Source organism: Dendrobates tinctorius, unplaced genomic scaffold, assembly GCF_039654945.1.
Source record: "Dendrobates tinctorius isolate UK_male_01 unplaced genomic scaffold, ASM3965494v1 ptg000456l, whole genome shotgun sequence".
NCBI classification, from domain to species: Eukaryota; Metazoa; Chordata; class Amphibia; order Anura; family Dendrobatidae; genus Dendrobates; species Dendrobates tinctorius.
Window position 1 is genome coordinate 288,073 of NW_027362118.1, and position 68,739 is coordinate 356,811.

General features: G+C 45.1%; 1 protein-coding gene across 1 annotated transcript; it reads right to left on the bottom strand.

Moving 5' to 3' along the window:
• Window positions 1–33,332: 33,332 nt before the first annotated feature.
• On the bottom strand, window positions 33,333–60,601 carry LOC141077566 (uncharacterized). The gene is made up of 6 exons (XM_073564565.1): window positions 60,469–60,601; window positions 59,126–59,482; window positions 58,919–59,042; window positions 58,738–58,835; window positions 58,449–58,539; window positions 33,333–34,645 (listed from the first exon to the last, which is right to left on the bottom strand). Exons 2-6 carry the CDS (start codon window positions 59,378–59,380, stop codon window positions 33,711–33,713), a joined length of 1,503 nt encoding a protein of 500 aa, XP_073420666.1. The 5' UTR covers window positions 59,381–59,482; window positions 60,469–60,601; the 3' UTR covers window positions 33,333–33,710.
• Between the last annotated feature and the right edge of the window lie 8,138 nt (window positions 60,602–68,739).

Here is a 68,739-nt window from a genome sequence, read left to right on the forward strand (position 1 = left end):
TTCTGGTTACAATCGATAACTTCCTTGACAATTCCTGAACCTGGTGGGAAAATTATATTTCCACCTTATTAAAACCAAGCCAGGTATATATTGAGCCTAATATGAAAAACTTACCCATCAACATTTTCTCTTGTCTTCTTTTTTCCATAAATTCCTTGATATTCCTGATTTCTAGTTTTTTAACAGGACATTGGGGGCCCATATGTCCTGGAACCCATGTTTCTCTCTGTGCCCTAGTACACTGTGCTTCTGGTCTCCGGCCCATACTGCTATTACTGAGCAGAACGAATTCCCAAAATATTGAACTCCGTTCACCTCAATTTAGAAAGTGATGCAGCGTTCGGCTCATTCTGGTGATTTACTGCCCTCTGCACCTGCTCCTCACACTGTGAAGTTTGAGTTTATAATTATTTTCATTTAAACAACTAAAATAAAATCTACATAACATTAACATGGTTAAAATATTTATACATTTAAATTGCCACAAAAATACACATCAGTACATAAGAAATGATTCAAACATTTATTCTGGACCTCATAATTTTGAGCCTGATATCTTACCTCTCTGGTAGCCTGTCCATGACCCTGGTATATTACCTCTCTGATTTCCTGTCCATGACCCTGGCATATTACCTCTCTGGTTTCTTGTCCATGACCTTGGTATATTACCTCTCTGGCTTACTGTCCATGACCTTGGTATATTACCTCTCTGGCTTACTGTCCATGACCCTGGTATATTACCTCTCTGATTTCGTGTCCCTAACCCTGGTATATTAACTCTCTGATTTCGTGTCCATGACCCTGGTATATTACCTCTCTGATTTCCTGTCCATGACTCTGGTATATTACCTTTCTGTTTTCCTGTCCATGACCCTGGTATATTACCTTTCTGGTTTCCTGTCCATGACTCTGGTATATTACCTCTCTGGTTTCCTGTCCATGACCCTCGTATATTACCTCTCTGGTTTTCTGTCCATGACCCTTGTTTATTACGTTTCTGGTTTCCTGTCCATGACCCTTGTATATTACCTCTCTGATTTCCTGTCCATGACTCTGGTATATTACCTTTCTGTTTTCCTGTCCATGACCCTGGTATATTACCTTTCTGGTTTCCTGTCCATGACCCTGGTATATTACCTCTCTGGATTCCTGTCCATGACCCTGGTATATTACCTCTCTGGTTTTCTGTCCATGACCCTGGTACATTACCTCTCTGGTTTTCTGTCCATGAATCTGGTATATTACCTCTCTTTTTTCTTGTCCATCACTCTGGTATATTACCTTTCTGTTTTCCTGTCCATGACCCTGGTATATTACCTCTCTGGTTTCCTGTCCATGACCCTGGTATATTACCTCTCTGGTTTTCTGTCCATGACCCTTGTTTATTACGTTTCTGGTTTCCTGTCCATGACCCTGGTATATTACCTCTCTGATTTCCTGTCCATGACTCTGGTATATTACCTTTCTGTTTTCCTGTCCATGACCCTGGTATATTACCTTTCTGGTTTCCTGTCCACGACCCTGGTATATTACCTCTCTGGTTTCTTGTCCATGACCCTGGTATATTACCTTTCTGGTTTCCTGTCCATGACCCTAGTATATTATCTCTCTGGTTTTCTGTCCATGAATCTGGTATATTACCTCTCTTTTTTCTTGTCCATCACTCTGGTATATTACCTTTCTGTTTTCCTGTCCATGACCCTGGTATATTACCTCTCTGGTTTCCTGTCCATGACCCTGGTATATTACCTCTCTGGTTTTCTGTCCATGACCCTTGTTTATTACGTTTCTGGTTTCCTGTCCATGACCCTGGTATATTACCTCTCTGATTTCCTGTCCATGACTCTGGTATATTACCTTTCTGTTTTCCTGTCCATGACCCTGGTATATTACCTTTCTGGTTTCCTGTCCACGACCCTGGTATATTACCTCTCTGGTTTCTTGTCCATGACCCTGGTATATTACCTTTCTGGTTTCCTGTCCATGACCCTAGTATATTATCTCTCTGGTTTTCTGTCCATGATCCTGGTATCTTACCTCTCTGGCTTCTTGTCCATGACCCTGGTTTCCTGTCCATGATCCTGGTATCTTACCTCTCTGGTTTCTTGTCCATGATCCTGGTATCTTACCTCTGGTTTCCTGTCCATGACCCTAGTATATTACCTCTCTGGTTTCCTGTCCATGACCATGGTATCTTACCTCTCTGGTTTCCTGTCCATAACCGTGGTATATTACCTTTCTGGTATCCTGTCCATGATCCTGGTATCTTACCTCTCTGGTTTCCTGTCCATGACCCTGGTATATTTCCTTTCTGGTTTCCTGGCCATGACCCTGGTATCTTACCTCTCTGGTTTCCTGTCCATAACCCTGGTATATTTCCTCTCTGTTTTCCTGTCCATGACCATGGTATCTTACCTCTCTAGTTTCCTGTCCATAACTCTGGAATATTACCTTTCTGGTCTCCTGTCCATGATCCTGGTATCTTACCTTTCTGGTTTCCTGTCCATGACCCTGATATATTACCTTTCTAGTATCCTGTTCATGACCCAGGTACATTACTTCTCTGGTTTCCTGTCCATGACCCTAGAATATTACCTTTCTGGTTTCCTATCCTTGACCCTTGTATATTACCTCTCTGGTTTCCTGTCCATGACCCTGGTATATTACTTTTCTGGTGTGCTGTCCATGATCCTGTTATATTACCTCTCTGGTCTCCTGTTCATGTCCCTGGTATGTTACCTCTCTGGTTTCTTGTTCATGACCCTGGTATCTTACCTCTCTAGTTTCCTGTCCACGGCCCTGGTATATTACCTATCTGGCTTCCTGTTCATGACCCTGGTATATTACCTCTCTGGTTTCTTGTTCATGACCCTGGTATATTACCTTTCTTGTTTCCTGTCCATGATCCTGATATCTTACCTCTCCGGTTTCCTGTCCATGATCCTGATATCTTACCTTTCCAGTTTCCTGTCCATGATCCTGATATCTTACCTCTCTGGATTCCTGTCCATGATCTTGGTATATTACCTCTCTAGTTTCCTGTCCATGACCCTGGCATATTACCTCTCTGGTTTCCTGTCCATGATCCTGGTATATTACCTCTCTGCTTTCCTGCTCATGACCCTGGTATAGTACCTCTCTGGTTTCCTGTCCATGACCCTGGTATATTACCTCTCTGGTTTCCTGTCCACGACCCTGGTATATTACCTCTCTGGTTTCCTGTTCATGCTGTTGTGAGCAGAGTGAAATGTGAGACATTATTGAATTGAGTTGATCTTACTCTTTGAGCTCGGCACTAAGGGGAATTCCTTCCCAGAGCTTCCATCTGATGTGGCGATCGGCTCCTTCTTTTTCTCCGTTCTCGGTGCTTGCTCTTCTGGCAGTGAAGTAGGAGCTCACTATGCTTTTTATTCAAATAGGTATTTTTACTGAATTTTGTTAAATGTTAACTAAAATGAACAGGGATATAAATATTTATAAATGCGCTAAAACACATATCAGGAACTTCCGGTGTGACAAGAGCTCCGTAAACCAGCTTCTGCCAGTGTGATTCCTGGGACCTATTCAACCTTGCGACTGGCTAATTGTCTGTCAGTGAGACTCTCCAGACATCTCCATCGGCGTATGGAGAGATTTCTTAACAGAAGCGGGTCCCGGAAAAGTTTTAATCCCCACACACCACTAGAGGCGTGCAACAAGATGGCGCCGGATGCACCAAAAGCAAAGAAATCTAGTAAGTCCTCGGGCACAGCACCGCATACGATACAGACGGGGGAGGAAGAGGGGGAACTACCAGCAGGACTTAATATACCATATAAAGCTCTGGCTGCAGAGGTGGCTAAAATATTGGCACCAGACATAAAAAAGTCTCGAACAAACAGTTTCTGCATCATTGCAGCAGCTGCAGGCTTCCATCACCCAGCGGTCTGAAAGGCTTGATATAGCTGAGCACAGATTGAGTGCAGCAGAGGATGAACTTCAGAATATACAACTAAAGCTGAGAAAAGCCACAAAATTGAGCCTGCAATTGTCTGAAAAAGTAAATGATCTAGAAAACAGATCGAGGAGAAACAATCTAAGGATAATACGTCTCCCAGAATCTAGAAAACAGATCGAGGAGAAACAATCTAAGGATAATACGTCTCCCAGAATCTAGAAAACAGATCGAGGAGAAACAATCTAAGGATAATACGTCTCCCAGAATCTATCCCCCCTACTCATTTAATGAAGATTTGTATGGAGGAACTTCCCAGATCATTGGGGATAGAAAACAGTATGAAAGTAGAAAGAGCCCCCAGAGTGGGTCCACCTCTGCCACAGCAGCACAATTCTCCCTCCTTCTAGTAGACCGAGACCGGTAATTGTGAAATATCTGGACTTTGTGGATAAATCTGCCCTTCTAAAACATGACAGAAAAAAGTCGACTCAGACCACTATTAGACGCTACAAAGGTTTATTATTCAACGATTATTCCGTAGAAGTTACAAAGAAGAGGAGAGCATTTAGTGATCTGTGTACTGAACTGGTGGGAAAAAAGGTCAGATTCACACTGCAATTTCCTGCTACTCTGAAGATATTTCCCCCAGAAGGAGGTAGAGGATGCTTTAATGCACCGGACATGGCCAGAGAATATATAAAGAAGTTGCTTCAGAATAATGGCGGATGAGTCCCTGGATGAGACCCAGATGGAGAGAGACTATAACAATCTGTCGTATTAAGAGGTGATGGCAAAATCTGTTAGAAGATGGCACATTTTTTCTTTTTTTTCCTCCTAAGGCACGCATTGCAAAATAATAAATTGTATGATATGTTTGATTTTGGGGGTTAAAATGGAGGAGATGGAGGCTGAGTTCTAAAGGAGGGGGGAAAGTCTAGCTTTGGTGAAAGGCTGGGTTTACAGAGTGCCCACAGATACATGTGCGAATAAAGTGAGGTCAAAAAAAGACTTAATACTCTTTAAGTTTTAAACTGTTTAATTAAACAGACTGTTTCGTTAAAAAATATTTAATTTCTTTTTATACATTTAATATGAAAGTAGTAACATGGAATGTCAAAGGGCTTCAATCCCCACATAAAAGAAAGATGGTTTTCAGACACCTTAAGAAACTTAAAGTAGACATTGCGATGCTACAAGAAACGCACATAAAAGAGCAAAGATTTCTGCAGGATGGATATAATGTGGGTGGGTTCTGTTTTGGGATCTTCGTCGGTGAATAGGATAGCAGGTGTACTTATTTTAATAAGCAAACAGGCGAAGTGTAAAGTAATATCTTGGGATTCAGATAAATATGGAAGGAAGATAAGAGTATTATTAGGCACCCCGGTGGGCAGGGTTAGATTATATAACATATATGCTCCAAATGGGAACAATAAAGCTTTTTTTAGAGAGCTGGAAACTCAAATATTGGATGACGAGGAGGAAAAGATAATCATTGGTGGTGATTATAACACAGTTGTGAGTAACATTGAAGATAGATCTAGAGTGAAACAGACAGACAGTAGTAGATCAAGTGACAGAGTGGTGGCACCATTCCTAGCACGGGGTTGATAAATATCTGGCGTACATCTCATCCAATAGATCGAGAATTTACTCATTTTTCACAGGTTCACAACTTTTGGTCTAGAATAGATTATTTTCTGATCTCTCAAGACTTGGTGAATAGGCTGAATGATATTAACATTCTAGATCTAATTATTTTGGATAGAGTTGAGCGACTTTGGTCAGATCGGGTTTCGTGAAACCCGAATGAAACAAAATTTGTCGGAAAAAGTCGGAGTTTCGTCCGAAACATTCATTCACTCAATGCCGACTTTTATTCCCCATTGACTTGCATTGAGGTCGGGTTTCGGACGAAACTCCGACTTTTTTTGCCCTAGTCGGACCAGTTTCTTCTGACTCAAATTTTGTTTCATTCGGGTTTCACGAAACCCGATCCGACCAAAGTCGTTCAACTCTAATTTCGGATCATACCCTGGTCTCGTTATCCTTGCAGGACACTTTCCCAAAAGGCTCTGATATCTTATGGAGATTTCCGACGTTCTTGGCACAAGATGAAAATGTTCAAAAAATCATAAAAAATTGGTGGTTAGAAGAGAACATAGGGGTTCAGTGCATTTATACTGGGATACAGCAAAGGCTGTTGTGAGGGGGAGAATAATTGGAGATGTAAATTCTTTATAAAAGAAAACAAGGATAGCCGATAATGAAGCAAGTCAGAAAACTAGAGTAAGTTCCACAGAATATATCAATAATCCGCCAGTTTCCAATAGAGATAGAAGGTTACAATCCAAATCAGAATTTGACCTTTGGTTGGAAAGGTCAGAAAAATTAAAGGGGCAAAGAAAATTGGCAGAATTCTTTAAATTTGTGAATAAGGCCGGATCTCTTATGGCAAAAATGGCTAGAGGTAAAAGGCTCATCCCTTATATAATCTAAGAGACTCTGAGGGTATTATACAGGGTGACCCCAAAAAATAACTAAAATTCTTAGCAATTTCTATTCACCCTTATACAAAGAAGGAGACGTGAATATGGCGGAGGGGACTCGCTTTCTTGACTCCTTACAATTGCCTCAGCTTAATGAAACAGACAGAGAGAAGATAAACGGATTAATAAAGAAAGAAGAACTAGTCAAAATGATGACACATGTGAAGAGTAATAAGGCCCCGGCCCGGGTGGACTTCCAGGGGAGTTCTATAAATTGCTTAAGGATGATATAACTAATACTCTTGTCAAAGTTTTTAATTTCACGTTACAAAACAAAATTTTGCTAGACTCAGGAAACGTGGCTTATATTAAAGTTCTCCACAAACAAGGAAAAGATGAGAAAGAGTATTAGGCGTCGAGTTTCTCCCACTGCACAGAGGGAATCTCAAGCCATGTCCTCTGCAGTCTCCCATTCCTCTGTGGCTGCAGAGATTCCTGCTCAGCAGAGGCGTTGGTCCAGACGTCTTGCCCAGGCTAATGCTAGGCATCTGGTTGCTCCTTTAGGCTCTGCTGCAACACCATGCTTGAGTCAGCAGCAAGCAGACGCTCCAGGGACTATGTCCTGTATTTTGCCTACTGAGCATGCCCGTGGGACGACATCTCATTGGAGGTCGGAGGTAACAAGCGCAGGTCCGTTCCTGCTCTGATTGCTCCACTACTGGGCAAGTCCCGGAAGGACCCCGCTATAAAAGAGTCACATGGCCGCTCGACCATGCACTAGTATAGACTCTTATGCTTAAGGTGTGTATGATGATGGATGCATGTATCTGGTGACTGACTCATTGGAAACCCCTACCCTTGGTTGTGCCTGTTGTTAGGGTCTAGTGGTTAGAGTCAGCGCCTGTCAGTGGCTAGGCTTTAGGCCACAGTGCTCCTGGTCAGCATATCACATAGCGCCATATTGTGCCATCCAGCGCAAGACACAAAAGTACCGCATCTACTGTGGCGCCGAGTGCTGGTGAGTCTAAAGGGACTCCGACCCTGTGTCTTGGGGCAGAGTCCTGTGACTTTACACCAGTGCTCACTTCGCCGAGCTCTGTGAGCTTAACGTGCTTCGGCACTTATATTCGGCGGTAGTGCGGCTCTGTGAGGCAACAGAGTCTGCCTTGTACACACCGGGTGACGTTAACCCGTGTGTGTTCGCTTATTATACCGCCATATAGTATCTGCCATTACTTAGCTGCAGTATTCCATCTCTGCACAGTGGACCCCAGGCTGCGGACGCACCTCATTATCATTTTGTTATTTGGTGCGTTCCACCAGCCTAACAAAGAGCCAGGGTCATATAGACCGATTTTGCTGATAAACCAGGATATAAAAATTCTGTCAAAAATATTGGCAGATAGACTTGCTGAATTATTCCCAGACTTGATCGGCTCACATCAAGTAGGTTTCATAAAAAACGGGCAGCGGTATTTAATATTAGAACAGTATTAGCGGTCCAAGATCGTCTGTATCGGGAAGGGAAAGGGAAGGAACATTCAGCTCTCTTGGCACTAGATGCTGAGAAAGCTTTTGATAACATACAATGGGGATGGTTATGTAATGTATTGGATAAGTTTGGAATAACAGGGACTTGTAGAAATGATCTTACTGCTTTGTATACTGCACCGCAGGCCAAGATTTACCCCCCAGGTTTTCTATCTGAGACAATTCATCTGCATAAAGGGAGCAAGGCAGGGGCGCCACTATCACCGGTATTGTTCACCTTAGCCATAGAACCTCTTGCCCGATTTTTGATTAATTCAGAGTGTTTTGAAGGCATAAAGATGGGGGATGGAGAAGTTATACATGTTTTGCAGACGATATGCTGTTGTTTATGGCAGGCCCGGGGAGACACTTGCAGGGATTACTCGATAAATTGACATATTTTGGCTGATTTTCAGGATACAAAGTAAATGTAAGTAAATGCCAGCCCTTATATCTGACACAAAAATTAGCTGATCCTGGGATAACTGCTGGAGTCTCAGTAGCACAGAAACATATAACCTACTTAAGGGTGAAAATAGGGAGAGATGTGAAATCTCTATATAGATTACATGATTCTAGTTTAGTTGAAAAAATATTGTTAGAATTGGAAAGATGGAGAAATCTAAACCTCTCGTTGTTTGGGAGAATGCACTTGCTAAAAATGGTTAGCTTTGCACGACTTTTATACCCAATGCAGACCATTCCATTACTATTAAAGCTCTCTGACACGAAAACCTTACAATCGGCCTTCACTAGGTTTATAAAGGCCAAGGATAGCTTACAGTAAACTGGCTTTGAGATAAGATGATGGGGGATTGCAGGTGCCCTTGATTAGAATCTATGATTTGGCAGCTTTGATGAGACACATTAGAGACTGGCTACAGGACACATCAGATTATTCCAATCTAGTGCTGGAGAAGGGACGAGCCGGTCCTTTGTACCTCAGCACAATCTCACATACAGAATGTGCCCATCTACCGAACTCTGTAACAGCGAGCAGTTTGCTCAGAGACACATTGGGGGCATGGAAAGCTATTAGGAAACTGGTCACTCTCCCTTTCTGTGTCTCCAAATATTTGATGATTTGGAAAGACCCGAACTTTTCACAAGGAACACAGAAACTTTTTAGATAATGGAAGGAAAAAGGAATCTGGGTTCTGGGGGATATCTTACAACCGGCAGAGGGAAGATTATTGAGTTGGTCGGAATTTTCGGGCAAATTTGGATTACAAAATAATCAATATTTACAATTTATACAAATCACCAAACATTACACAAATTTGGTGAAAGGCCTGGGGAAGGTAGAAAGAATAAACAATTTTGATTCCATGATGGGGCAGAGTGCAGACCTGGAATCGCTTTCCAGCATCTATGACTGTATTCGTGTCCAGATTCAGTCACCATGGTGCTCAAAAAGATTTACAACCTGGTATAAATCTATTCCAGATGAAGACTTAGGTAACAAAATACTGATCGGGTGGAAAAAATAAGAAAGGTAATGATTAATGAGCAGTGGAGAGAGATGCATTACAAACTGATACACCAAGCGATAGACGCTTTTAACCCTAGAACGCATACCGGGGGCCTCGCAGACCTGCTAGGTTAATTGTTTTCTATTTTCTGCAAGATTACTTTAGATAGAATTCTGAAACTTTAGGTATTCTTCAGGTATATAGTTGTTAGTAATTTCCAGTTATTCATATATTTTTGTTACAGGCATTTCGGTATAACAACTCTTTTTTGGGAATACCCCACATTCACATACCTGGGGCCTTTTAGGCCTGTACCAGGTTTACATGTGATCCTCAGTCTTTTTGTCTTTACTGTTGCTAGGGAAGACTTTTGTCATGATCTCAGTGCAGGTTTTTGAGCTGCACACCTGGGGTTAATGTCTGGAGCTCGGTGCAGGTTTTGACCTGCACACCTGGGGTTAATGATTGTGGCCTCTTTCTGGTTCTGTGAGAGCTTCTTAAACCCCTGGGAAGCTTCAATCCCTGCCAGTTATACTTCTGCCTTTGGCCTAGTGTGCTGACCCCCGTGTGCCTGTATATTGCTATAGCTTGTTTATATGGTTCTGACCCGATTCTGTTTCCCGTTGTGAGTTTGCCTGTTGATTTTGTACTGCGTTATTATCTCTGTGTATGACTCATTGCCTGTGACCTGACTACTCTCTGCTCGCCCCTCTTGTACCTTTGCAGCTATCTCTGTGTGTGACTCATTGGCTATGTCCTGACTATCCTCTCTGTCTATGCCTCATGGGTAACTTTGTCTCGCAGTTACCCTGCTAGGAGTTCTCTTGCAGCTCCTAGCTCTCTGGAGTTTAGGCCATGCCCCCAGCAGTCACGTGATTCAGGTCCTGCGGCTCTGAAGTGCGCATCTACTGGGCTGCTGCCCGCTCCACAGGTATCTTTGAGCACTGTTCGCTTTACTCAGGAGTCAGGACACGCGCGCTTGCTCAGTGAGCAAGTTCAGTGCGGTGTTCTTGACATTATAACTGGCCTACAATTTTTTTTTCTCTCTCCTCACTTCTGCAGCATGGACCCAATGTGTGCTTTATCTGAGCAGGTGAAATGCTTGACTCAGTCGCTGCAGATGCTAAGTTTGGAACACCAAGCTCTGGCCCAGTCCCAACGGCGGGTGGAGGACTCAGTTCAGGGGGTGCTTTCCGCAGGCTTCCAGCAGGTGGGGAATAGAGATGTCATTTTGGTCCCACCCGAATCCCCGGTTAAATTGCCAGATACATTTTCTAGTAACAAGGATGATTTCAGGGCATTTAAGGAGGGCTGTAAGCTCTTTTTCTCTTTGAGACCCCCCTCCTCTGGGGATGAGAAACAGAGAGTGTGGGTGGTGATGTCCCTGCTTAGGGGGTCCCCACAAGCCTGGGCATTTTCGCTTTCCTCTTCTGCCCCTGAGAGAATGTCTGTGGATGCGTTTTTTTGAAGCCTTAGGGCTTATTTATGATGAGCCTGATAGAGTGCGGTTGGCTGTGGACAAGGTGATGAGTGTCTGTCAGGGGGAGCACTCGGCCGAATGGTTCTGTACTGAATTCAGACGTTGGGCAGCCGAGATTTCCTGGAGTGATGCCGCCCTTCGGGGGCTGTTCCACAGAGGCCTGTGTGAACGTCTGAAGGATGCTTTGGCACTTCATCCTCCGCCTGACTCCCTGGAGGATGCCATGATCCAAGCGGTTCGCATGGATCGCAGGCTGCGGGCTAAAGGCATTATGCAACGAGAAACACCATTTTTCTTCAGTGGAGATGAGACCCGGACTCTTCCTATGGCTATCGAGGTGAGCGCTGTCACCTGTGAGGGAAAGGAAAGAAGATGCCGCCGGGTAAAGCAGTTGTGCTTCTATTGTGGGAAATCTGGACATTGAAAGAAGGACTGCCCCTCCTGTCCGTCATCCTCCAAGATGGCGGGAAACGACTAGGTCTGGGTAGTAGTCGAGGAGGCTACCCAGACCTTCAGGTACAATTTTCCTCATGTGCAAAAATGGTGCTGCAGGTGGAACTGGAACTTGGTTATGGTCCTGTTCAGACTACTGCTTTTATTGACTGCGGTTCTGCTGTGAACCTGATTGATACCAAGGTTATGACTCTTAATAAGATAGGGACAGTCAGGCTTCACGATCCTGTTAAACTTGTGGCAATTGACTCATCTCCTCTTACCCAGGGCGGTATCTGTTGCAGGTCTGAACTTTTTTCTCTAAAAATGGGTTCCACTCATGTGAAAAAACTAAGTTGTCTTGTGCTAGATAACTTGCCTGCAGGACTGGTACTGGGGATGCCTTGGCTTCAATGCCATAATCCTACCATTGATTAGGTTACAGGGGAAATCACTCAATGGGGATGCAATAATACATGTGGTAACCTGGGACTTCTTGTTAACGCTGTTAAATCCGTGTCTGTGTAGTCTGTCGGTCTGGAAGGTATTCTGGAGTACCTGAAGGATTTCAAAGACGTTTTTTCCAAAAGTGAGGCTGAGGCGCTGCCACCACATAGACCCTACGATTGTGCCATTGATTTAGTACCCGGGAGCCAAGTTACCTAAGGCTCGATTGTTCAATTTGTCTGGGCCTGAGAACCAAGCCATGAAGGAGTACATAGCTGAGAGCCTCCGCAAAGGGCATATCAGGCCTTCTGTGTCACCTGTGGCAACAGGGTTCTTTGTGAAGAAAAAAGATGGTGGTTTGCGGCCGTGCCTCGACTTTCGGGAACTGAACAAGATAACGGTTAGGAACTCTTCCCCTCTTCCCCTCATCCCAGACTTATGTAACCAGTTAGCTGGGGCCCAATGGTTCTCCAAGTTAGATCTGCGGGGGGCCTACAATCTGATAAGGGTTCGGGAAGGGGAAAACGGCATTCCTCACATCAGAAGGACTCTTTGAGAACCTGGTAATGCCGTTTGGGTTAACTAATGCACCCGCTATTTTCAAAAATTTCATCAATGTTGTGTTTTCTTATCTGATAGGCCGTTTTGTTATTATTTGTTTGGATGACATTTTGGTGTATTCCCCGGACAGTCAATCTCACTTGCAACATCTAAAGACAGTTCTCCAGAGACTCAGGGAGAACCAATTGTTCGCTAAATTGGAAAAATGTTCGTTTTTTGTACAGGAGCTGTCTTTTTTGTGGTTGATTGTGTCCTGTGAGGGGTTTCGTATGGATCCTAAGAAGGTGCTGGAGATCGCTGACTGGGTTCAGCCTCGAGATCTCAAGGCGCTCCAGCGCTTCTTAGGATTTGTGAACTATTACCGGAGATTCATTAAAGGTTTCTCACAAGTGGATAAACCACTCACGGATCTTACCCAGAAGGGTGCTGATGTAAAGAATTGGTCTGTACTCGCTAAGGAATACTTCTCAGCGATTAAGAAATGTTTCATGTCTGCCCCGTTGTTGGTACAACCTGACCCGTCCAAACTATTCATTGTGGAGGTGGATGCTTCTGAAGTGGGGGTGGGGGCTGTGCTGGTCCAGCCACCCTTACCAATCGCAAACCCTGTGCCTTCTCCAAGAAGTTCTCTTCAGCTGAGAAAAACTATGATGTAGGCAATAGGGAACTTCTTGCAGTCAAGCTGGCGTTTGAGGAATGGAGGCACTTTTTGGAAGGGGCGGCTCACCCTATCACAGTTGTCACGGATCACAAAAATTTGGCATACCTTGAATCTGCTAAGAGGCTTACTCCTAGACAAGCCCGTTGGTCATTTTTTTTTTGCGATTTCAGTTCTCCATTACTTTTCGACCGGGGTCCAAAAATGATAAAGTGGATGCCCTGTCCAGAAGTTTTGATCCAGTGTCTCCCCCTGAGCCGCCGTCCTCCATTCTTCCCCCAGGGCTGGTAGTGGTGGGGGTGTCAACTGAGTTGGAACAAGAAATTCTAAGGGCTCAGGTCCTAGCTCCGGCAACCAGGCCAGGGGATAAACTGTTTGTTCCAGATTCATTGCAGCCTAGACTTCTGCAGGAGTTTCATGAGTCTAGGCTGAGTGCTCATCCAGGTATCACGGCCACTAGAGAGGCAGTAGCCAGGGGTTTTTGGTGGCCTTCATTAAGGTCCGATGTCAAGGAATTTGTTTCTGCTTGTGGCATGTGTGCCCATTCCAAAAGCTTGCATAACCGACCGGCTGGGGAACTCATACCTTTACCGGTTCCTGATAGGCCATGGACTCATCTTTCCATGGATTTTATTACGGGCCTTCCACCTTCCACGGGCAATACCGTGATCTGGGTGGTGGTGGATAGGTTTTCTATAAAGGCCCATTTCATTCCCTTGGCAGCATTACCTTCAGCAGAAACATTGTCAAGGTTGTTTGTGCAGCATGTGGTCCGATTGCATGGGGTACCCCTGAATGTTGTGTCTGACAGAGGTGTGCAGTTTGTGGCCAAATTTTGGAGGTCGTTCTGTATGAAATTGGGCATCTCACTCTCCTTCTCGTCGGCATATCACCCGGAGAGTAATGGTCAGACAGAACGCACCAATCAATCCCTGGAACAAATTCTCAAGTGTCTGACCTCCGCCAGACAGGAGGATTGGTGTGATGCGTTATCGTTGGCTGAATTCGCTTTTAACAACCGGGTGAGTCAGTCCATCAACATGTCCCCATTCCTGATTAACTATGGGTTTAATCCGCATTTTGGGGAGTTTTCTCAGGTGGATTTCGGTTGTCCAGGGGCAGAGGGGTCCATTCAACGGTTAAAAAACCTCTGGGCTGAAGTCCGGCGTAATATCTCTCGGGCCCAGGGGAGATACAAATATTTTGCTGACAAAAAGAGAGCCTCGGCAGACATGTTTCAGGTGGGAGAGAAGGTCTGGCTCTCCACACGTAACATCAACTTAAAGGTACCATCAGCAAAGTTGGGACCAAAGTTCATTGGTCTGTACGAGATTATGGAGATAGTCAACCCAGTGGCATATAGGTTGCGTCTCCCCGCCTCCTTAAAAATATCTAATGTGTTCCATAAATCTCTGTTGAAACCCGCAGGATCGGTCAAAGAGAACTCTGAGTCTGTTGTTCCTCCAGTGCTGGTGGAGGGTCAATTGGAGTATGAGGTCGGACATATTGTGGACTCTTGGCGGGGGCGCTGGTCATTGCAGTACCTGGTCCACTGGAATTGATATGGACCAGAGGAGCGCTCATGGGTCCCTGCTCGCTCGGTACATGCAGATCACCTGGTTCGGGCTTTCCATGCCAAGTACCCGGGGAAGCCTGGGGGTCCAGAGGCCCCCCGTTGAGAGGGGGGTACTGTCATGATCCCAGTGCAGGTTTTTGAGCACTCCTGGGGTTAATGTCTGGAGCTCGGTGCAGGTTTTGACCTGCACACCTGGGGTTAATGATTGTGGCCTCTTTCTGGTTCTGGGAGAGCTTCTTAAACCCCTGGGAAGCTTCAATCCCTGCCAGTTATACTTTTGCCTTTGGCCTAGTGTGCTGACCCCTGTGTGCCTGTTTGTTGCTATAGCTTGTTTATATGGTTCTGACCCGGTTCTGTTTCCCGTTGTGAGTTTGCCTGTTGATTTTGTACTGCGTTATTATCTCTGTGTATGACTCATTGCCTGTGACCTGACTACTCTCTGCTCGCCCCTCTTGTACCTTTGCAGCTATCTCTGTGTGTGACTCATTGGCTACATCTTGACTAGTGTTGAGCGACTTTTGGTTTTTTAGGGTCGAGTTTCGTTTCATGAAACCCGACTTTTCCAAAAGTCGGGTCGAGCAAAATCGGCCGACTATAGGGAAAAGTCGGGGTTGTGCCGAAACACGAAACCCAATGTAAGTCAATGGAGAATTAAAGTCGGCAGTGAGAGGAGGACAGGAAACACACCAACAGTGCCCATTTGAATGCCAAAAGCATAAATTCTTGTTACTGAAGCTTGTCAACCTTAATTAACCTCATAATGCTAGTTACGCACTGAAAAATGGGGGTTATTTGGCTACAGTTGTGGGGGGGGAGGGCTGGCTCCAGGTTTTCATGGGCCCAGGGCCAAAGAGCGCCCCTTTAACACATACCACAACTCATGATGCTCCGATACGGCAGAGAAATAGCAGTATAGTACAATGAAAAATACTTCACTTCTTACATCTCAAGACTGATATCCATTTTAAATTCTCCAATACCTCCAAAAACGGACAGTATATAACTCCATACAGTATTATGGCCAGTGCTTAGTGCGCTATACAGAGTAATGAGGCCCATATATTTCTCTATACGGAATCATTATTCCCATATAATGTTTCAAACCGTATATGATGAGCTCCACATAATGCTACAGTATATGTTGGTCCCAATGGATGAAGCTCCACTGTCTTATTTGCCCAAATAATGCTCTATATATAATGGGCCCCATTTCTACTGCTCTAGTGTATAATGGGCCCTGTAAATGCTGCTCCAGTGTCTGATGTCCACCTTTGTAATGCTCCAGTGTATGGTGGGCCCCATATATCATTCACCAGAGTATAGTGCTCCCAAAAAATTGCTGTCCCAACATTGAAAACAATTACATAAGTCTCCTTGCTAGGGAATCCCTGCACTACTCTGAACTCCTTGTCGTCCCCATCTTCCATCTCACTGCGCTTGGCTGTTTAGGCCCTCCCACCGGCAGAGACACTTTTGCGTACTATGCGGTGCCCTGTGCCAGTGCCATCGCCCATGAGTATGCCCCCCCACCTGCTCAAGGAACCTGCACTTTCATCTGTACCTTCCTCTTTGTCACTGTGTAAGGTGATATAGTATGCGGGAAGGGGAACCTGAGTTTCCTCTGGGTCAGATTCTGGCTGTGTAGAGTGCGAGGGGAATGTAGTGGTCTAGGGGAATGTAGTGGTCTGGGTCAGTGTACCAGCAGCATCATCCAGCAGTGGCTGGGCCTCAGTGCACTTGTGGCGTCCCCAAGAGTACGGTCGCCACTGTGGCATTGCCTTCCTCCTAGGGAGTGTGTTGTCAAGCTTGGGAGCAACGAAGGATCTCTCTAGCAGTGAAACCAACACACAACACATTTCCCACTCCAGGCCAGCAGGGAGACCTCTGAACCTGACTGCTGAGGAGTTGCTCTCTGTGGTCGGGAGGAGGTAAGTTATGGCACTCTGTGCAGGGAAGGGGAAGTGTGTGGACGTGAGAAGGGGAGCTGGAGGATGAGCAGAGTTAAGGCTCACTCCTAGCTGGAGCGCATGGTCCGGATTCCGGTCTCCGAGTTTGTAGGGACACTGACGTTCCTGCAGCAGAAACCGGGGGAAGTAGCAGCTATAAATGCTCTGTACCCAACTAAGGCTCGGAGGCCCCAGCATCGACGTGTGCGAGGCAGAAGTTAAAGGCTAAAGCTGTCTGCCATACAAGTAAAGTCTGAGGAACATCTGTTAGACAGGAGGCATTTCAGTGAACCACGGTCCTGTGAGTGCTTCCCCCACAAGCGCTAGAAAGGAGACGTTCAGGAAGGTACATGTTGGCGGAGTGTTGGAAGGGAGCTTTTCATTCTGGTCCCGGAGGTTGGCAGTGGTCCTGACCCGGAGGACACAGCACGGAGGCAGGCATCTGTGTAACCTGCAGACTGTGAGTAAAGCTTTGGAACTGCACGCTCTGGTGTCCTACAGTTATTCCAGTACCGCTACATCTGGGTACCAGCACCTACACCACCTGTGCCTTTCCCCCATCACTACATCTACACTTCCCTGGGACTCCAGCTCCACCTGTGGGGAGCTTCACCATCTTTGCTGCACAACACCATCAGTCCCAGAGGATCTGCATGCAGCGTCGGCCTAACATCTATGTTGGCAAACACCACAGGTGGCGTCAAACTATCTATATAAACTCTTTACCATTATACCACGCCATTTACATGGGCGCCCAGGGCCACCGTCCGGGTCACCGCTGCTGTGACACATCCCACTGACACCGGCCCGGTACCGAGTACCCCACAGCCCTGGGAGGGCGATCCATATGCCGACTGCTGATCGGGTGGCGTTATTCCCACGAACCTCCAAACAGCGTCCCTGAAGGCAAAGTTTTTGGTTTCCGGGGGCAGTATGATTGCAAAGCTGAAGCTTAAAGGAATGTCCAAAAGGGCACCACCAGGAGTGGAGCCTGTGGCTTAATTGGACTGTACCCGGGAAACCACTACCATACAAGCTACAGAAAAGATGGACAGATTGCAAGCTTTGTTGATTCTGTGTGTGGTGTGGTATGTCCGTTTGTAGTTGTGCTAGCGATTTCTCAGCTTTATTCCGTTAACGACCGAGACTCCGGCATGGCCCCGCGGTACGCGTCAAGCTTACTAGAGGGATACGCGAGGCTGTGGCACGTGAGATCGAGCAATAACAGGTCTAGCATTCCAGTACATGTCTGGGGCTGCATGCACGCTACACTGAAAGGACCAGCTTTTGTCGCTTACAGGTGCAGATAACCTGCTGAACTCCGTTAGTGATGGGGATCTGGGATTCAGATTATTCCCCGCGAACAATGATTTCCCAGTAAGTTCAGGTCAACCGCAATTCCGGAGTTAGGCCTAACCGTCATTCCTGAAAAAATTACGTGTCCAAACCACAGGTGCTGTAGCGTGCTTAACAGCTCGGCAGCTGTTCTCAGGCCCAGTATGGATTCAACAACATTGTAGAAAGTTGATAAAGGGTACAGTTTCACCGGATAACACGTATATATGTAGCCTAGTTTACACATTAAAAATATATGTCTATAGATCAGGAGGCAGACTCAGATGTTCTCAGGCCCAGTATGGATTTGACCAGATTGTACAAAGTTGAGAAAGGGTACTTTATCACTGGATAGCAGGTATATATAGCATAGTTTAAACATGTAAAATCTCCGTGTTCTCAGTATCGATTACACAGCAATCTAAAAAGTGGAAAAAAGGAAATGCATTTGAGGCGTACACAACTATATACTTTTGGTGTTATTTTTAAATCTTCATATATATTTCTGTCTCAGTAATACAGTCCAGCCTCTCCGCAATAGGAAATGAGATGCATACAATTAGTGACATAAAGGCTATTGATTGCAGAAATCTAGGAATTATTATTCACAGGAAAAACTTCTGTCACAATTCTCATTGGCGATGCTGAGCCTCAATTAATTTGTGTGTTGAGACAGTGAAAACATTTTTTTGTGAATAAAGTCTTGCTGTATCGCACTTCCGTTGATTCCATCACTGTTACTCATCTCAATCCAATTTTTATCACAGGGAGCGATGTAAACATGGTGCTGACTGGCTATCATGATCTGTCACGTATCTTTGGAGTGCAAAAGACAGAAGCCACAGGCCGTAGGCGATTCTATTTGATTGGCATGAGAGGGCACATTTTGAAATGTGCGCCGGAATGTCACACGTTTGTGAGTAGGAAAACTGTGAAAGCTGATGATAAACCACCACTGCATGTAATTGTGAGTCGACGTCCATAAGAAATGGAAGCCACTGATCATCTGGAGCTAGAGCCCGGCCAGCAGGACAGGGCATAGCTAAATCTTAACCATCATCGTTCAGTTCAATCAATTTGTAGTGGCAGTCCCAGTGAAGGATTTGACAGCCCAGACTACACAGCGGAGGAGCAGGGAGAGGTAAACATTGCAAATGCTGGGGCCCTGCCCAAGCAAGGGGGGCACACTCGTGGGCGTCGGTACTGGCACTGGGCCCCTCATAGTACGGCGGTGTGTCTGACGGCGGGTGTGCACCACCACTGTCAGAGACACTTGATTGCACTATGAGGGACCCTATGCCAGTGCCCGCGCCCAAGAGTCGGCCTACCCACCTGTCCAGGGCAATGGCACTCGCACGGTTTTGTGCGCTAGGTGGTGACCCCAGCCATGGGGGGGCGCCCACTTAGGGAGATTTACAAAGTGGCATATGTAGATGTGGGTCATTCAGCTTCTGCAAAAGGCGAAATAGGTCAAGTTCGCGGAATAGGAGGAGGACCAAAGCAAGCCATTTTTCTGGCAACCTATGTGTCATCAAGGGAAGGTGGGACAAAATCCTTGGAAACCCATGCATGGTTCATTTTAATGAAGGTTAGATCATCCACATTTTGGGTTGACAGACGGGTCCTTTTTTCTGTCAGGATTGATCCAGCTGCACTGAAGACTCTTTCGATAGCACACTTGCAGCTGGGCAAGCGAGCTCCTGTAAGGCATATTGTGCCAATTCAGGCCAGGTGTCCAGTTTAGCGGCCCAATAGTCAAAGGGGAATGACCTGTGCGGGAGAACATCGATATGGGAGGAAAAGTAGTTGTTAACCATAGTTGACAACTGCTGTCTCCTGTCACATTCCATCGATGCTGTATTAACAGTTGTGTGAGCGGTCCGTGAAAAATCAGTCCACAACATTGTCATGAAACTGCTGTGTGCACCACGAACACCTCTGCCAAGCTGCCCCTGGCCCGTACGGCTCGTGTGAGAACCATCACCGCTGCTGTGTGCTGGGAATGCCTCAACCAACCGGTTAACCAGAGTTGCTTGTTTAGTAGCCAATATTAGGTCAAGGTTCTCCTGTGGCATGATGTTTTGTAATTTGCCTTTATAGCGTGGATCCAGGATGCTGGCCAACCAGTAGTCGTCATCGTTCATCATTTTGGCAATGCGTGGGTCCTTTTTAGGATCTGCAAGGCATAATCTGACATGTGGGCCAATGTTCCCAGTGTCAATGATGCACTGCGAGTGCTGGGTGGAGGAGCACTTTCTGGCAAATCCATATCCCTCCAGTCACGCACAAACCCTGTACCAGACCTTGCCACGCCAACATTTTCACTTGCCCCACGAGATGCATTCTCCTCCCCTAAGTAATCATCCCCATCATCATCCTCCTCCTCCTCTTCTTCCTCCATCTCGTCCAGGAGAGGTCCCTGAGCAGACAATGGCTGAATGTCATCAAGGATTCCCTCCACCTCTTCCTCCTCATCAACATTGGCTGCAGACGCCTGCTCCTTAAGATGCGTCAAAGTTTGCATGAGCAGACGCATAAGTGGGATGCTCATGCTTAGGATGGCATCATCTGCGCTTACCAGCCATGTGCGTTCCTCAAAACACTGAAGGGCTTTACAGAGGTCTTTCAGCTTCGACCACTGCACACCTGTCAACTCCATGTCTGCTCTCAAAGTGCCTGGCCGTGTATCCTCCCACAAATGCATTATGGCCTGCCTCTGCTCGCACAGCCGCTCAACCATGTGCAGGGTGGAGTTCCACCTTGTTGCAATGTCGATAATGAGGCGGTGGTTGGGAAGGTGGAGCAATCGCTGCAGCTTCTGCATACGAATGGAGTGTACAGGTGACCGGCGGATGTGCGCTCACAGTCTTTGCACCTTCTGGAGCAGGGCTGTTAACTCCGGATAATTATTGAGGAAGCACTGCACCACCAGGTTCAAGGTGTGAGCCAAGCAAGGTATGTGGCTGAGTTTTGAAAGGGCTATGGCTGCCACAAAATTACGGCCGTTATCACTAACTACCTTGCCTGCCTCAAGATGTACACTGCCCAGCCATGACTCAGTTTGTCGCTGGAAGTACTAGGCCAGCACCTCGGCGGTGTGTCTGTCGCCCAAACACATCATCTGCAACACAGCCTGCTGACGCTTTCCACTAGCTGCTCGATAGGGGGGACACCTCGTGTGTAACAGTAGCAGCTGCAGATGGAGTGCTCGTACGACTGCGCTCTGTGGATGAGCTTTCGCTTCTGGAGGAGGAGGAGGAGGGCCGAACGCCTACAGCCAACTGTTTCCTATACCGTGGGCTAGGCAGCACTGTCCCACCACCGCTGTCCCCTGTGGGCCCTGCATCCACCACATTAACCCAGTGCGCAGTGATGGACACATAACGGCCCTGGACATGCCGACTGGACCATGCATCAGTTGTGAGGTGCACCTTTCCACTCACTGACTGCTTGAGTGCATGGACAATGTGGTCTTTCACATGATGGTGGAGGGCTGGGATGGCTTTGCGAGAGAAGAAGTGGCGACTGGGTAGGTCATAGCGTGGTACTGCATAGGCCATGAGTTTGCGGAAAGCTGCGCTTTCCACCAACCGATAGGGCATCATCTCTAACGAGATTAGTTTGGCAATGTGGGCGTTCAAACCCAGTGTACGCGGATGAGAGACTGAGTACTTTCTTGACCTACTCATAGTGTCTGGGAGGGTGAGCTGGACTTGAGAGCTGCATATGGTGGAAGTAGCGGTGGACAGGGCGGACTGAGAGAGGGTTGATGATGGTTATGGAGTTGGTGTTATTTCTGATGGCCTAGATTCAGTCTTTTGTTGATATGACAGTGGGATTCCCTGACTGCTGTGGCCTTGCAACGACACCTCAACATTTGCTGCTGTGCTAACCGGTGGGCTTACAGTGGGGGAAACAATGTAGCGTTGCTGACTACCTTCTTTGTGATCAGTTGCACATGTGGTACTTGAGGTTTGGTGTTGTGTCCACGCTTGCAAGTGCATGCTGGTTAAATGTCTAAGCATGCAACTGGTATTCAAATTTTTCAGATTTTTCCCTCGGCTAAGGGTCTTTGCACCCTTCTTACAGATAACCTTGGCCTGATCATGAGGATATTGTTCAAAAAAGTGCCACACTGCACTCTTCCTACTTTGGCAGACATTTTGCGCCCTAGCACGCTGTGATATTTTGACCCTATGGACAAGCTGTCCAGCAACTCTTTTGATTTTTGGAACCTGTCTTTGGAGTGATCTGGGCCTGCCAGATAACAGCTGTTGCGATGTCGATGTCTGCTGTGGATGCTCCTCCTCCTCATCTGAGCTATTGGAAGCAGCACCCTCTTCCCCCAATGGATGCCAATCTGGGTCAACAACTGGGTCATCCATCACCTCCTCTTCAATGTCATGTGCACCTTCCTCTGTGTCACCGTGTATGGTGGTATAGTGTGCGGGAAGGGGCACCTGAGTCTCATCAGGGTCAGAATCTGGCTCTGTACACTGCGAGGACAATGTAGTGCTCTGAGTGAATGTACCAGCAGAATCATCTATCAGTGGCTGTGCACCAGTGCACTCCATGTCAGATTCATCTTGGCCTGGGTAATTCACCATTTCACTTGATAATCCAGGCATGGTATGTGAAAACAGCTCCATGGAGTAATCATTAGTATGGCCTGCGTCATCCTTCAATCTTGGTTGGGGTGAAGGATACAAGGAAAGGTGTGGTTCATGAACATGAGCTTCCAATGACGACTCAGTGCTTTTATTTTTTACAACTTCAGAAGAGGAGGCGATAGAGCTGGAGGCTGAGTCAGCAATGTAAGACAAAACTTTTTCCTAAAGCTCTGGCTTTAAAAGCGGTTTGCCAACTCCTAGAAAACTAAGCCTTCGAGGCCTTGTGGAGCCAGACGATGACGCAGGCTCAACACCTCCTGCATTCGGTCCTATTTTGCTTTTGCCACTACCATCAGATCCACCACCAACACCATCATTACCAGTTGCCAACCCCCGCCCAATTCCACGGCCTCTTCCACCAGCCTTCCCCATTTTTGGTAGAAATGTAGATAAAATCCAACAAACTATATAGTAATGTAAAACAAGGTACAAGGTGTCTATAGGACAGGGGAGATTTTGAATTTCTTCACACAACATGTTAGGGCAAGTTAGGATAGGATATGGGTTGAACTAGATGGACTTAAAGTCTCCCTTCAACCTTAATAACTATGTTACTATGTTACTTGTGGACACTGGGCACTTTTGGATTGTGTGAGGCCCACTGAATATCACAGCGCTATGTCACAGGCTCGATGTCGCAGGTGTGAAAAATGTCACTAGAGGATAATGGAGATTTTGAATTTCTGCACACACTTGTGGACACTGGACACTTTTGGATTGTGTGAGGCCCACTGAATATCACAGCGCTATGTCACAGGCTCGATGTCGCAGGTGTGAAAAATGTCACTAGAGGATAACGGAGATTTTGAATTTCTGCACACACTTGTGGACACTGGACACTTTTGGATTGTGGATTGTGTGAGGCCCACTGAATATCACAGCGCTATGTCACAGGCTCGATGTTGCAGGTGTGAAAAATGTCACTAGAGGATAACGGAGATTTTGAATTTCTGCACACACTTGTGGACACTGGACACTTTTGGATTGTGTGAGGCCCACTGAATATCACATCGCTATGTCACAGGCTCGATGTCGCAGGTGTGAAAAATGTCACTAGAGGATAACGGAGATTTTGAATTTCTGCACACACTTGTGGACACTGGACACTTTTGGATTGTGTGAGGCCCACTGAATATCACAGCGCTATGTCACAGGCTCGATGTCGCAGGTGTGAAAAATGTCACTAGAGGATAACGGAGATTTTGAATTTCTGCACACACTTGTGGACACTGGACACTTTTGGATTGTGTGAGGCCCACTGAATATCACAGCGCTATGTCACAGGCTCGATGTCGCAGGTGTGAAAAATGTCACTAGAGGATAACGGAGATTTTGAATTTCTGCACACACTTGTGGACACTGGACACTTTTGGATTGTGTGAGGCCCACTGAATACCACAGCGCTATGTCACAGGCTTGATGTCGCAGGTGTGAAAAATGTGACTAGAGGATAACGGAGATTTTGAATTTCAGCACACACTTGTGGACACTGGACACTTTTGGATTGTGTGAGGCCCAGTGAATATCACAGAGCTATGTCACAGGCAGAAATTGGCTAGTGTATGACAAACTACAAGGTGTATGTAGAATTGGGCAGAATAGGAATCTCCCTAGAGTGTAGGTCTGTAAGAACGGAACAAGTCCTCGACTTATCCTTACAGAGCGACACACAGATAGCTTCACTGTGGCCGTGATAACAGCTGTTACACGGTACTGAGAGAGGAGCGTGCACGTACACGGCTGTCCGGTGTACGTAAAATTGTCAAGCTCTGTGTTTTTTAAGTATACGGACTGACACACGCTGTCTCTCTATAGTTTTGAATGTGATCAAACAGCAAATAAATTTTCTGCTTGAAAACTAGACAAAACTAGAAGGTGCAGGTCTGTAAGAATGGAACATGTCCTCGACTTATCCTTACAGAGCGACACACAGATAGCTTCACTGTGGCCGTGATAACAGCCGTTACACGGTACTGAGAGAGGAGCGTGCATGTACACGGCTGTCCGGTGTACGTAAAATTGTCAAGCTCCGTGTTTTTTAAGTATACGGACTGACACACGCTGTCTCTCTATAGTTTTGAATGTGATCAAACAGCAAATATATTTAACTGTTTGAAAGCTCGACAAAACTAGAAGGTGCAGGTCTGTAAGAACGGAACATGTCCTCGACTTATCCTTACAGAGTGACACACAGATAGCTTCACTGTGGCTGTGATAACAGCTGTTACATGGTACTGTGTGAGGAGTGTACACCGCTGTATAGTGTGAAAAAATGCACGCTCAGTACCTCACCAGGACAAAAAAAAAATTGGGATTGCTTTTAAAAAAGCAGATTGCAGAGCAGTGGGTAAACAGCAATGCAGCTGTCAGGAAGCCTTAGAAGGCAGCCTAACAACCAACACCGCTGATCCAGCAAAATATAGCCTCCACTTGCACTGCACACACAGTGACTGGTGTGTTGTACAGGCAAAATCGCTAGCAGCAGAAGCAGTTTTTGGTGTCTTCTTCCCTGCCTAATGCTCTGCCTACAAAATCATCATCAGCAGCTCTCCCTATTCTGAGATCAGCATGAGTAACATGGCGGTCGGCGTGCACGCCCTTTTATACCCCCTGTAACACCCACCAAAGCAAGCCAATCACTTGCATGCCCTTCTGAAAGATGGTGGTGACCCCTGCCTATGTCATCACGTTGCCCACAGTGTCCGTGGATCCTGATTGGCTGAAAAAGAGCGCAAAACAAACTTTTGAAAAGCGACTTTGGCGCTTAAGTCGCCGACCTCGTGGCCGACCTCATCCTAGGGTCGGGTTTCGTTTCATGTAACCCAACTTTGCCAAAAGTCGGCGACTTTTTAAATTTTTCGACCCGTTTCGCTCAACTCTAGTCTTGACTATTCTCCCTGTCTATGCCCCCTGGTAACTTTGTCTCGCAGTTACCCTGCTAGGGGTTATCTTGCAGCTCCTAGCTCTGTGGAGTTTAGGCCACGCCCCTAGCAGTCACGTGCTTCAGGTCCTGCGGCTATGAAGTACACATCTACTTGACTGCTGCCTGGTCCACAGGTATCTTTGAGCACTGTTTGCTTTACTCAGGACATACGCACTGGCTCGTGAGCAAGTTCAGTGCGGTGTTCCTGACAACTTTGTATTTTTTTTATAGCTCAGTCTTTATGACTCTGCTGTTGCTGTGAAGAGTGTGGATTCTGCCTGACTACATGGTCATGTGATCTTGGGAAGGAGGCTCCCTCACAAAGTCATGCGTCTCCGATGTCATCACAGGTCCTGAACACACAGGAGCAGGAGGACAGACAACATCCTGTTCATTATGTGCTACTTGCTGAAGAGACTTTGGAGGAAGGCGTCAGCTTTCTTGTTTCAGGAAAAAGAAACTTTCTGAGATACAAAAATCCAGAGGCTTCTACTGCACCTAAAAGAAAGTGGTAACCTGCTGAAGGTGAGAGGAGGGGTCTGCACTTTACCCTTAGCACACACGCTAACAAAGAGTGTACAACCCTAATTGTAAATTGTAATCATTATTTTTTTTCATTTTAGTTTACTGACATCTAATGTTACAATGGCGCAGTCTACATCCAGGGGTTTGACTGACCAAGAAATTGAAGCAATCATTTTTGATCTGTTTTGATGAAAACAGTGAACTTTCTTTGTCTGATGAAGAGTACATGCCACCAGATAATGTCTCTACTTCATCGTCCAGTGATTCTACAGATGATGAAGAAGTAGTGGATCCAGCAGAACGTATAAATAGAACATCCCAAACTAATGTTTTTTGGAACAGTACTGCGGGGGTTCTTGGAGGCAACCCATCACATAATATTGTAAGAGTTGCTCAAGGAGCTGTAGGAATTCCACAATTCTTGCCCAAAAGAGATGTTTTCTGTACATTTTTTTCAGATGATATTGTAGATGAGGTAGTTTTGTGTACTAACTTTGAAGGAAAACGTATCGCTTCAGGAAGAAAAAAAACATGGAAAAATATAACAAAAGAGGAACTGTATGCTTATGTTGCCCTTACTCTTCTGGCAGGGTGTACAAAACCGTACAATGTTCCTTCCAATCAGAGAATTATTCCTGAACCCTTTTTCAGATCCCCACTATAAAGCTACAATGTCAATCCATAGATTTGAGAATATTCGGAGAAGCCTTCATTTTGTTGATAAGAGAACTCGTCCTGTGAGGTTGGAAACAGATAAATTAGCCCCTATTAGCTACATCTGGAATCTTTTTATCAAGAACTGTACAAAGCCTTACCATTCTAGTGACAATGTGACAGTGGATGAGCAACTTCTTGCCTTTAGGGGAAAATAAATAACTTGATCCCAAGTACAGAATATATATTCTCTATGGCAATAAATACTGGTGTGACCCCAGGATATAAATGGGGAATAATTCCCTATGGAGCTCCCAAATAACTAAAACACACAAGAAAAAATGGAGCAAAAAATCCATAAATATAACAAGAACTAGGTATAAATCTTGCTTTACTGGTACAAAACAGTGTTAAAAAGACATCTTCACACAGTATTACAAACTGAGACAGAGACTTAAGACACAGGTCAGAATGCACCAAAGTTGGACTACAACGACAAGAAGGACGAAATGATTGGAGAGTTTTCGTGCAAGAGGCAGACAAAATGTTGGCCTGTAGTCATTTTTTACATTATGCTTGGTGTGTCAGCCCTCAACACCTATATTGTTTATAGTGAAACTCATCTAGAATTCCATGCCAACAGGAAGGATAAGAGATGTCTATTCTTGACGGAACTTTGATATGAACTTTTAATGCCTACCATGATGGAGCGAAGCAACACGAAATGCTTGCCAAGGCAATCTACGGAAGCTATGATCTGATGTGGTATACATTTTCAGGAACATCCAGAGTCAAGAGAAAAAAAAAGAAAGCGTTGTTATATTTGTCCAGCAAAGATGGAAAGGAAATAAGAGCGTGTCTGTACTACTTGTGGACAAAATGTCTGCAAGGAACATTCTTCCGAACAGATAACATGTGAAAATTGTTGGGGTCATCAGTAAAGTTGAAAAGGAAAGTTTGAACAGAAATATTCCTGCACCATTTATACTACAACTTTTATATAAAAAACATTTAGACAAAAAAAATTGTTATTATAAAGAATTATATAGAATGCATATATTGGGTGTTTTAAGCCCGTGTACTTACTTTTTTGTTATTTTTTGCGCATAATTATAATGTTTTGAAATATTCACAATTTAGGCTGCATTCCCACTGGCGCTGGGGTCTGCCAGGAGGGGATCCGTAATGGATCTGACCTTCTGGTAACTCCAGTTATTAAGGCTTCTGGAATGCCAGGATTCCGCCAGCTTTAGCTGGGGTCACCAGGAGGTCAGATCCATTACGGATCCCCTCCTGGCGGACCCCAGCGCTAGTGGGAATGCATCCTTACTTTGCAATTTTCAAATAAACTTTGAAAAATATTTTTATTTGAGTTATTCCATGTTATTTGCACACAGGCCTAAAAGGCCCCAGATATGTGAAAGTGTAGATTTCTATGGTTATGCATTCTAGGGTTAATCTTACCTACAATGGTGCACCTGCTGACTATCTTACTAGTTGCCAAAATGTAGTCTACACAGGGCCAATTTATTACATGGTTTGAGGAAATGTCCAATTATTCAAAGATTCTGGGCCGAGGTAATTAAATACACGCAGAGAATCTGGAAGGGTGGGATACCCAAAAATGTGTAGGCATGTGATATTCATTTAATTAGCCTGATAGGTGAATCAAATAATAACATATTCAGTGCTCCCGATGCCGCACATATTGTTCTGCTCCCGATGCCGCACATATTGTTCTGCTCCCGATGCCGAACATATTGTTCTGCTCCCGATGCCGTACATATTGTTCTGCTCCCGATGCCGTACATATTGTTCTGCTCCCGATGCCGCACATATTGTTCTGCTCCCGATGCCGTACATATTGTTCTGCTCCCGATGCCGTACATATTGTTCTGCTCCCGATGCCGTACATATTGTTCTGCTCCCGATGCCGCACATATTGTTCTGCTCCCGATGCCGTACATATTGTTCTGCTCCCGATGCCGTACATATTGTTCTGCTCCCGATGCCGTACATATTGTTCTGCTCCCGATGCTGTACATATTGTTCTGCTCCCGATGCCGTACATATTGTTCTGCTACCGATGTTGCACATATTGTTCTGCTCCCGATGCCGTACACATTGTTCTGCTCCCGATGCCGTACATATTGTTCTGCTCCCGATGCCGTACATATTGTTCTGCTCCCGATGCCGTACATATTGTTCTGCTCCCGATGCCGTACATATTGTTCTGCTCCCGATGCCGTACATATTGTTCTGCTCCCGATGCCGTACACATTGTTCTGCTCCCGATGCCGTACATATTGTTCTGCTCCCGATGCCGCACATATTGTTCTGCTCCCGATGCCGTACATATTGTTCTGCTCCCGATGCCGTACATATTGCTCTGCTGGCAGCTAAGAAATGTATCTTGAGACTCTGGCTGGAGAACATAGTAACATAGTAATATAGTTAGTAAGGCCAGAAAAAGGCATTAGTCCATCCAGTTCAGCCTATAAAATTCTGTCAGAATAAATCCCCAGATCTACGTCCTTCTACAGAACCTAATAACTGTAAGATACAATATTGTTATGCTCCAGGAAGACATCCAGGCCTCTCTTGAACCCTTCGACTGAGTTTGCCATCACCACCTCCTCAGGCAGGGAATTCGAGATTCTCACTGCCCTAACAGTAAAGAATCCTCTTCTATGTTGGTGGAAAAACCTTTTCTCTCCTCCAGATGCAGAGAATGCCCCTTGTGACCGTCACCTTCCTTGGTATAAACAGATCCTCGGAGAGATATTTGTATTGTCCCCTTATATACTTATACATGGTTATTAGATCGCCCCTCAGTTGTCTTTTTTCTAGACTAAATAATCCTAATTTTGCTAATCTCTCAGGGTATTGTAGTTACCCCATCTCCTTTATTAATTTTGTTGCCCTCCTTTGTACCTGCTCTAGTTCCATTATATCCTTCATGAGCACCGGTGCCCAAAACTACACAGTACTCCATGTGCGGTCTAACCAGAGATTTGTACAGAGGCAGTATAATGCTCTCATCATGTGTATCCAGACCTCTTTTAATGCACCCCATGATCCTGTTTGCCTTGGCAGCCGCTGCCTGGCACTGGCTGCTCCAGGTTAATTTATCATTAACTAGGATCCCCAAGTCCTTCTCCATGTCAGATTTACCCAGTGGTTTACCGTTCAGTGTGTAATGGTGATATTGATTCCTTCTTCCCATGTGTATAACCTTACATTTATCATTGCCAAACTGCATCTGCCACCTTTCGGTCCAAGTTTCTGACTTATCCAGATCCATCTGTAGCAGAATACTATCTTCTCTTGTATTGACTGCTTTACATAGTTTTGCATCATCTGCAAATATTGATATTTTACTGTGCAAACCTTCTACCAGATCGTTAATAAATATGTTGAAGAGAATAGGTCCCACACCGACCCCTGCGGTACCGCACTGGTCACAGTGACCCAGTTAGAGAATATACCATTTATAACCACCCTCTGCTTTCTATCACTCAGCCAGTTACTTACCCATTTACACACATTTTCCCCCTGACCCGGCATTCTCATTCTGTGTACCAACCTCTTGTGTGGCACAGGATCAAACGCTTTGAAAAAATCAAGATACGCCACATTCAATGACTCACCTTGGTCCAGTCTATAGCTTACATCCTCATAAAAACTGATTAGATTGGTTTGACATGAGCGATTCCTCAAAACCCCATGCTGATATGGCATTACACAGTTATTCTCATTGAGATAATCCAGAATAACATCCCTCAGAAACCACCGAGTGTTCCAGAACTGATAGATACTGTAAAATCCCTAATGTTCATGGACAAAATAGGTACAGAATCCCAAAAAGAAAAGAATAATGGAACAGTTTTCAAAAATGGAGGACTTTTATTGAATGTAGCTATCCACAAGCAGAGATCAGGCAATTAATGGCCGCATGTAAAGGTACAATATGGCACAAGCTTGAGGAGGTAGCTGGTAACTTGGGGATCTTGAGGTCATAATATTTGTTTATAGTTTCATCTTTAGTTCTGTATAAGGTTCGAATGAAGTATTGTTGTAACCTTCAAAAGGTTAAATTGAAAGTGGATGAGAGCAAAATTGTATTGTCAGGATATATGCATAGAATGTATGGTTTCTGTGTATGTTTGATTGCATATTAATATGTCAAATCATCTAATAAAGAAGTTAAAAAAAACCTATTTGCATAGTTTTTCCCTCTGCTTCAGAGGTCAACAAACTGGCTCCATAACACAATGCATAATTCTATAAAACTCCCATATAATATTCCATCCTTGGACGCACGCCGTGTGCATCATGTTTTTGTACAATCTGTGAAAAATATATATAGGTTCTCCCCATCTGAGTTATTTTTGAAGGTCAACAAAATATGAATTTCCTGTAATTCATTTCTCACACTCGAAGTTTAATAATGACTTTTCCCTGTGTGGGATTTTTGATGTTTGATCCTGTTAAAAATAAAAATACTTACACAAACCTCCCATGCTGGCACCATTTCAGTGATGTCGGCACTTGAATTCTTGGGGCTCTTTTGAGGCTTTTACGTCATGTGAGCCCTGTGCCCAAACAGCGCTGACGTCACTGTCCCCACCTTTGGAAAAATCAAGCATCATGAGGCCGTCAGAGAGCAGCCGCAGCCCTGGCTTCCTATTGATGTTCAATATGTCTGAAGGAAGGAACAGTGAAGCTGCCTCTGATTGCCTGCAGGGCTCATGTGATGTGACAACCTCACATAAGCCCCGGAACAGTGAGTCTCAACACCACTGAAGCGGAGCCAGCACGCCAGCGGATTATGATATATGGTCCCCTCACCCCCATCTGGAGACACATGGCCCCCTCATCCCTACTCTTTTATACATGGATCCCTCATCACTATCCTGGCAGGAATGAGTATGCATGGCTCCATCCCTATCCTCGTATAATTGACCCCCACCCCCATCCTGGTATGCAGAGCCCCATCCTTATCCTGGTATGCAGGGCCCCCATCCTGTCCTGGTTTGCAGGGCTCCATCCCTATTCTAGTATGATTGGCCCCATCCCGGTATGCATAGCCCCATCAGAATGTTAAAAATAATTTTAAAAAAATAGATATATACTTACCCTCTGTCGGCCCCCGTAGTCCTCTCGGTCCTTAGTGATGCTGCTAGCAACTTCCGTTCCCAGGGATGCATTGCGCGAATGATGTCTGATGATGTAGCGGTCATGTCACCGTGATGTTGCAAAGGTCATTTGTGCAATGCATCCCTGGGAACGGAACTTGCTGGCACGCCGCTGAGGGCCGGGAGGACTCCGGGGGCTGACAGAGGGTAAGTATATCCCGATCTTTTATTTTACTTCTATTTTTCACAGGAATATGGTACCCAGGGCATGGAGGAGAGTCTCCTTTCCTCCAGACCCTGGGTACCATCCGCACATGAAGCGCTCACTTTACGCATGGTGGGCATAGCCACATGCGTAAAGTGAGCGTTTCAGTGCAATCCTATGGTGGCGCAATTGCCGCGATTCCACAAAATTAATGGACATGTTGCGGATTTTACCGCGATGTGATTCCGTAGAGAAAAAATATGCGGCATGGGCACAGCAATTGGTGATTCCCATAGGATTGCATGGGAATGCGTTTTTATAGCGTTTTTTAAGTTTTTCCGCCGAGGCAGAAACGCTTAAAAAATGCAACTTGGGCACACAGCCTCGTGCTTGTAAGCAGCACATGGCAGGGACATCATGCGTTGCTCATAAGCAGAGCACAGCTGCCGGAGTACTTACCGGGACTGTTCATTGGAGATAGCGGTGATTATTCATTGCTCTTCAGTAGCGCGCAGTGTCAGCCACTGGCTTCCTGCTGCTGCTGCCGGCGGTCACGTGTGCCGCTACTTAAGAGAAATGAATATTCATTGGATTCATTCATTCATCAGGAGACTATTTAATATTGAACTATATTCAAGCGAGACTAGACGAAGAAAACCCTGAAATCATGTATCATGTTAACCAAAACAGTCAGAAAACTAGCCTCATATTGGGCGACCTCAGACTATATACTGTGTAAGTTTATAAGCCCCTCCAGTGTCAGGAATAGATAGTATGTGACAATACAGTATATACCACTCAGGGAACACTTAACTGTCAGAGATAATTTCCATATTCATACTAAATAATGGCACAGATCTCCCAGACATTATGATTGCACATATCTCTAGTCTCTATAACGATATTGCACTCATTCCCTGAAAGACTGCAGCATGGCCATTAGTTAGAAGCTGCTAATGATCTTTGGAGCAGGTAAGTTTTCCCTGAGTGGTACATATTGGGCCGTCTGAAGACTGAGTTTAGTCTAGGACAATTTGTCTGCACTACTAATTAACAGCAGTTACATTACCAAACTAGGGCAGTCCCTATAGGAGAAAAACACAAGAATTATACTGTATTGTCACATTCTATCTATTCCTGACACTGGAGGAGCTTATAAACTTACACAGTATATAGTGTGAGGTCTGGGATCTGCCAATATGGGGCTAGTTTTCTGACTGTTTCGGATAACATGATACATGATTTTAGTTTTTTTGTCTAGTCTCGCTTGAATATAGGTCAATATTAAATAGTCTCCTGATGAGTCACCTTTGGTGAGGACGATGAAACCCGTAGAAATGAGAGGCTTGGAGAGTGAGTGTGTATACGTCACCTCACCCTATATACTGAACTGTGGGGTACATGTTTTTTCTATTAGTCACCTACTGACTAACCTTCAGGGGGTGAATTATGGGTATAGTTTTACATTTGGAATAAAGTTTAGTTTTATCCTTTTGTCAGCAAACATGAGGAATGACAAGAGACAACCCATTTAAGAAGATTCAGTTTTGGTTAAAATTATTCCAACACTATGAACATAAAAAAGGCTTCTCCCCATGTGAAGTCTCTGATGTTTATTAACAACTGATTTCCAAGTAAAACATTTTCCACATTAAGAAAATGAAAAAAGCTTCTCTGTGTGACTGCTCTGATGTCTAACAAGAAGCACTTTCTGGTTAAAACATTTCCCACATTAACAGGAAAAAGGCTTCTCCCCTGTGTGGGTTCTTTGATGGCTATCAAGACTTATTTTCCATTTAAAACATTTCCCACATTCTGAACATGAATATGGCTTCTCTGCTGTGTGGATTCTCTGGTGCTTAACACAATTTGATTTATTGTTAAAACATTTCCCACATTCTGAACAGGAAAAAGGCTTCTCTCCTGTGTGGATTCTCTGGTGCTTAACACAATCTGATTTATTGTTAAAACATTTCCCACATTCTGAACAGGAAAAAGGCTTCTCCCCTGTGTGAGTTCTTTGGTGAGTAACAAAATGTGATTTACGTGCAAAACATTTCCCACATTCTGAACAAGAATAAGGCTTCTCCACTGTGTGAGTTCTATGGTGATTAACACAATCTGATTTATTGCTAAAACATTTCCCACATTCTGAACAGGAAAAAGGCTTCTCCCCTGTGTGAGTTCTCTGGTGATTAACAAAATGTGATTTCTGGTTAAAACATTTCCCACATTCTGAACAGGAAAAAGGCTTCTCCCCTGTGTGAGTTCTATGGTGAGTAACAAAATGTGATTTACGTGCAAAACATTTCTCACATTTTGAACAGGAAAAAGGCTTCTCCCCTGTGTGAATTCTCATGTGGTTAACAAAATGTGATTTCCATGTAAAATATTTCCCACAGTCTGAATATGAAAATGACTTCTTTCCTGTAGGAGCAGTTTGTTTTTTATTGCCTCTTTTGTGACTTTGATTTTCTTTAGTAGTCGGTAATGAATCTGAAGATGGGACCTGTTTCATAGGATCAGATAACAGATCTTTGCTGTGAATGGATGATGGTATATCTGGAGTAATATCAATCACTTCAGTTGTATCTTGTAGGATCTCAAGATCATCAGATTTAAAAATTGAAGATGTCAGCTGTCCCTCTGATCTCCTGGTACAGTCATCTGCTAAGATAAAATACAATTATTATTTTTAATAAAATATCCCAGTTTTATATTTTTGAACATTTCTGCTTACACTGTCCATAAAAATGGCAAGTTATGTAAAAAACTTTATTTATTTTTATCAAGACCATGACAGTTCACAGTCTAATAGAAAACCTTGTTGGATGAACCAGTAGTGTGCGGTGTTTAACTGTTTGTTCATTCTGCCTCCCAAATATTGAATAAAAAGAAACCAATCAATGTTATGTGGGTGAAAATAATACCAATTCTCATCTCACAAAAAACAAGTCCCCACTCAGGTCCATCATCTGTCAATGGAAAAACAGAGGTTCCCACACTATTAGTGGCTCAGAGGCTGTTGAAAAGCAACAAGGTTTCCATAAACCAATCCAGCAAAATCCGCTCTCACTTCGGAGTCTTGCAGTGTGCGCAAACAACATTTAGGATCCCTGTATTTAGTAATATTATAGTGAGAAGAATCTGCTTAATTTGCGGTGTGTGTCTCCTGGAGCACAATCTGGGCACTATGTGCTGGGTAAGAAAATGGCAAATGTGTGATTTTCACTCTCCAACATCCACTGCGTATTCATTTCTGGAAAGTGGCTGTGGAGTCAAAATATTCACTCCTCCTACACACGTGGTCAAAGTTGTTGGTACTTCTCGCTTGATGACAGAAAAACCCACAATGGTCACAGAAATAACTTGAATCTGACAAAAGTAATAATAAATAAAAAATCTATCAAAATCAACAAATGAAAGTCAGACATTGCTTTTCAGCCATGCTTCCTCAGAATTTAAAAAAATAAAACTCATGAAATAGGCCTGGACAGAAATGATGGTTCCCTTAACTAAAATATTTTGTTGCACAACCTTTTGAGGCAATCACTGCAATCAAACGATTTCTGTAACTGCCAAGGAGACTTCTGCACCTCTCGACAGGTATTTTGGCCCACTCCTCAAGAGCAACTGTCTCATGTTTGAAGGTTGCATTTTCCAGACGGCATGTTTCAACTCTTTCCAAAGATGCTCAATAGGATTTAGGTCAGGGCTCATAGAAGACCACTTCAGAATAGTCCATTGTTTTCCTCTTAGCCATTCTTGCATGTTTTTAGCTGTCTGTTTTGTGTTGTTATCCTGTAGCAAGACCCATGACCTGCGACTGAGACCAAGCTTTCTGACACTGAGCAGCACATTTCTCTCTAGAATCCCTTGACAGTCTTGAGATTTCATTGTTCCCTGCACACATTCTAGAAACCCTGTGCCAGATGCAGCAAAGCAGCCCCAGAGCATAACAGAGCCTCCTCCATGTTTCACAGTAGGGACAGTCTTCTTTTCGTGATATGCTTCATTTTTCTGTCTGAGGACATAGAGCTGATGTGCTTTGCCAAAAAGTTCAATTTTTGTCTCATCTGTCCATAGGACATTCTCCCAGAAGCGTTGTGGCTTGTCAACATGTAGTTTGACAAATTCCAGTCTGGCTTTTTTATGATTATTTTCAACAATGGTGTCCTCCTTGGTCGTCTCCCATGAAGTCCACTTTGGCTCATATACTGATGGATGGTGCAATGTGAAATTGATGTTCATTGAGCTTGAAGTGCACCTTTAATATGTTTAGGAGTTTTTCTGGGTTCTTTTGTTACCATTCATATTATCCGTCTCTTTGATTTGTCATCAATTTTCCTCTTGCGGTCACGTCCAGGGATGTTGGCTACAGTCCCGTGGAGCTTACATTCCTGAATAATATGTGCAACTGTACTCACAAGAACATTAGCTGCTTAGAGATGGTCTTTTAACTTTTACCTGTAACATGTTTGTCTATAATTTTTTTTCTAATCTGAGACATCTCTTTCCTTCGCTTCCTCTGGTCCATGTTGAGTGTGATACACCCCATGTCACCAAACAGCACAGTGAGTATCTGTAGCCCTCTATACAGGCCATTCACTGATTCCAGGATTGTAGACACCTGTGATGCTAATTAGTGGACACACCATGATGTAACATGTCCCTTTTGTCACATTATTTTCAGGGGTTCCATCATTTCTGTCCAGGCCCATTTCATGTATTTTATTTTTTTTTTTTAAAAATCTGTAGAAGCATAGTGGAAAAGCAATGTCTGACTTTCATTTGTTCATTTTCATAGATTTTTTATTTATTATTACTTTTGTCAGATTCAAGTCATTTCTGTGACCATTGTGGGTTTTTCTGTCATTAAATGAGGGGTAACAACAATTTTGACCACATGTATATAGATTATAACCCTCAGTGAATTCATTTATAAAATGGAATCACTTTATGGGGATTTTGACTATTCTGTCAGGCTACTTTCACACTTGAGTTTTCTTGCTGCGCGTTTTTTGCGCATAAAAACGCATGGAAAAAACGCATACAAACGCTGCATTTTTTTCAAGCATTTTTAAGCGCATGCAGGAAAAAACGCAGCGTTTTTATGCGTTTGTATGCGTTTTTAGTGCGTTTTTAGTGCATATGCGTTTTTTCAAGATTGTTTGTCCACACCCAAAAAAAAAACAATCTGCCAACACACCCGACCAATGGGACGTCAGTGGCGGTGTGGTATGTTAATATATAGACTCTGTCTACAGTATTCTTCACATTTGCTTGATTTTTCTCGTGTCAACATGGATCTGCGCTGGAAGAGTTTTCACTTCAACTTGGATTTGGACATCGCGATGGCTCAGGCGTATGCAGTTGCTTGCCATGAACAAAGGAAGAGAGAGAGGCAGTGAAGACGGCAACGGTGGCGTATGTGGATACATCCGATTGTTGAACTCCGGGAGAGCCATGGCGCATACCACACCCTCTACAGTGAGCTACAGGCAAACCCGGAGAAATTAACAGATTATATCCGGATGTCCCAAGAAAGCTTCAGGGATTTGCTTGGTCGTGTCCAAGAATCCATACGGAGACAGGACACACAGTTCCGTCGTGCGATTCCTCCTGAGGAACGGCTACTGGTGACATTACGGTACGTAATATTTTTAAAAACCAAGTGGTTGGGTCTGATAGTTTTTTTTTTTACATGTACTATTCAAAATCTTGGCTAATTATTTTTCGTGAATGTACAAATATTTTATTTTATAGTTTTACAAAACCATATACAGAAATATTAATTTTAATTCTTTCTCTGTTTTGCAGATTCCTGGCGACTGGAGAAACCCTATCTTCACTCCACTTCCAGTACCGTATTGGAATCTCTACCTTGTCTGGAATTGTTGCGGACACCTGCCGGGCTCTCTGGAATGTTCTTTGTCCAGAATTTATGCCCCTGCCCACCACTGAAAAGTGGATGGAAATTGCTGACAAATTCTGGACAGGCTGCAATTTCCCCAACTGTTTGGGAGCTGTTGATGGTAAACACATCCGGATAATCAAGCCCAAAAGGACTGGATCTGAGTACTATAATTACAAAAAGTACTTTTCAATAGTACTCATGGCCATTTCGGAATCATAGAATCATAGAATCGTAGAGTTGGAAGGGACCTCCTGGGCCATTTGGTCCAACCCCTTGCTCAAAGCAGGATTCGCTAAATCATCCCAGTCAGATGTCTGTCCAGCCTCTGTTTGAAGACTTCCATTGAAGGAGAAGTCACAACTTCTCGTGGCAGCTTGTTCCACTCATTGATCACTCTAACTGTCAAAAAGTTTTTTCTAATATCTAATCTGTGTCTCCTCCCATTCAGTTTCATCCCATTGCTTCTAGTCTTTCCTTGTGCAAATGAGAATAACGTTGATCCTTCTACAATGTGACAGCCCTTTAGATATTTGTAGACTGCTATTAAGTCTCCTCTCAGTTTTCTCTTTTGCAAACTAAACATTCCCAAATCCTGCAATCTTTCCTCATAAGACAGGGTTTGCAAACTGGTCACCATTCTGGTCGCTCTTTTCTGAACTTGCTCCAGTTTCTTGATGTCTTTTTTAAAATGTGGTGCCCAAAACTGGACACAATATTCCAGATGAGGTCTGACCAAAGAGGAGTAGAGGGAAATAATGATTTCACGTGATCTAGACTGTATGCTTCTGTTAATACATCCTAGAATTGTATTTGCCTTTTTTGCTGCTGCATCACACTGTTGACTCATATTCAGTTTGTGATCTATTAGTATACCCAAGTCTTTTTCACATGTGCTGTTGCTTAGCCCTATTCCTCCCATTCTGTATATGCTTTTTTCATTTTTATTGCCCAGATGTAGTACTTTGCATTTTAACCTATTAAAAACCATTCTGTTAGTTGCTGCCCACTTCTCCAGTTTATTTATATCTTTTTGAATCCTCTCTCTCTTCTCTAGTATTAGCTATCCCTCCTAGCTTTTTGTCATCAGCAAATCTAATCAGTTTACCCTCAATTCCTTCATCTAAATCATTGATAAAGATGTTGAACAATACAGGGCCCAGGACAGAGCCCTGTGGTACCCCACTTGAGACCTTCGTCCAACTGGATGTGCAGCCATTTACGACCACTCTTTTGGTCCGATCACTAAGCCAGTTATGAATCCACCTAACAGTTGCCTTGTCCATTCCATACTTAGTCATTTTTTCAATAAGGATTGTGTGAGATACTTTGTCAAATGCTTTGCTGAAGTCAAGATATAATATATCTACAGCATTTCCTTGATACATCCAATCAGTGATTCCGTCATAGAAGGAAATTAAGTTAGTCTGACATGACTTATTATTAGTTACAAACCCATGCTGACTCTGTTTAATCACTTCATTCTTATCCAGGTATTGACATACATGTTGTTTAATAATTTGTTCAAACATCTTTCCTGGTATAGAAGTCAGACTCACCGGCCTAGAGTTGCCTGGGTCCACCTTCTTCCCCTTTTTGAAGATAGGAACAACATTTGCTCTTCTCCAGTCTTCTGGGGCTTCTCCTGTTCTCCAAGAATTTTCAAAGATTATGGAGAGGGGTTCAAAAATTTCTTCTGCTATCTCCTTCAGTACTCTGGGGTGTAATTCATCTGGACCTGGAGACTTGAATTCATATAGGTTAGCTAAGTGTTTCCTCACTTTCTTTCTGTTTATAGATATCCTGGATTCTTCTATTCCCTTAATAGGACAGTGAAGAACAGTTGATGTTACATTTCCTTTCTGAGAGAAAACAGATGCAAAATAGGAATTTAAAATTTCGGCCTTCTCAACATCCTGTCTTACCATTTCATCATTTTCATCCTGTAAAAATCCTATAGCATCTTTGACTTTTCTTTTCCTTTTGACATATCCCCAAAATCCTTTATTATTGCTTTTGACATCTCTTGCAAGCCTCAATTCATTTTCAGCTTTAGATAATCTGATTTGTGCCCTGCAGGTTCTGCAGGCAGCATTATATTCTTCTTTAGATATGCCTCCCTCTTTCCATTTCATAAACATTTTTTTCTTCCTTTTTAGCATGTGCTTAAGTTCTGTGTTCATCCATCCTGGTTTCCTTAAATGCTTCCTATTCTTCCGTCTTTTCGGAATTGTTAACAATTGTGCTTTGAGAATTTCATTTTTCAAGATTTTCTGTATTGAGCTTATCTGTACATTCACCGTTTGTGTCCGAGGATCACCCTCTTCTGGTGAAGGAATGTAGTGAGGCTGATTTGGATGAAAGAAATCAAACACCTGATCAGGTGGATTGTGACTGGGTAACAGGAACTTCAGATTAGATATAAGGCAGCCGACGCCCTTCTGAGTGGCTGGTGATTTCTCTGCTGGATTCTTGGAGACCAGTCTGATTTCTGCTTCTCAAAGATAAGTTTTTGCTCTGCTATTGAACTTATTAGTTTTGGTTTTGTTTACCTTGTTTTTTGAGTTCAGCCATCCCCGGCTGGGGATGTGCTGTATTCTTATTCCTTGATCAGTGTTCTCTTTTGCTCTGCTTTCAGAATATTCTGAGTGCTGATATAGGGTTTGAAGTCTAGTGACTTCAGGATCCTTTTTGCTTATTAGTTGTGTAGGTAATATTTTTAGCAGGGCTTTCTCGGATTGCAGACAGCAGCTTTTCTGTCCTGTCCTTTTTAGTTAGCTTGGGCCCCATCGTTTGCTCAACCTATCTTTCTATCTGTGTTAGAGTTTTCATCTCATTTCACCTTCATTATATGTTGGGGGCTGCCTATTGCTTTGGGGTCTGCTCTGGGGCAGTCAGTTTTTCCCTTTTCTCTCTTTAGGCTTATTTAGATCTCCGGCTGTGACGAGGTGTCTAGGATCACCGTGGGAATGCTCCACGGCTACTGCTAGCTGTGTGATAGGATTAGGGGTCTGCAATCCGCTAGTTTCCAACCTCTCTGATTTTCTGGGCTGAGCTTGTGTTTTGTTTTTTCCTCCTCGGTGACTCAATCATAACAATTTCCCATCCTTCCTGGACATTTTTGTCTTTAAGGATATCCAGCCATTGGATCCCTCCAATTCCCTTTCTGAATCCCTTAAAATCTGCCTTTCTGAAATCTAACCTTGACGTCTGAGTCTTCACAGGTCTTCCTCCTCTAGTTATCCAAAATTCTAAAATAGCATGGTCACTACCTCCTAGGGTCCCAGCCACTTTTACCTCCTCAACCATTTCCTCCCTGTTTATAAGGATTAGATCCAAGGTAGCAGTTCCCCTTGTTTTCTCCCCTACCTTTTGGAAGATAAAGTTGTCAGCAAGAGAGGATAAGAATTTCCTTGACCTGTTAGTTTTGCCTGAGAGAGATTCCCAACAAATGTCTGGATAGTTGAAATCTCCCATGACAACTACGTCATATTTTTTGGAGAACTTGGCCATTTGATGCATAAAGAGTTCATCCATATCTTCAGCTTGCACAGGCGGCCTGTAGTAAATGCCTACAATGGTGTCCTTTCCATTGTTCTATCCTTGTATTCTTCCCTCTGAAGCTTCAATCTCTGTGCAGATATACGCGTTTCTAACATACAATGCAACACCTCCTCCTCGTTTATCAAGTCTGTTTCTTGCAAATAAGTTGTATCCTTCTAGTCTTGTATTCCAATCATGTGTATTGTCCCACCAAGTTTCAGTGATTCCAATGACATCATATTTCTTTTCCTGTGTTAGTAGTTCCAATTCTCCTTGTTTGTTGCCCATGCTTTGTGCATTAGTATAGAAACATTATAGTTTGTGATTGGTTTCTCTTTCTCCAATATTTTTATTAATTAGATTCTTTCGTCTTTGTTCTTCCTTTCCACTTCTAATAGCAGAGTTCTCAATAGCATTTGTCAGGTGTATGGCTTTTTCTGGTCTTTTGCTTCCCTTCCCATGTTGTTCTAGTTTAAAGCTCTCCTTACAAGTGTAGCAAGGCGACTTCCAAATACATGTTTTCCAGTCTTCGTAAGGTGCACCCCATCTCTAGCAAGTAGTCCATCGTAAAGGTAATTCACTCCGTGATCCATAAATTCAAATCGTTGCTGATGGCACCATCGACGTAGCCAGTTATTCACCTGCAGAATCTTATTCCACCTCCTTGTTCCATGGCCATCCACTGGGAGGATGGAAGAGAAGACCACCTGCGCTCCCAGTTCTTTCACTTTCTTGCCTAAGTCTTCAAAGTCTCTGCAGATGGTTTCCAGGTCATTTCTTGCCGTGTCATTTGTCCCCACATGTAGTAGCAGGAATGGGTAGTCATCTGTAGGTCTGAAGAGTCCTGATATCCTGTCAGACACATCTTTAATTTTTGCACCTGGAAGACATCCGGATGCCGGAAGTATGTTTGTAGCAGTGGACATTGGAGCATTTGGCCATGGTAATGACTCACAGGCTTTTAAAAACTCAGACATGGGCCGGAGGTTGTATGGCAAACAATTTAATTTCCCTATGCCACGGCCTCTTCCCCACACCGAAGCTCCGCCACTGCCCTTTGTAATGGTTGGGGATGAGGCTTTTCAAATGTGCGCAAACCTATTGAAACCCTACTCCAGCCGGGACTTGGACCACACCAAAAAAATATTTAATTACAGGCTGACCAGGGCCAGAAGAACTGTCGAGTGTGCTTTTGGGATTCTTGTCTCAAGATGGCGAATTCTCGGCACAGCCATTAATCTTAAACTTGAAACAGTCGATGAGGTGGTGAAGGCCTGTGTGGTTCTACATAATTTTGTGATAGCTAAAGAGCACCCGACCTTTGAACTCCATGATGATGCTCCTAACCCATTGCCTGAATTCACTCAGCACCCTCTCAGGTCATCCGTTGAAGTTGGCCAAATGAGGGACCAATTTGCGGTCTACTTTGTCTCTGATGTAGGACGGGTGCACTGGCAAGATGAAATGGTGTAAATGTTTTTGTTTGTTAATGTTAATAAAAAACCTGATTTGCTACCAGTACCGAGTGCACTATGCTTTTTACACTCCAATAAAATAAAAAAATTCCCATGTATACCTGTGAATTCATGATGTTCTCACACCTGGGCAGGTAAATACACATATGAGTTAAAATGCAGCATCGCTAGTCTGCGTGAAATATATTGGTACGTAAGCAAAGCTGCAGGTTAAATATGATATGTGTATTAACCAGGCCATGATTGATCAATATAACCAGGCCATGATTGATAGATAAATAGTTATGATTATGACATTTGAGCGACTTTGGTAGGATCGGGTTTCAGGAAACCAAATTTTTTTCAAATGAAACTTGTACAACTAGTGTTAAAAAAGGATTTGCTCAAAACCTAACCCGAATGCAAGTCAATGGGGAATAAAAGTCTGCATTGAGTGGATGAATGTAATCAGCTCAATTCCAACTTTTATTTCCCATTGTGGTAATGTTTCGCAATAAACTTGCCTTTTTTTGGCCCGAAAACCAGATCCTAGTCGTTAAAACTCTAGTTATAATACTAGGCCTTGGTATTTAACAATTATACTAGGCCTTGGTATGACTATACTAGGCCTTGGTATTTAACATATGATGTGTATTTTACCCATGAGTGGATTCAACACACAAGAGTATGTTGTTAATTACAAGGTATATCAATAATCCCCCTTGCCTAGAATCACAGTAAGTGAAATGAGGATGGTAAAAACAGCCAATCCTCCAAACATTTTTTATGACACCTTGCAAAGTTAAAGTCGCATTGTGTGTACGGTGCAGTGTGTGTGAGCGGCGCCAAAAACATTAATCAAACTTATGGTGAACCAGAAATTTTAATTTATTTTGAAACAGAAAAATTAAACAAAACTTTATTTTTTTCTGCGTTTGGGGGTAGATGGTTGCAAGTTGGGGGTATGCAGGGAAGATGCAGAACTTACAGTTGAAGAAGGTGTTCTAGGGGAAGGGGCAACAAAACTTGTGGGGGAAGGGAGTCCAGTTATGGGACTTGAAGTAGAAAAGGTTGAGGAGATGAAAGAGGTTCAGGTACATTGGTCCGAAGTGCTTGTTTACACAAACTTTTCTGCCTGGACCTATTTGGGCCCAATGCCCGCCTTGATTGTTGGCGCATTGAACTTAGAGCAAATAACGAATGTGGGTCCCCCATCTGCTGCTGTGGCTGCTGCTGCTGTGGCTGCTGCTGCTGTGGCTGCTGCTGTGGCTGCTGCTGCAGCTGCTGATGCTCTGTGGTGGCAGTGGCAGTGCTCGTCCTTGCAGGAGGACTGGTGGCGGCAGTGATGGTCCAGGTTTGCGGAGTGGTGGTGGCAGGGCTACTACATGTTGTAGTGTTTGTGGCAGGGCTGTTCCACATTTGCGTAGTGGTGGCTGTGCTCCAAGCATGCATGGGGGTGGCAGTGGTGCTCCAGACAGGAGCAGCGCTTGCCATGGTGGTGTTGGTGAAGTGACCAGCTGCACTCAGACTTGTGGTGGTGTAACGGTGGGTGTCCTGGCTTTGAATAGAGGTGTCCGTGCAGTGTTATGCAGCACAAGTCGGTAGTGAGGTGAAGCGAGTCAATGGTGGCACAGGTGGAAATGACACCACTGACTGCTGCCCATACCGATTATGCTGCATAGCCTGCAAGAAAGCATTGTTGCAGGCCTGCAGCACAATCAGCTGTTGCTCAGGACTAAGGTGTTCCGCCATGCCCTTTTCAATCTTACTAAAAAAATGGTGCGCTGGTCTGTTGAGGTCGGCCTCCAGACGGTCAAGGCGCTGTTCGACAGAAAGGAAGCGGTGTTGCATGTGGTTAAAACCACGTTCCATGAGTGAAAAACCGCTTTCCTATCTGTCGGACAGCGACTTGAGGCTGGCATTAAAGGCCTCGCTCAAGTGCATAAACTCAGGCAAGACATTCCTGTCCAAGGCCCTCTGCCGCTGGCAGGTAGTGCCTGCATAACCAGTGGCAGAGACCTGGGACAGGGGAACACCTGATGGACCAGCTTCCTGGTCACTAGCTGTCTGTGTGGCTGACCTGCAAGGTGCTTCCTGGCTGTCGGATGGCTGGGACAGGTCAGAGGACGTCCGATGAAGGACCGCTCCAGGGCCAGGTTGCAGGGTGCTGCTCCAGGTGCTGTGGAAGAAAGGAAAATCATTACTATCATGCCTTTACAAGAAGCATCAGCTGTGGATTAGAAAAACACAGATTAATATAAATAAAAACCCAAAAATTATAATACTTACGATCTGGTGGCAAGGACCGGACTTAGGAACTGCAACGCGTGATAGTGACGGTATCTTGTTCTTGTCCTTGACGCAGATCCACTGCGAACCTGGCCCTCAGCACGAACATCACTGTTGAAGCGGTCCTTGATCGAGCGCCAACGTGTTCGGACTTTGTCCACTGTTGGAAAAACAAACCAACAACATGAACAATTGTGTTTCATGCACGACATATGCTATCACTAAACCCAACAGTGCCATCAAGGACAATAGTCACAGTGGCACAATACAGCAATACAATACCCAAAGCAGTCACTGTTGAGCCAGATGACACTGTTGGGTTTCCTGCTAGAATATATCTAGCCCAAAACCCAACAGTGCCATCAAGGACAATAGTCATAGCGGCACAATACAGCAATACAATACCCAAAGCAGTCACTGTTGAGCCAGATGACACTGTTGGGTTTCCTGCTAGAATATATCTAGCCCGAAACCCAACAGTGCCATCAAGGACAATAGTCACAGCGGCAAAATACAGCAATACAATACCCAAAGCAGTCACTGTTGAGCCAGATGACACTGTTGGGTTTCCTGCTAGAATATATCTAGCCCGAAACCCAACAGTGCCATCAAGGACAATAGTCACAGCGGCAAAATACAGCAATACAATACCCAAAGCAGTCACTGTTGAGCCAGATGACACTGTTGGGTTTCCTGCTAGAATATATCTAGCCCGAAACCCAACAGTGCCATCAAGGACAATAGTCACAGCGGCAAAATACAGCAATACAATACCCAAAGCAGTCACTGTTGAGCCAGATGACACTGTTGGGTTTCCTGCTAGAATATATCTAGCCCAAAACCCACCAGTGCCATCAAGGACAATAGTCACAGCGGCACAATACAGCAATACAATACCCAAAGCAGTCACTGTTGAGCCAGATGACACTGTTGGGTTTCCTGCTAGAATATATCTAGCCCGAAACCCAACAGTGCCATCAAGGACAATAGTCACAGCGGCAAAATACAGCAATACAATACCCAAAGCAGTCACTGTTGAGCCAGATGACACTGTTGGGTTTCCTGCTAGAATATATCTAGCCCGAAACCCAACAGTGCCATCAAGGACAATAGTCACAGCGGCAAAATACAGCAATACAATACCCAAAGCAGTCACTGTTGAGCCAGATGACACTGTTGGGTTTCCTGCTAGAATATATCTAGCCCAAAACCCAACAGTGCCATCAAGGACAATAGTCACAGCGGCAAAATACAGCAATACAATACCCAAAGCAGTCACTGTTGAGCAAGATGACACTGTTGGGTTTCCTGCTAGAATATATCTAGCCCGAAACCCAACAGTGCCATCAAGGACAATAGTGTCATGTCGGACACTGTTCGCACCAGGGTGTCCGGCAGATAGCGGAAAAACCCCATCCTACCACATGGTTCTCAGCGGTGCTGGTTGGTCTTTCGATCCGGCTTGGATTGGGTTAACCAGGTTGTCATTCTGGCTGAGGGCTTAGCCACGCCCTCTGTCTTTAAATTGCCCTGTGTGACTATGGGCGTCGCCGACTATAGCTCTTGCCTTGTGCTAAGCGATACCGGTCTGGAGTGGTGGTCTAAGGAGCATACGGTTGCTGGTGTAGTATATTCCATTGTTGCCATTTTGCCTCCCTGTGTTGTATTATTTGGTTGCCCTTGCACATTACTGTATTCCCCTGTATGTACGCGGTGTGGTGCATTTTCGTTATCCCTGTCCATACTTATTTGTGGGGTCTGGTGTTTGGTCTGCTCACTGGGTGGAGGGTGGTGGGTTCAGCTTAGGGCTGGACAGGAGACAAGGACAGGGTGGAGGCACAGGCAGGCACACCTTCAGTGTAAACCCTGGGTTGAGGGACAGACAGGGTTTCCCCTAGTCTGAGGGACACCGCAGGGGCCCCGGGGTTTCAGCCTAAAGTTACCTAGGCTTCCCATGACATTATAGTCGGCCCAAAAAAAAAAAGAAAAAAAAAAGAGGATTATTTACCATGGATCCTATAGTCTCCATAACCAAGCAGCTGGAGGCTCTGTCCATTCAGGTCACTGAACTGAGGGGGGCGGTCCAGCAACAAGGCCTCTCAGTTCCTGCTGTGCAAACTGAGGCAGCAGTCAGGGCAGCTGAACCTAAGTTACCTCTCCCTGAATGATTCTCTGGTGATCGCTGTAAGTTCGTTGTATTTCGTGAATCCTGCAAATTGTATTTTCGCATGCGTCCTCTCTCCTCAGGAAATGAGGCTCAGCGTGTGGGCTTGGTAGTTTCCTTGCTGGGTGGTGACCCACAAGCATGGGCGTTTTCACTACCTCCGGATTCACATGCATTTGAGTCTGCAGACCTTTTTTTTCTGCTCTGGGTTTAATCTATGACGATCCTGACAGACTGGCGTTAGCAGAGTTTAAAATACACTCTCTACTCCAGGGTGAGCGACTGGCGGAGGATTATTGTACGGAATTTCGTCGCTGGGCTGTGGACACTCAATGGAATGACCCTGCACTAAGGAGTCAATTTTTGCATGGGGTTTCTGGAAGGGTTAAACAAACTCTGCTAATGTATGAGACTCCCGCCTCTCTGGAGGCTGCTATGGTACTTGTTGTACGCATTGATCGCCATTTTCGTCAGAGGTCGCAGGAGACATAGCCTGTGGGGGGAGGGGCAGTCTCTGGTGAGGTCGCCCCAGGTGAATCCGTGGAACCTATGCAGATTGCTGGTATATCACATACACATAATAACAAGCATAAATGTCCCTTGCCCAGAAAGCAAGGGGTCTGTTTTTTTTGTGGCAAAAAAGGACATTTTATTAATGCTTGCCCCTGGTACCTAAGAAAGACATGCCGGCGGAAAACTGCTAGGCTCAGAGGGTTTGGAGGAGTCTAGTCTGAGCCTTTGCATATCCTCCGTGGTGGTCTCCCAGTGTATGCTCCCTGCCAAGGTAGTTATCGGGGGCCAAGAGCTGTCGATTACTGTATTTGTAGATAGTGGTTCAGCCGCTAATCTCATTGATGAAAAGTTTGCGCGTACTGCGGGATTTAAGGTGGAGACGCTGCCTAATCCTATCCGGGTGGTTACCATCAATGCCTCCCCTCTCTCACAAGGGGAGATTAAAGAGTTTGTGGCTGATGTAAAACTCCACATTGGGGTCCTACACTCTGAGCGGGTAACATGTAAGGTGCTCAGTAATTTACCTGCTGATAGTTCTGGGGTTTCCATGGTTGTCTATGCACAATCCGGTGATTGATTGGAAAACCCAGGACATAATTCAGTGGAGCAGATACTGCTAGGAGAGTTGTCTGGCCACGTGTATCTCCGCTGTGACTCCCAGCATCCCGGAGCCACTGCTGGACTTTGCTGATGTATTTTCTGAAAGAGGTTGTTCAGAGCTGCCACCGCACCGACCCTATGACTGTGCTATTAGGTTAAAACCGGGGGCCAAGTTACCAAAAGCCAGGATGTTTAATATCTCAGGTCCTAAGAGGCAAGCTTTCAAAGAATACATTGCAGAAAGTCTAAGCAAAGGGCACATCAGGCCTTCATCATCTCCATTGGCGGCGGGGTTCTTCTTTGTCAAGAAGAAAGATGGCGGATTACGCCCGCGTCTGGATTTCAGGGAACTCAACCAGATCACGGTTCATGACCCCTACCCGATGCCACTGATACCCGATTTGTTTAACCAGGTGTCTGGTGCCAAATGGTTTTCCAAGCTTGACCTCAGGGGGGCGTACAATCTCATAAGAGTCCGTCAAGGGGATGAATGGAAGACGGCATTTAATACCCCTGAGGGTCATTTTGAGAATTTGGTGATACCATTTGGGTTGACGAGCGCGCCAGCAGTATTTCAACATTTCATAAATGATGTCTTTTCTCATCTCTTGGGGAAATTTGTTATTATATACCTTGATGACAGTCTTATTTACTCACGCGACCGTGATGCACACATAGAGCATGTTAGGCAGGTGTTGAAGTTGCTCAGGGAAAACAAGCTCTATGCCAAGCTTGAGAAATGTGTATTTGTCGTCCAAGAATTACCTTTTTTGGGTTATGTAATTTCCACCTCAGGGTTTAAAATGGACACCGCTAAGGTGCAAGCGGTGCTGCAGTGGGATCGGCCTGATAATCTCAAGGCGCTTCAGCGATTCCTGGGTTTTTCCAACTATTATAGGAAATTTATTAAGAATTTTTCTATGATTGCTAAACCGCTCACCGACATGACGAAAAAAGGTACCAATTTTTTTGACTGGTCTGAGGCTGCTGTGCGCGCGTTTGAATTCCTCAAAAACAGTTTTGCTTCAGCTCCCATCTTGGTTCAGCCTGATGTCTCCCTACCATTTACCGTGGAGGTGGATGCATCAGAGGTTGGTGTGTGGGCGGTACTGTCTCAGGGTCCATCCTTGGGCGAATTGCATCCGTGTGCCTACTTCTCCAAGAAACTGTCGCTGGCCGAGCGTAATTACGATTTTGGTAACAGGGAATTGTTGGCCATCAAGTTGGCATTTGAGGAATGGCGACACTTCTTGGAGGGGGCTGTCCATCATATTACTGTTATAACAGACCATAAGAATCTGCTTTATTTAGAGTCTGCTAAACGCCTGTCACCCAGACAGGCTCGCTGGGCGTTATTCTTCACCCGGTTCAATTTTTTTGTGACACACCGACCAGGTTCTAAGAATACTAAGGCGGATACCTTGTCCAGATGTTTCCCGGGTGGAGAGCCACGTGAGGATCCGGTGCCTATCCTCCAAAAGGGAGTTGTGGTCTCGGCTCTCACGACAGAGGTTGAGGCAGAGATTGCTGATGCTCAGGAGGAGGTACCGCCAGATCTGCCTCCTAATAAATCGTTTGTGCCACTACACCTACGCTTAAAAGTGTTAGGGGAACATCACGATACTGTCCTGGCAGGTCACCCAGGAGTTAAGGGCACTCTGGAACTTGTATCACGTCGTTTTTGGTGGCCCAAAATCCGGCAGGACGTGGCCTCATATGTGTCAGCCTGTACCACGTGCGCACGGGCCAAGACACCACGCTCCCGTCCTGCTGGCACATTGCATCCTCTCTGTGTGCCCAGTAAGCCATGGACTGAGATTTCCATGGATTTCATTACGGATTTGCCCTCCTCGGCTGGGAACACGGTCATTCTGGTAATAGTTGATCGGTTCTCTAAAATGTCGCATTTCGTTGCTTTGCCATCTTTGCCCAATGCGAAGACCCTTGCTCAGGTATTTATTCACGAGGTGGTCAGACTTCATGGTGTCCCGTCTGACATTGTATCTGATAGAGGTACACAATTTGTGGCAAAATTTTGGAGAGCTTTTTATTCACGCCTAGGGATTAAATTGTCTCATTCATCGGCTTTCAGTCAAATGGGCATACTGAGCGTATGAACCAAAACCTAGAACAATACTTACGCTGTTTTGTGTCTGACAATCAGGAAGAGTGGTCGGCGTTTCTTCCTCTGGCTGAATTCGCGATAAACAATCATTATCAGGAATCGTCTGGGGAATCTCCTTTCTTTTGTGTTTATGGTCAACATCCCCAATTCTGTACCTTGCGCCAAGGGAGCTCTGCAGGTGTCCCTGAGGAGGACCAGTTGGGAGCACAATTGTCATCCGTTTGGAGGAGAGTAAAGCAGCGCTTGCTGAATGTAGGTTCTAGGTATAAGCGTGTGGCTGACGGTAGACGTGTGCCTGGTCCGGACCTGTGTGTGGGTGATTGGGTGTGGTTGTCTACAAGGAACATCAAACTCAAAATACCATCGCTTAAGTTGGGGCCCAGGTTCATTGGTCCTTTTAGGATCATTCTCCGCAATTATTAACCCTGTGGCATTTCATTTAGAGTTACCTGCCGTATACAAGATACAATGTGTTTCACAAGGCGTTACTTAAGAAAGTCGTGGGTGCTGTTGATGTTTCTCCCGTGCCACCACCTCCCATCTTGGTGGATGGCACATTGGAGTTTGAGGTGTCCAAGGTGGTTGACTCTCGGGTAGTGCGTCGCACTCTACAGTACTTGGTCCACTGGCGTGGCTATGGTCCTGAGAAGAGGACTTGGGTGCCGGCCTCGGACATACATGCGGACCGACTGATTACAGTGTTTCATCGCCGCTATCCGGACAAGCCGGGTCCTCGACATTGTGAGGTTCCTGGGGTCCCTCGTAGAAGGCGGGGTACTGTCATGTCGGATACTGTTCGCACCAGGGTGTCCGGCAGACAGCGGTAATACCCCATCCTACCACATGGTTCTCAGCGGCGCTGGTTGGTCTTCCGATCCGGCTTGGATTGGGTTAACCAGGTTGTCATTCTGGCTGAGGGCTTAGCCACGCCCTCTGTCTTTAAATTGCCCTGTGTGACTATGGGTGTCGCCTACTATAGCTCTTGCCATGTGCTAAGCGATACCGGTCTGGAGTGGTGGTCTAAGGAGCATACGGTTGCTGGAGTAGTATATTCCATTGTTGCCATTTTGCCTCCCTGTGTTGTATTATTTGGTTGCCCTTGCACATTACTGTATTCCCCTGTGTGTACGCGGTGTAGTGTATTTCCGTTATCCCTGTCCATACTTATTTGTGGGGTCTGGTGTTTGGTCTCCTCACTGGGTGGAGGGTGGTGGGTTCAGCTTAGGGCTGGACAGGAGACAAGGACAGGGTGGAGGCCCAGGCAGGCACACCTTCAGTATAAACCCTGGGTTGAGGGACAGACAGGGTTTCCCCTAGTCTGAGGGACACCGCAGGGGCCCCAGGGTTTCAGCCTAAAGTTACCTAGGCTTCCCATGACATTTAGTCACTGCAGCATAACAGAGCAGGTAAAACGCCCTTTTGGAGGCTGCAGTGGCGCTGTCCCAGCCATCCATCAATGCTGCGGCCACCTCATTCCATAGCCGCCGGGTCACCACATTGTCCTTGTACAGCCGGTCACAGCTGTCCCACAACGGACCACGCTCCTGGACCAGGCGGATAAGCTGCTCATTATCCAGGCAAACGTCTTCATCTCGTTGTGGAACCTAGACAAAACACATTCATTAGAATATTCGAATTTTGAGTGAATAAAAAGTTATAAAAGAGATACAGAAAAGAGGAAATATAGAAGATAAAAAATAAAGAACATCACAAATAATTTGATACTTACATTACGTATCACCACCGGGACTTGGCTTGGCTGCTCCTGCTGTTCGCCCTCAGTAGTCACGTCCGCAGAAGATGACGATGTCTGAAAAAAAAAAAAAACGTAAGAGATTTGGAGAAGCAGCAGATATACTTACCAAACGCACGAAAATAATCACCTCACGGTCTGCTTGCGCCAGTTCCTGCCGGGATGGGGAATATTCAGATTCCGAAGACATACTGCATGTAAAAATAATAAAACGCATTAGTACACATACAATTTAAAAGGACAGGCATACATTATTATATGTAATAATACTCACATTCTTGACGCTGAAGCTGGGATTGAAGATGGGTTCGTTTCTTGCAGAATTTCTGCTCTCCAGTGTGTCTGTATAGTTGTGGTACAGTGTTGGCAGACACCTCCTTTATATAGCCTTTTTTTAGGTTGGGAATTTTATAACTAGTCTAACTAGTGGACACCAAAAAAAAACGCATGCGCCAAAAAAAGCATACATGCGCTTGCCAATGCGCACGTATGCTCATCCATAGGCCATAATGGTCAATTTTTGCGCAAAACGTGCGCATGCGTTTCTTTTTAAGCAGTTGGTCGGACCAAAAAATGCAACATGTTGCATCTTGAAATTAAAATCGCACACCCCAAAAAATGCAGCGCACAAAAAACGCATACGTGCGTATGCCAATGAGCACGTAAGCGCACCCATGTTAAATATAGGGGAAAAAACACATGCGCACGTATGCGTTTTTTCCAGCGCAAAAAAAACGCAAATCTGAAACCAGCCTCATTTAGTTATATTAGGGCTTCTGCATATAGTGTGTCTAATCTCATCTGGGATCTGTTCCTGCTGTCCAGCTGGAGTAATCTGCTCCCTACTTCAGCCAATTGGAAAGTACCACACCCTACTAAAGCCCAAAGCACATGGCCGGAATCTGCCAGATACAGCGTTGTTCTCCTCTGGTTCAGTCCTCTGTGCTCAGCTCCCGGCTTGTGTATTTGTTTTCTGCTGTGACCGTGGCCCGTTTACTGACAACTCTTGTGTCTTCTGATTCTGTATTCTGTCCTTCTGGGTCTGACCCAGCTACCTGACTATTCTTCTTGCCATCTAACACCACGGAATAGCAGGTAACACCATGGTCCAAGCCTAGGGGTCCCTGTGTAAGTCTAGGTCCATGTAACGGTGTTAAAGGGCGATGAGGAAAGCAATCCTTGGGATATGTAAAGCAGAGAAGGTAGTGCCAAGCATGTTCATGGTGGATATCTTTTGATGAGTGAGTATACTCATTGCTCGGATGTCCTCCCAAGTATTTTGGTGTGCTCGGAGATTTAGTTTTTGTCGTCTCAGCTGCATGATTTGCGACTGCTAGACAGCTTGAATACATGTGGTAATGCCTGTTTGTTAGGGAATTCCCACATGTATTTGTCCTGTCTACAAGTCACAAATCATGCAGCTGAGATGACGAAAACTAGATCTCCGAGTACGCCAAAATACTTGGAGGACACCCGAGCAACGAGTATACTCGCTCATCACTAATTGTGTCTGCAAACTATTTCAGCAAGATCTTTATTCAAATAGCTAAATGGCGCTCCTTCCCTTCTGAACACTGTCAGCACATTCTACGTACGCTGTTATTTGGCTTTGTAGTTTATAGATCTGAGCAGGTAACGGTATCATATAAATCTTACTTTAACCCCTTCCTGACATCAGACGTACTATCCCGTCCATGGGACCCGGGCCCCTATGCCCATGGACGGGATAGTACGTCTACCGCGATCAGTGGCGCCCACGTGGTGAGCGCCACTAATCGCGGCCGGGTGTCAGCTGATTATCACAGCTGACACCCGGCACAATGTGTCAGGGGCGGTCACGGACCGTCCCCGACACGTTAACCCCTTGCACACCGCGATCAAACATGATCGCGGTGTACCGGGGGTTAAAGGGAAGCATCAGTAGGGAGGGGGCTCCCTCCGTGCTTCCCTGAGCCCCCCACGGCAGCGCAATGTGCAGCGCTGCTGCGGGGGGCTCCTTTCCTGCAGGGCCCCGAATCCAAGATGGCGACGGAGGCCTTCGGGGGCCTGCAGGAAGCTGGCTTCCTCAGTGCCTGCAAAGCGCAGGCATGAGGAAGCCTTCTGCAGTGCCTGTGACAGATCGCTGATCTGTCACAGTGATCTGTGATGTGACAGATCAGCGATCTGTCACAGGACAGTGATGTCCCACCTGGGACTATTTAATAAAGTTAAAAAAAAATAAAATAAAGTTTTAAAATAAATTTAAAAAAATCGCCAAATAAATTAGAAAAAAGAAAAAAATATTCCCCCAAATAAATCCATTTTTTGGAAATAATAAAAAAAAAACAATAAAAGTACACATATTAGGTATCGCCGCGTCCATAACGACCCGCCCTATAAAACTGTCCCATTAGTTAACCCCTTTAGCGAACCCCTTAAAAAATAAAAATAAAAACAAAGCAAAAAATAATTATTTATTTTCATACTGCCAAACAAAATGTGTAATAACGCGTGATCAAAAAGACGCATATAAATATCCATGGTACCGCTGAAAACGTCATCTTGTCCCGCAAAAAATGAGCTGCCACACAGCATCATCAGCGAAAAAATAAAAAAGTTATAGCTCGCAGAATAAAGCGATGCAAAAATAATTATTTTTTATATAAAATAGTTTTCATTGCGTAAAACCGACAAAACATAAAAAAAACGACCTAAATGAGGTATCGCTGTAACTGTACTGACCCGAAGAATAAAACCGCTTTATCAATTTTATCGCACGCGGAATGGTGTAAACGCACCCCCCCAAAAGAAATTCATGAAACGCTGGTTTTTGTTCATTCTGCGTCCCAAAAATCGGAATAAAAAGCGATCAAAAAATGTCACGTGCCCGAAAATGGTACCAATAAAAACGTCAACTCGTCCCGCAAAAAATAAGACCTCACATGACTCGGTGGGTCAAAATACGGAAAAATTATAGCTCTCAATATGTGGTGATGCAAAAACTATTTTTTCAATAAAAAGCGTCTTATAGCATGCGACAGCTGCCAAAAATAAAAAACCGCCATAAATAGTAAATCAAACCCCCCGTTATCACCCCCTTAGTTAGGGAAAAATAATAAAATAAAAAAAATGTATTTATTTCCATTTTTCCATTAGGGTTAGGGTTAGGGCTAGGGTTAGGGCTAGGGTTAGGGCTGAGATTAGGGTTAGGGGTGTGTTGGGGTTCGGGTTGGAGTTAGCATTGGGGATTTCCACTGTTTGGGCACATCAGGGGCTCTCCAAATGCAACATGGCGTCTGATCTCAATTCCAGCCAATTCTGAGTTGAAAAAGTCAAATGGTGCTCCTTCCCTTCCAAGCTCTGCCATGCGCCCAAACAGTGTTTTACCCCCACATGTAGGGTATCAGCCTACTCAGGACAAATTACCCTTAGGAAAATAAAAAATTGGGGGCAAAAATATAATTTTTGTGGAAAAAAATGATTTTTATATTTTCACGTCCGAGCATTATAAACTTCTGTGAAGCACTTGGGGGTTCAAAGTGCTCACCACACATCTAGATAAGTTCCGTGGGGGGTCTAGTGTCCAAAATGGGGTCACTTGTGGGGAGTTTCAATAGTTTAGGTACATCAGGGGGTCTCCAAACACACATGACACCCGCAGACCATTCCATCAAAGTCTGCATTCCAAAACGTCACTACTTCCCTTCCGAGCCCTGACGTGTGCCCATACAGTAGTTTTCTCCCACATATGGGGTGTCAGCGTACTCAGGGCAAATTGGGCAACAACTTTTGGGGTTCAATTTCTCCTGTTACCCTTGGGAAAATAAAAAAATTGGGGACTAATTGATCATGTTTGTGGAAAAAATACGATTTTTTTATTTTCATGCCCTGGCATTATAAACTTCTGTGAAGCCTTTGGGGGTTCAAAGTGCTCACCTCACATCTAGATAAGTTCCTTAGGGGGTCTAGTTTTCAAAATGGGGTCATTTGTGGGGGGTTTCCACTGTTTAGGTACATTAGGGGCTCTCCCAAGGCAACATGACACCCGCAGACCATTCCATCAAAGTCTGCATTCCAAAACGTCACTACTTCCCTTTCGAGCATCGACGTGTGCCCATACAGTAGTTTTCTCCCACATATGGGGTATCAGCATACTCAGGACAAATTTGACAACAACTTTCGGGGTCCAATTTCTCCTGGTACCCTTGGGAAAATAAAAAAATGGTGACTAATAGATCATGTTTGTGGAAAAAATACAAATTTTTTATTTTCACGCCCGGGCGTTATAAACTTCTATGAAGCACTGGGGGGTTCAAAGTGCTCACCACACATCTAGATAAGTTCCTTGGGGGGTCTAGTTTACAAAATGGTGTCCGAGCTCTGCCATGCGCCCAAATAGTGGTTTACCCCCACATGTGGGGTATCAGCGTACTCAGGACAAATTGCACAATAACTTTTAGGGTCCTGTTACCCTTGGAAAAATAAGAATTGAGGGTGAAAAGATCATTTTTGTGGAAAAAATATGATTTTTTTAATTGTGCGGCTGTATGTTATAAACTTCTGTGAAGCCCTTGGGGGTTCAAAGTTCTCACCACACATCTAGATAAGTTCCTTAGGGGGTCTAGTTTCCAAAATGGTGTCATTGGTAGGGGGTTTCCACTGTTTTGGTACATCAGGGGTTTTCCAATCGCGACATGATGTCCGATCTCAATTCCAGCCAAAAACGTCAAATGGCGCTGCTTCCCTTCCGAGCTCTGCCATGCGCCCAAATAGTGGTTTACCCCCACATGTTGGGTATCAGCGTACTCAGGACAAATTGCACAATAACTTTTAGGGTCCTGTTACCCTTGGGAAAATAAAAATTGGGGTGAAAAGATCATTTTTGTGGAAAAAATGATTTTGTAATTGTACCGCTGTACGTTATAAACTTCTGTAAAGCCCTTGTGGGTTCAAAGTTCTCACCACATATGTAGATAAGTTCCTTGGGGGGTCTAGTTTCCAAAATGGGGTCACTTGTAGGGGGTTTCCACTGTTTAGGTTCATCAGGGACTCTCGAAACGTGACATGGCGTCCGATCTGAATTCCAGCCAATTTTGCATTGAAAAAGTCAAACGGCGCTCCTTCCATTCTGAGCTCTGCCATGCGCCGAAACAGTCGTTCCCCCCCACATATCAGGTATCAGCGTACTCAGGACAAATTGCACAATAACTTTTGCAGTCCAATTTCTCCTGTTACCCTTGGTAAAATAAAAAAAATTGAACCTGAAGTATTTTTTTTGTGAAAAAAAATTAGATGTTCATTTTTTTTTAAATATTCAAAAAAATTCCTGTGACACACCTAAAGGGTTAATAAACTTCTTGAATGTGGTTTTGAGCACTTTAAGGGGTTCAGTTTTTAGAATGGTATCACTTTTGGGTATTTTCTATCATATAGACCCCTCAAAGTGGCTTCAAATGTGATGTGGTCCTAAAAATAAAATGGTGTTGTAAAAATGAGAAATCGCTGGTCAACTTTTAACCCTTATAACTTCCGAACAAAAAAAAATTTTGGTTCCAAAATTGTGCTGATGTAAAGTAAACATGTGGGAAATGTTAGTTATCAAGTTTTTTGTGTGCAGTATCTCTGTGATTTAAGGGCATAAAAATTCAAAGTTGGAAAATTGCGAAATTTTCAAAATTTTCGCCAAATTTCCGTTTTTCTCACAAATAAACGCAAGTTATTTGAATGAAATTTTACCACTAACATGAAGTACAATATGTCACGAGAAAACAGTGTCAGAATCACCGGGATCCATGGAAGCGTTCCAGAGTTATGACCTCATAAAGGTACAGTGGTCAGAATTGTAAAAATTGACCCGGTCATGAACGTGCAAACCACCCTTGGGGGTGAAGGGGTTAAGGGATCACCCTCACACTAATACCAGGAGGTAGGTGGATCCTCCAGGTCGTAAGTTCTATAGAAAAGGGCTTTCAATGCCCAAAGTCATTTGAACAGTTTTGGGTGGAGGAGAATGTTGTGGTCTAGAGGCAAAATGGTGATCATGGTAATACGGCCGGACTACACCACCGATAAAGCAGCCACAGCCGCTGACTGAGAGGAATCTGTGACTTCTCTGGATTCATTGTTTACTACTCACCTGGGTAGTCATATGTGGTTATCTCCTCTTTACACCACTCATCATCTCTCACATATGTCTCTGTAGTATTAATATGGGTCAGATCTTTACCCTGAAACAAATATTGTAAAAGTCACAGACAGATGGAGAAGTCCCATCTATGATCAGCTCTAATCCTGCCATCTCCACCGTTCTCATTACCCAAGTATAAAACATATAATACTGGTGGATAAAACAAGACTGAGCACAAGACCTTCACAGCCGTAAACACATCATAGGGGAGATCTCCTGACACCTTCTCTCCATCTACCTGATGATCCTGAGGAGCACTGGGATCTTCTTGGTTACAGTCCTGTGGAAGAAGAGGACGGGGACATCTCTCTGGTGTTGTCCTCTTACTGGATAGATCTGGAGGAAACACATACAGGGACTGAATTCATTCTCTACATACAGATAATTATAGGCCGTGTGTATTTAGTCCTGTCTATTACCTGGAGATGTGAGGGGCTGGGGAACCTCCATTATGATGTTCTTGTACAGATCTCTGTGTCCTTCTAAATACTCCCACTCCTCCATGGAGAAATAGACAGCGACATCCTGACACCTTATAGGCACCTGACACATACAATGATACCGTCATCCCCCCGATCCCTTCATAGTGTTACTGTATAATGTCCCAGCATTCCCAGCAGTGTCACCTCTCCAGTCAGTAGCTCAATCATCTTGTAGATGAGTTCTAGGATATTCTGGTCATTGATGTCCTCATGGATCAGGGGGAGAGGTGGAGGTTCCGTGATTGGGCTCAGGGGTCTTCCACATCCCTCAGACACAGGGTCCTGACAGCGATCACTAGAGGTCTTCTTCACCACTGTGTAATCCTGGTAATGGAGAGACACATTAATAAATCTCACTACAGATATTTCCAGAGTCCTCACCTCTCTAGTTCTGTCCATCTATGTTAAGGGCTGGCGGAACGGTATGGTGGTATGTGGTGCGTTAACATCCCGGGGTCCACCGTGCAGAGAAGGAAACCTGCTGCGCTGTAATGGCGGTGACTATGCGGCAAATAATAAAGAGACACACGAGGGTTAGCGTCACCTAGTGTGTACAGGAGCGAGTTCTGTTGATTCACAGAACAGCACAATGTAGGTGCCGAAGCCTGTTAAACTCACAGGGCTTGGCCGGATGAGCACTAGTATACAGACACAGGACTCCGCCCCAAGGACACGGGGTTAGAGCCCCTCTAGCGCTCGGTGCCACTGTAGTGGAGCCAGCAAGAGACCAAACGAGAGATAACGCACCAGTGTGCACTGCACCAGTCTGGCGGAAGCTACTAACCACCGAGAGTGGGGAGGTAAGCGATAGCTTTGCGCATGGTGCCGCACTGGCGGTTACTGCTACCTGGCGTGGTAGGACAGTGCCCTAGGCAGAGAGGCACAGTCGGAAGCTAGCAAGTGCAGAGGACTGGGATGCACTGTGGCATATAGCTTGGCCACTGACAGACCTGACTTCAACCACTAGACCCTAACAACATACACAATCAAGGGTAGGGGTTTCATGAGTCATTCGAAGTAACAAGCATCCGTCATCATACACACCATAAGGCACAAGAGTCTATACTAGCACATGGCCGAGTGGCCATGCGACTCTTTTATAGCGGTGACCTTCCCAGTAGTGGACAAATCAGAGCAGGAACGGGACCTGCGCATGTGACCTCTGACCTCCAATGAGAGGTCGTCCCACAGGCATGCTCAGTACCCAAAAGACAGGACTTAGTCCCAGAAGTGTCTCCTTGCTGCTGACTCAAGCATGGAGTTATAGCAGAGCCAGAAGGAGAAACCAGATGCCTAGCATCAGCCTGGGCAAGACGCCTGGACCGATCCCTCTGCTGAGCAGGAATCTCTGCGGCTGCAGAGGAATGGGAGACTGCAGAGGACATGGCTTGAGATTCTCCCTGTACAGTGGGAGAAATTCGGCACCTAACAATGTGTTATTCCCATAGATAAGAATAATGTAATGTGACGTCATCAGAATCTCTCACCTCTCCAGTGAGACGGAAGAGGATCGCTAGGGTGAGGTGTAACATCCTCTCCACCATCTTGTCTCTGTCCATATCCATCCTTGATGGGTAAATCAGGAAAATTCTCTTCTGTAGAATATCTTCACTGAGAGGATCCGATATTGTAGAGACCTGAATGAGAAGAAGATGATCTGATGTAACATCATAAGAATCCTGTGTAATAATACAATTACTGGCGATAATAAGGGAAACATATGAGGAGATTTATTATCTTACAGGGTTTAGTTTTCTTCCCTGACATCTACTAATAAAACCTATATATTTAGGCCACAGACAACAAGCAGTTTCCTCCTCGGAGTCGGCAGCTGAACACGTTCCTCATAGACTCATCTTCCATAATGCTAATTCTCGTCTCATTACCGACACTGGAATCGGCATTAGCAATACTGCAGGAGATATTCATTACACGCGACATGAGAAATAACTCCTTCATGATGAGGACGACATCTTCATCTTCTACTACGGCTCTGGAGACAGATTTGGCCAGAGTCGGTCACTGCCTCCATCCCCACCGGCCGTCTATATGAAGGTTTCCCGTCTTCCCCGCACTGGAATCTTCTATCCCGTTAGATCTCAGCTCTGAGTCACACACAGAAGTTTGAGGCTTTTAGAAAAGATTTTTTATTTTCACAAACACAACAGACAGAAATGATCTGATCCCAAAGTCTCCATGTACAGTGATTTATGGGGTTTATTTCTGGCCTTAGTCTTTCCTTAGTCTTCAAGCAGAGGCTGGACAGACATCTGACTGGGATGATTTAGCGAATCCTGCTTTGAGCAGGGGGTTGGACCAGATGGCCCAGGAGGTCCCTTCCAACTCTATGATTCTATGATTCTATGATTCTATATTACAAGAAAAACTCCAGAAAAAGCCGATATTAAAATGTTTCTAAAGAAAATTGGCTCCAACAATTCTTGTAAGAAGAAAAAAAGCAGAAGACACAATTTATAATTTTTAACATGTTAAACATTTATTAAAAAGAAATGAATCTTTTTGAGCCCCAGAACATAGATGTACACCGCAGGGACGGCACAGATGAGGCTGCAACAAAAACCCTGACAGTTTAACCCCTTGCTGCTGTGAAAAGCAAACATGGCATCTAAGAAGGTGTGACAGAGTTTGGCTGAATGCCCCCCGCCTCCAAGTACTCGATAGTATGGGGCGGCCTAGTTACTACGATACTTACATGCCTAATAATGAGGTCTGGGCTGCAATGTATGAAGGTCTATTAGCCCAGGCCAGAGGCAGCGTCCAATAAGTTACCTTATAACGCCCCCATATACATTAGTCTAAAGTTCCATGAAAGCACTGATTTCGGGGGGTTTGGCCGACCATATAATGTATTTGGGGGCCTCCCGACAGATGATGTCAGGGCAGAGAAGGATCCGGCATCCTGAATTTCAGAGGATAATCTGTTTGTTCTTCCTGTAGATAATCCTCCTCTAGAGGAGTCTGGAGGCGACTCTCTCATACAGACCACAGGAAAGCTGGAATATTTGTGTGTATGGGGGAGTCGGGAGAGATCGCCGTCTGCCAAATGACCGTTCAGCCAACTCTGATCTCATGTGTATGGGGCCGTTAGTATTACACTGACAGGCAGTGATGATACACGGCACTACAGTAGTACAGGGCATCACCGGAGCCATCAGAGGCTTGTATGTTGTATGATCGCACTGATCAGAGGGGTTTAAAAAAGGTTTAAAGTGGAAAAATATCACAGTTTCAGCAACAAGAAATATCCGTCACTATATGGAAAGCAGAGTCACTGCACAATGTTAGTTACGTCACGTCCATAACTACTTTATTATACTCTATTATCCTGTACACAGTGGAGTAGATAGAAATCACAGATCCCACAGCAATAGCTGGAATTGGACCCTCCAATGCAAAGAAAAAAAAAAATCTATCTATCTATATACACGGTTCAAAAAATAAAGGGAACACTTAAACAACAGAATATAACTCCAAGTAAATCAAACTTCTGTGAACTCAAACTGTCCACTTAGGAAGCAACACTGAGTGACAATCAATTTCACATGCTGTTGTGCAAATGGAATAGACAACAGATGGAAATTATTGGCAATTATCAAGACACCCTCAATAAAGGAGTGGGGAACACAGACCACATCTCTGTACCAATGCTTTCTGGCTGACATTTTGGTCACTTTTGAATGTTGGTTGTGCTTTCACACTTGTGGTAGCATGAGACTTACTCTACAACCGACACAAGTGGCTCAGGTAGTGCAGCTCATCCAGGATGGCACATCAATGTGAGCTGTGGCAAGAAGGTTTGAGGTGTCTGTCAGCGTAGTGTCCATAGGCTGGTGGTGCTACCAGGAGACAGGCCAGTACATGAGGAGATGTGGAGGGGGCTGTATGAGGGCAACAACCCAGCAGCAGGACCGCTACCTCCCCCTTTGTGCAAGGAGGAACAGGAGGAGCACTGCCAGAGACCTGCAAAATGATCTTCAGCAGGCCACAAATGTTCATGTGTCTGCACAAATGTTTAGAAACTGACTCCATTAGGATGGTCTGAGGGCCCGACATCCACAGATGGGGGTTGTGCTCACAGCCAAACACCGTACAGGATGCTTGCCATTTGCCACAGAACACCAGGATTGGCAAATTCTCCACTGGCGCCCTGTGCTCTTCACAGATGAAAGCAGGTTCACACTGAGCACATGTGACAGACGTGACAGAGTCTGGAGACGCCGTGGAGAGCGATTTGCTGCCTGCAACATCCTTCAGCATGACCGGTTTGGCAGTGGTCAGTAATGGTGCGGGGTGGCATTTCTTTGGAGAGCCACATGATGTTGGGCTGTGAGCACAACCCCCATGGAGACACAATTGTGCCTTTACCTGGAGATAAATTCCCAGTGGGGGGCAATTTCCAAAATGCAATAATTTAAGTGGGGAATTCAGCTCTTTTCGCACTTAAGGGATCTGTATATGGAGTCTACAAACTACAGTGGGGAAATAAGGATTTGTTACGCTGCCAATTTTGGGGCTAAAGTCACATTTTTGTGAGGAAATAAAGTAAAATTGTCATTTTTTCCTTCCACATTGCTGAAATCCCTGTTACACTATCCGAATTCAGATATTGTCCTGGTCAGGAAGGAGAATACAGGGAGCGAAAGGGTTAATAGGACTCACAGGAGGAACCGGCCCAGAAAGCAGAAGATCCAGGAGTGTCCGCCACATATATGACTGCTCTGTGCACAGGACCTGTGATGAGGTCACAGGAGGGGAGGAGTCAGGGGTCACATGATCAGGGGCCTCAGTGTGTGCAGGACTCAGTGTGCTGGAGCGCTCCCGATAATCAGCTGCGTGTGTCGCGCTGTGTGATAGTCACAGCACCTGCATGGAGAGCGACACATGCAGCTGATTATCGGGAGCGCTCCAGGGATCCGGGGTCCCGATGCAGCTATTCGGTAAGTGATATTAGCCAATAACAACTTCTCCGACGATATTCGCTCATCTCTAGTAATAACAGCTCAAAGACATTCACCAAACTTTTCATTAAGTTTAATAGCGAGACCCTATTAAATATTGAGCACCAGCGGGATGAAGCATTGACAGCGGCATGTAAAAGTGTGGGCGCCCCTGGTCAAAATGACCGTTATTGTGAGCAGTAGTAAGATGAAGATGAAATGATCTCTAAAAGGCCGAACCTCTAAGATGACACATGGCCTTTGTATTTTAGGCAACAATAATAATAAAACATATATTTATATAGACTTTTTTGCAATTTCATAATTGCAAAAAGAAAAAAGGGGCGATGCAAAACTTTGGGCACCCTGGGAGATTTGTGTACTGAGATAATTTTGACCAAGATTCCACATGTTAATTAGCTTGTTAGGATTACGGTGAGATCACATGGTGACCAGGAGCTACAGTCTGAGGAAAGGGCTAAAAAGCCTTCACTAGACCCCTGTTATGATTGGGTCACCGAGGAAGAAAGCAAGACCAAGCAAATCCACAGAAAACTAGAGAGGTTGGTAACTAAGCGGATTGCAGACCCCTGATCCTATCCACACAACTAGCAGTAGCCGTGGAGCGTACCTACGATGATTCTAGATGCCTCGACACAGCCGGAGAACTAAATAAGCCTAAAGCAAGAAAGGGGAAATCTAAACTGCCCCAGAGCAGACCCCAAAGGAATAGATAGCCCCCAAACATATATTGTCGGTGAGACAAGATGAAAACACAAACGCAGGTAGGAAAATAGGCTGAGCAAACGATGGGGCCGAAACTAACTAGACAGGACAGGAAAGGAAAGACACTGTCTGCAATCATGCAAAAAACCCTGCAAAAAATGCCCAACACGTCTGATAGAAAAAATACTGAAGTCACTAGACTTCGCCCACTATATCAGCACTCTGGTATATTCTGAAAACAGAGCAAAGAGAGGTCAATCTAATAAGGGACAAAAACAAACTGGCACAAGCAGTAACATAATGAAGGAAATTCAGCACAGCCCCAGCCGAGACTGGCTGACCACACAAAACTGAAATAGACAAAACCAAATCAAATGTGAACAATAGCAAAAGAACACTTAGATTGAGCATGCAGGGACTGAGCTGGAAAGTTGGAAACTAAGACCTCAGGAGCAACCAAAGGTAGGCCAGAAAGTGAATTCACAACAGACCCCTGTACAGCTGCATAATGAGGTCCAGGCTTTATAGTGAAGGGACAGGAGTGAGAGCCTGTGCCCAGGAGCTACAGTCTGAGGAAAGGGCTAAAAAGCCTTCACTCGACCCCTGTACAGCTGTATAATGAGGCCCAGGCTTTATAGTGAAGGGAGAGGAGTGAGGGCCTGTTCCCAGGAGCTACAGTCTGAGGAAAGGGCTAAAAAGCCTTCACTAGACCCCTGTACAGCTGCATAATGAGGCCCAGGCTTTATAGTGAAGGGACAGGAGTGAGGGCCTGTGCTCAGGAGCTACAGACCGAGGAAAGGGCTAAAAAGCCTTCACTAGACCTCTGTACAGCTGTATAATGAGGCCCAGGCTTTATAGTGAAGGGACAGGAGTGAGGGCCTGTTCCCAGGAGCTAAAGTCTGAGGAAAGGGCTAAAAAGCTTTCACTAGACCCCTGTACAGCTGTATAATGAGGCCCAGGCTTTATAGTGAAGGGACAGGAGTGAGGGCCTGTTCCCAGGAGCTACAGTCTGAGGAAAGGGCTAAAAAGCCTTCACTAGACCCCTGTACAGCTGTATAATGAGGCCCAGGCTTTATAGTGAAGGGACTGGAGTGAGGGCCTGTGCTCAGGAGCTACAGTCTGAGGAAAGGGCTAAAAAGCCTTCACTAGACCCCTGTACAGCTGTATAATGAGGCCCAGGCTTTATAGTGAAGGGACTGGAGTGAGGGCCTGTGCTCAGGAGCTACAGTCTGAGGAAAGGGCTAAAAAGCCTTCACTAGACCCCTGTACAGCTGTATAATGAGGCCCAGGCTTTATAGTGAAGGGACAGGAGTGAGGGCCTGTTCCCAGGAGCTACAGTCTGAGGAAAGGGCTAAAAAGCCTTCACTAGACCCCTGTACAGCTGTATAATGAGGCCCAGGCTTCATAGTGAAGGGACAGGAGTGAGGGCCTGTTCCCAGGAGCTACAGACTGAGGAAAGGGCTAAAAAGCCTTCACTAGACCCCTGTACAGCTGTATAATGAGGCCCAGGCTTCATAGTGAAGGGACAGGAGTGAGGGCCTGTTCCCAGGAGCTACAGTCTGAGGAAAGGGCTAAAAAGCCTTCACTAGACCCCTGTACAGCTGTATAATGAGGCCCAGGCTTTATAGTGAAGGGACAGGAGTGAGGGCCTGATCCCAGGAGCTACAGTCTGAGGAAAGGGCTAAAAAGCCTTCACTAGACCCCTGTACAGCTGTATAATGAGGCCCAGGCTTCATAGTGAAGGGACAGGAGTGAGGGCCTGTTCCCAGGAGCTACAGTCTGAGGAAAGAGCTAAAAAGCCTTCACTAGACCCCTGCACAGCTGTATATGAGACCCAGGCTTTATAGTGAAGGGACAGGAGTGAGGGCCTGCTCCCAGGAGCTACAGTCTGAGGAAAGGGCTAAAAAGCCTTCACTAGACCCCTGTACAGCTGTATAGTGAGGCCCAGGCGTTATAGTGAAGGGACAGGAGTGAGGGTCTGTGCCCAGGAGCTACAGTCTGAAGAAAGGGCTAAAAAGCCTTCACTAGACCCCTGTACAGCTGTATAATGAGGCCCAGGACTTACAGTGAAGGGAAGGAGTGAGGGCCTGCTCCCAGGAGCTACAGTCTGAGGAAAGGGCTAAAAAGCCTTCACTAGACCCCTGTACAGCTGTATAATGAGGCCCAGGCTTTATAGTGAAGGGACAGGAGTGAGGGCCTGTTCCCAGGAGCTACAGACTGAGGAAAGGGCTAAAAAGCCTTCACTAGACCCCTGTACAGCTGTATAATGAGGCCCAGGCTTTATAGTGAAGGGACAGGAGGGAGAAAAGTGGGGAAAGGAGCCAGAAGAGTCGGACTGCCCATCACTAACCTGCAGAGCCGCACTCCACATATATGGCTGCTCTGTGCACAGGACCTGTGATGAGGTCACAGGAGGGGAGGAGTCAGGGGTCACATGATCTCCGGAGTGAAGACGCTCCATGGAGCCTTCTCCTCAGTCAGTGACATTCCCGCCATTATTTGCCCCTCACTACTGGCACAATTACCCCGCGCCGCCTCCTCTGCACAGTGTTATGTGTGGAATGTAACGTGTGGTTTCTCTGGAGGGAAATAGACCCCACACATGAGGGAATTCTCCCCAGTTACCGGCCGTCTACTATATGGCGGCATATGATTGTGCTATCGACTCCACTCCAGGAGCTAAAATGCCCAAATCTCGGTTATTTCCCCCCTTCCAGAGTCCGGCTGAGGCCGGGGTCACACTTGGGAGAAACTCGCCCGAGTCTCGCTCCTCAGTGTCCTTGTGGATTGGCCTCTGTAGGGGAAACGACACCGGCTGTCAGGGACAGGGGGCCCCAACATAAATCCAATATTCGCTGTAAGAAAACCCAACCTGATGCTGCCATTCGGGGTAACCAATGCTCCGGCAGTCTGTGACAATGTCAGTAATTGTATTTTTCTCAGTGATTGGTAGATTTGTGGTAATTTTCCTGGATGATATAGTGATAGTGTTGAGCGATACCATCCGATATTCAGAAATATCGGATCGGATTGGATTGGCCCGATATCCCAAAAAGTATCGGTAACGCCAATTCCGATACCGGAAGTCCCATTCAAGTCAATGGGACAGAAATATCGGAATTAAAAAAAACCCTTTCTTGCCTTGTACATCCTGTTCGGGAGGGGGGAAGAGTGTGGGCGGTGCATGGACGGACACTGTGCGTGTCTGTGTGTGCGGGCGGGGTCTGTGTGGGCCTCTCGGGGGTGTGTGCCGACTGTCGGGGGCCTGTGCCGGCTGCCGGTGGTCTGTATGTGCCTCTCGGGCAGAGGCGTATCTAGGCTTTCTGGCACCCGGGGCAAGAATTCGGTTCGGCTCCCCCCCCCCCCGCCCAAGTACATATGCGACTTGCACACTTAGCCATGTACCTGCGAGCTGCTCTCCCTAATGCTCTCAATGTTCAGTAAAAAGCTGAAAGCAGGAAGAGAAGCTCGTTGTCACAGGACCATAAGTATGAAAATCGCATGAGTGAAGTGTCCGTGTGACGACTACTGGAACCTGCAGAGCTGAATCCTGACATTGCAGCTTCTGAATTCTCACAACGAATGCACTGCACACTTTTAGGATCCTCCCTTGCCGATGTACAGACATGTCAGCACAAGTATGTGATTTATATACTTCTGGCCACATTCCGACTAGACGTGCCCGGCCTCGCTCCGTTCATTTTCATTGAGTGAGGCCACACACGTCTGGTCAGCATGTGACTGCATGTATGTAAATTACCAGCATGAGAGAATCCTGACAGCGTTCAGTGAGCACTGTGAGAATTCAGAAGTCTGCAGTCACAAGGAATGACTGCAGACTCAGCACAAACCTGGACAACCCCTTTAATGTTCCTGACAAATAAAAACATGAGAATTAGTCAGTATCACAAATAACATTTACATCCAGGTACCTTATAGATGACGTCGTCTCTGCAGTCAGTCACCTTTTCTTCTAGACCCCATGATGAGTTTTCTCATCCACATCTCTTTTCTGCAGACTTCCATCTTCTCCGGTCTTCTGCAGAAAATCTCCACACGATGCCCTTAAAGATA

Bases quoted from the DNA above. Each gene is read 5' to 3' on its own strand.
- LOC141077566 (XM_073564565.1), bottom strand. From the start codon at position 59,380: ATGGACAGAACTAGAGAGGTGAGGACTCTGGAAATATCTGTAGTGAGA. The intron at 58,540-58,737 runs GTAGATGGAGAG...TATTTGTTTCAG, and splicing joins GTGCTCCTCAGGATCATCAG to GGTAAAGATCTGACCCATAT. The intron at 34,646-58,448 runs GTGAGTAGTAAA...TTATCTTAGCAG, and splicing joins AACCACATATGACTACCCAG to ATGACTGTACCAGGAGATCA.